Raw genomic sequence first — 72089 nt, 5'->3', positions numbered from 1 at the left:
ATCTGAAACTACACCTAAACTATAGTGAGGAGTCATAAATTAATGAAATAAATATTAAAAAAATATATATAGGAAAAATTTTGAGAAATAAAATAAAATTTAAAGAATTTATTAATTGGTATAAAAAAAATTAAAAATAATCCGATGGGTACCATGAAAGGCATTTTGATCATTTCACCCCTAGATGTGAATTTTGACTTAAATGTCAAATTAAAATTGGAAATAGAATAATTAACATAAATTAATTATATGAATTTGAATTTGGAAAATGGGAAGAGAAAGAAAAGAAAAGGAAAGAAAAGAAAAGAAAGGAAAATAAAAAGACTTATGGCATTTAAAGAAAAGAAAAATAAGCTTATGAAAATTTAAAACAAAATTAAGTACAATAAAAATATAAATATATAAAGCACAAGAGACAAAACCCACCTACTTTTCTTTCCATCTTCTTCCCCACTCTCCTTCTCTCTTGCCGTCTCCCTTGCTCTCTCCCTCCCCACCATTGTTATCAAGCTTAAAGCTTGATTTCCCAAGCTTTCACTCACCAAAACCCATAGACCCCTTCACAAAAAATTTAGCCCACACCATAAGGAAGCTTTAGATACCCATAAGAAGAAGAAAGATTAAAGTTTGAAGTGGGTCACAAGAGGTTAGTGCACTAATCCCTCTTCTTCTCTTTATTAAACATGAAAAGCATGTTTAGCTAAGCATAAATAACATTAAAAAAAAAAAAGAAAATCTAGAGGAAAGAACCCTTGAATTTTTGGCAGCCATGGAACTTGAAATTTATTGCTTTTAAGTGATGAAAAATGGTTCTATGAGAATGTGTAATTAGTTGAAATGTTTGGGTGTTTGATTGTGTAGTATTTGTGTAAATTTGAAACTTTAAAAACTAGGGTTTGTGTAAATGTTGAGGACTTTGTGTAAAATGTTGAAATTGATCTATTGGGATGAGATTGTTGCTTATAGAAGTGTATTGCATGCAAATTGAAGTAAGGAAGTTGGAGGAGGTTGAGTTTTGGAAGTGTCAATTTTCTGCAGGTTGTGTTTGTTGAGGGCAGTGTACATTTTAGGCCATAAATAAAATTGTGTGACCCCAATTGGTATGAGGCCAATTGGAGGTGAAACTAGACCCAAAATAGCCCATTTTCCATGAAGAAACCATGCCCAAATTCTGTCCAAAACTTGACCTAAATACTGCCCAAATTCAGATTTCCCTGCAACCCAACCCAGAAAATGACCAAATGAACAGTACGTGTTCATTTGGTCATAACTCTCTCTATACTGGTCCAAATGACCTAAAATTTTAACCATGGAAAGTTTAGACATAGGGCTACACTTTTCATGTAGACCACTTAACCCAGTTTTGCCTTTAACCAATTCAAATTGTTAGCACAAGTTGGGTCACTGAAACTGCCAACCCAGAAAATGACCAAATGAACAGTACGTGTTCATTTGGTCATAACTCTCTCTATACTGGTCCAAATGACCTAAAATTTTAACCATGGAAAGTTTAGACATAGGGATACACTTTTCATGAAGACCATTTAACCCAGTTTTGCCTTTAACCAATTCAAATTGTTAGCACAAGTTGGGTCACTGAAACTGCCAAACCAGAAAATGTCCCAAAATACTATTCCTTTGGTATTTTGACCATAACTTGAGTTCTATAACCCCAAACTCAGTGATTCAAAAACTGAAATTCAAGTTTAAACATAGAGGAGCAATTGTTATGAAGGAATTGTGACTAAATAGATGTCCCAACCTAGTCAAATTCCTAGATAAAGATAACACATCAACATGAACCTAATGAAAGGTTCATGGGAAAAATGCTATATAGGATAATTAAAATACTCATAAGGAAAATTTAATATTAAAAATGATATGAATATGTAAATTGGGACTAATGTCCTATTAATATGAAATTTATGGTATCAATGAACAGTACAAAAAAAAAATAGTAATAGTGAATAGTGCTAAATTAATTAAAAATATTTAATTGCCCATAGTATACCTAGACTTATTTATTTAGTTGGATAAATTGGTATACCAATTAGGGACTACAGATAGCAGTACTGCCTACCAAGAAAATCATGAACTGACAATATATGTCTGGTATGATTGTTCTACAGGCTATATGCCTACTTTATTTCTGGCTTTACAAGCTGGCCGAATGTCTCGTGCGACGGTGGCCTCGTGCTGACGATATCTTTGGATAGACATATGGCTGTCTAACCAGTATACACCCGTACATCCAGCTTTTATAATTTGTTATAGGTTTTCTTGGGCATTGAAAAAAAAAATAATAATTAAGACTTAAAATACAATAAGTAATATAAAAGATCCCAATAATGTTAATTATTTCCAAAGAGCAATAAAAATGTAAAATACCCAGAAATTATGAGTTGCATATATTACTTCAAATTATTAAATTATTGTTATTATAAATTATGCACCACTAAGCGTTATGCTTAGCGCGTTGGTTTTCCATCGCGTGGTATCGGAGATCACCACAGTGTGGCGGCAAAGACTGGTATCTTGTGAGCTTTGATCAGATCTGCCATTGTCCAGAGTCACCTCACCGGTCTGTTGTATTTTGGTAGGGCCCATGTATAGACTAGTATTTTGGTTCATTATGTTTAGTCATGATGTAATTACTAGTTTATGATGTATTTCATTTTGGACTTGTAATTAAACTTTGAGATTGAAATGAAAACTTGTAATTTATTATCTATGAATTTCTATATGAATGCAATAGATAATACTTCATTTTGAGATCTCATAAATAATTGTAAATGATATGATACATGAGAATATGATATGGAAATGTGTAAAATGAATATGAACATGTTAACAGGTAATTAGTGGAATCCGCCAGATGCTAATAAAATAAGGGAGGCTCTGTCCGGGTCTCCACAGAAATAAGATATATATATATAAAAAAAAAAAAATTCTACTCATAGAATACATGTTTTAAATGACATCAAAAGTTTACAATAGATATGATAAAACAAGATAGGGTGCTCCGGCACCGAATGTGGCACTTCTTGCTTGGCTATACGCTAGACGGATAAGAGGCGTCACATATAATTAGTGGTTACTGATAATTTTAATAAATAAATAATTTTAATTTTATATATTTTTCTTTTAATTTTAATATATGAAAATAAAATAATATCTCAAATTTTCTTATCAATTATTTTATATTTTATTTTTATTATTTTTATATAGACTAAACTTTTAATTTCTCAAAATTTTTAATAAGATTTCATAATATAAATAATAACAATATAATAACATAATAGAAATATTGATTAAAAATAGGGAAACATTTGAAATTAATTCAGTTATATGGTTATTTTTATCATTTTATTTTAAATATCAAAATTTTATTATATTTTCTGAATGTAATAAAGAAATATAATATAATTAAATATTTTCTTTATTTATTAATATTAATATTATTTTTAAAAATAATATTATTAATCCTTATTAAAGAATAGAGAAAATTTAATGAAATTAAATATATTATGTTTTATAAATAAATTTATTATAATTTCATAATTTTATTGACAATATCAGGAAAATTTTACGTGCTATATATACATATGAATATTAAATAAAAAATATTATTATTTTATATTTTATTAAAAAAATAATATAATAATTTTTAGATAATAAATTTAATAAAAATTTTGAGTTTTGATAATTAATTATAAAAAAAATAACATTTAAAAGAAAAAAAAATAAATTTAGTATAAAAATAATAATTTTACGTGTCAACTCCTATCAACTACTCTTTTATATATATAGAGAGAGAGAGAAATATCGGACTAAATGGGTCCCATCAAAGCGTGGTCTCTATGAAATATAAATTAAGGAATCATATTCCTTTTGTAATATTCATATAAAAAAACCATCTGCATATGATTAATTAGTTGAAAGTGATGTATGGTTGGCCAAGCTTGGTGGTGATACAGTATTTCATTGTTTAATCGGAAGAATAATTTTACTCTCTGGCAGAGTATATATTATTCAGAAATATTGATAGGAAAATAAATGGGAACAGACAACAGCTAAGTACTTGGCAAAAAAATCAGCAAGTTGGAACTTAGAATAAACGCATACATAGCCTAACAAATCCCTTGATCTATTGTTTTCGAACATGGCAATCAATATGTAAATGCTTTGTCCTTTCATGGAAAACAGGCTGACTGGGTTAGCAGCAATATGCAAAGCAGCTTTATTAATACAGAACAAAGGAATGGGCTGAGCAACAGGTAATTGAAATTGCTGCAACAAATAAGAGATCCATTTGAGCTCACAAACAGTGGAGACCACGCTTCTATATATATATATATATATATATATTCGGCCTCAGCTGAAGATCTGCTAACACTAGACTTTTTCTTGGACTTCCAAGAGGTTAATGACTGCCCCAAGAAAAAGCAAAACCCTATAACAGACTTTCTAGTGTCTCTGCAAGTTGGCAGGGAAGAAGACCTTGTGCAGGACAACTTCTGAGATATTTCAGAATATGAACAGCAGCAACCCGATGAGACTCTCGAGGAGATTACATTGACCGAGCTGCTGAAAAGAAAATGTTACTAACCTCCTGTATTTATTATCGGGTTCACGTATAAGCGAGGCCTTTGGTCATGAAACACCATTGTAGAACATTATAAAATAGCTTTAAAGATCTTGTATGGAAAATGCTCCGCGGCATACGAGACACGTCCAGTACTACGACCGTATAAAACAACCTGCACAAGAACTATGAATCAATAAAATTTGCAAGATACACGCATGCAGAGTACTATTCCCAACATTGTCATCATTTGTTTTTTTTTTTTTAAATAAAAATGGATTTTTTTTTTGGGAAACAAACAAACGGTTGCAGGGCACTCCCTTGAATGCGCGGACCTCACATTTCTTTCAATGGGTTGGAAGTCTTTGTGGAGAATTCATCTCTCTTGATGGCGTAACCCTAGCAAAATCAAGATTTGATTACGCAAGAGTGCTGATTTTGACAGATTCTACTGAGTTTATTAACAAAATCATTCAGGTGGATATTGATCATGTCAAATTCAATATCAGAGCCACCGAAGAACCATGCCATGAGTTGTTCTCACCTCCAATCTCCAACAACGAACGACGATTGTCCTTGTCAGAAAGTTCGGATGCTGACGTGGACTCCGAAAACAACCCTATTGGTGCATCTGGCAAGCGCAATGAGAATGTGAGTGCAAGTGGCTTATACCTTTCTGAAGACAACTACATCGATCATGAAAATTCATATGCAACGCATGATAAGCAACATCAATTATTGAACCAACACCATAGCCGCCTCTCCCTTAACGATTCTTCGGCAACTCTTGCCATCCAAACAGATGGGGAAGATTTGGGAACCCCAAAGAACATCGAGCTCCACAAATCTCAAATCGAAGCATCGTCAGAATTTGAAATACAGATAACAGAATCTTGTTCTCCAATGCATAAGCATAATTTGAATTCTGATTATCTGCACGCTGCTCCTGTCTTTGAGGACCCCTTAGCATCTTTAATCAACACAGCAAACGGTAAATGACAGTTGCCAATCTTCCTTTATTAACTTAGAGCTTCTAGAAATTGGTAAGCCTCCCTGCACCCATTATTTCCGCTCCAACTGTTATCAATTACTCCTGGCCAAATCAACAAGACCAGCAAGCCCAAACCATTTAGCTCTGTTTCCTTATATAGCTACTAGCCCAGCCCAGCTCCCACTCCCTGCGATTCACTTATTTGAGATCTCCCCAAAGCTTAATGGTGGCGGAAAAATGAAAAAAGGATCAAAAACAGGAAGAATGTGAAGCCAGCAAATAGTGACATCCATCGCATGAATTCTCGCCCCAAGAGAAAAAATTCCAATGAATATTCCTTAGACATAGCAGATGAAGCTTGGCAAGCTGTCAACATGGGAAAGCAGTTGGGTATGTCTTTTTCTCATTCAGATGAACCCGTAGCAAGATACTTTATGGATTAATGATCTTTTGCAACACTCCAGCCGTTGATTCCTCTCCTTTATTATAACCTTCTCCTTTTCTGCTTATGGTTTCAATCACCTTGTAGTGATCCGTTTCAATCCACCCAGCAGTTTCTCTTTCAATTTAGCAGGATCATCTGAAACTTTTCCTTCAATGGTGGGGTATTGTTTTTCGCTTCCCGAAGGATTTTGCATCAATATTTCTTTAATGGATGGCTCTAGTTAGTGGAAAATGCAAGAAGATTTTTAGCTGTCCTTTTTTGCAATTTGATGTTCCTTGTGGCTCCAAAGAAATAATGCCTGTTTAATAGAAGCTGAATGCATTAAACTGCAAGTGAAGAGTAAAACTCAGAGACATATATACAAGGTTGGGTGAACACTGTTGATTTCCACACTTTGCTCTTTTATTCTGCTGAGATTTAAACTTTGATGTTAAAGTGGGGTCTTATGGCTGGCTTTGTAATCTTGGGGATTCAATCATTTCTTAGAAATTGCCCACATGAATCAGAGTTTTGATCTCTGCTTGCTTCCTGTTGCTTTCTTTTGCTGTCTTGAGAGTTGATTAGTATTGTGGAATTTTAGTCCTGTTATTGCTATGTTGTTAGCACAAACAAGGATGCTCCATTTTGTATTTTGTAGCTCTCTAGTGAGTTTTAGTTGGCGTGGATTAAACTTTGAGAAGTGGCCATTGTAAAGAGTTGCAGGGCTCTGATAAACATTAGCCCATTAGTTACATGAGATGAGGATTGCAACAACAAAATGAGATGCTATCTTGATAATCTTATCACAAATCACTCGTATTATAGGGTTTCACTCCTATCCAAGTCTATTGGATGATTTGGCTTTGTATTCAATGGTTTCTTGTTTCTTCTAAATATTTTGCTATTTGTGTAACATTTATATATACCGACTAAATTAATTAATTTCTAAGATTAGTTTATTAGATAAATAAAAAAAAATTCATACCTATATTATTATTATTATTATTGTTATTATTATTATTATATAAAATTTTATTTTAAATTACAATAAAAAAACTTAATTGGGTAGAAGTTTAGTCAAAGTTAGACTAAAAATGTAAATTTATATAAATTCTAAAATTAATTTTTTAAATTAATTTAAAATATTTTAAAAATAAAAATTTAAAATAAATTGATTTTTATCAACGGTTAAATGTAGTCTTTTATTTTCCATAATGCTAAATTATCATAATATATAATTATTTGAAATATAAAATAAAATAAAAGATAGTAATAGATAATGTTTAAATGATAATTTTATTTAAAAAATAAAATATTTAGAATTTAAAAGATATAACGTTTGAAATCTGAAATACAAAATAAAATGAAAGATAGAAATAGATAATGTTTAAATGATAATTTTATTTAAAAAAAATATTTAGAATTTAAAAGATGTAACATTTGAAATTTAATTTTTAATAAATTATATGTATATATATATATTCAAAATTTTTGACATATATAATTCATAAATATCCATATCCATATCATAAGGTGTGATAATATAATTTATAAATATAATAATCTTAAATTTCATTTTAATTATTTTTTTTGGTTATAATTAATACTATTAAATAATACTTAACTAAATAATTTTATCTTAAAATATATAATTATTAAAATTTGAAATATAAAATAAAATGATAGATAGTGTATAGATAATGTTTAAATAATCTTAGAAGTTTGATTGGTTTATCAGATATTAATAAGAATAGATAAATATTAAGTCTTGAAAATCTATCTTTTAGGGTTATTTTAATTTTTATTAGAAGTCTATTCATATAAAAGAGAGAAAGTTGAGGGAGAGAGAATTTCAATACTTTTACGTAAGCCTGCATCAGTCTTCTCGGGAAAAAATTCCTCGCAAGAGTCCAATTATGGAGGTGACACAGCCGCAGTCCAATGCTTCTGTTACCGCTACTCGTCAACCTCGAACAGACCCCATCAATGACAACAACAGAAAGAACTTCATTGATATTGATTATTTTAATTCTTTTCCACCCGGGTATAGGTTTCGCCCTTTGGACGGAGAGCTTGTCGTTCATTACTTGAAAAACAAGATAGCCAATCAACCCTTGCCTCCAAACAAGATCATGGAGGTTAAACTTTATGAGTACAATCCCGAGAAGCTTGCAGGTTCTTTGATCTTTAACACAACCGATTTCCATGCTTATAGATATATTTACGCGATGATTTTGTTTTTGCAATGTTATAATTTTTTTTCTTCTTTTCCACTATGATTTTGTTTTGCAATGTTATGATTAAATCTATGTTTTGTCGATGGATTTACCTTTTCCTTGTTTTGATGAACAGAGGAGTATTGGCAATGCGGGGAGAAAGAATGGTACTTTTTTACACCAAGGGACAAGAGATATCCAAATGGAAGTAGACCAAAACGAGATGCCGGTGGTGGATACTGGAAGGCAACTGGAGCGGATAAAGCTGTTAAATATAAGGGTGCTGTGGTTGGATATAGGAAGGCACTTGTTTTCTACATGGGAAGGCCTCCAAATGGTACAAAGACTAACTGGATTATGCATGAATATAGGGTCAGTGATGCCCCTCCAAGAATCAAAACAAGTGCCGATGACATGAGGGTAATTAAATAAATATTTAAATTTCTTGTTTGTTGTTCATTAATTTTTCTTTTGTTTGATTAATTCTCTTTTCTTTTTCTGTGGCAGTTGGATAATTGGGTTTTATGCAGGATATATAAGAGGGATGCGAAAGACAATTTGAGAAGTCGACTTTCAAATGAGGAACAATCTGCAGAGTTAGATGATCAAACTGCTGATGTTGTTAGGGATGTTGACAAAAATAGCGATCCTCCAGCCTACACAAACGCCCTTAACGACAATAAGGAAATTGTTTCAATCCCAATCCAAGAGAATCCAAGTGCATTTTATGAAAATCCTCCTTACGTTCCAATCAACAATTATGATCATCACCAAGCAATGTTAGAAGCTGCCAATTATCAACGAGCAATGTTTGCAGCTGCCAACTATGGATCTTATCGAACTTATGCTACTGGTATGACACCACCAATGCCAGAGGACATCCAGATACATCCCACAGAGGACATCCAGATACATCCCACAGAGGACATCGTATCTAAATATCTGAATGAGAATTCTTGTGAGTTCGAGCTATCACTATCACCGGATGATTGGGATATTATTTCCAATTGTCTACTATAGTTAGTAATTAGTTATATACAGTGATTGACCATCATGTGATTTGAAATTATTTAGTCATTTGGTGATCACCTTATGTATAGGATGATGATAACTGGTTAGTTAGCAGGGAACATCCAGTTTTGTCAATTGAATTTGCTAGAATCAATGGAAAAACAATAACCAATGTCCATTTACTTCAATAAATGGAGGATAGTGATTGCAGAAGCTGCTCCAAAAAGGGTGCATGCAATTATACATTCAAATGCAAGAGTGCTTGCCAAACGCAGATTTCGCCGCATATAAGGAACGTCTGTGTCCAAACCAATCAAGAACATAAAAATGACTCGAAAATTGAATGTCAGAAGTTGATAGTATTCTATAGAAGAAGACTGGATAAAGAATTCCTGAAGTTTTTTGATTTTGCACGACAATGAAGGACCTAGCACTAGTCCAGCCTGAAAAACAAAACAGCAAAAAAATAACAAGATATGAAGTACTGCAAAAACCTTAAAAATCTGCTCTTGTATCAAAGAAAGACTGGAAATGCATACAATAATATTTGCAACAGGTCCTGGTTGTCCTGAAGGTGTCAAGATAAGATGAAAAATGCGGGAGATTACAAGCATACGAGCTGCCTGCATTCCTGTTGTTATTATTGGGTTAAAGTTAAAGAGATCTTTCTGGCAAATTGCACGTTTGGCAAATTGTGCAGCATCCATTTCCCAAGAATAGCCTTCTGCTTAATTTACAATTGCAAGTTGATACCCGAACGAGAATGGAAACTAAGCTAGAGAAAGGGACTTAGAAGCATCAAGAAAGTAAAGAGAGAGAAGAGAGAGAGAGATTATAGCAAGATTAACATCCCTTCCTTTTTCCTTCTATCTCATCACCCATTTTCTGTGCTTAGGACTTGTGTGTGGCTTGGGAGCATTATCTTCACATCTCTGATTTCTTGGAGAACCTTTGTTTGCGGCAACATGGTTAGAGACTATATGCTTTGTTTTTTCATTTCTATACATTTGACTCTTTCCTTTTGTATATGTGTCCAGGGAGTTGAAAGAGTGAGCAACGAACTCCTTACCATTCTCCTTATTTCTCTGAAAGCACCATTTCTAAGATAAAAATTATAAAGCACTAAACCAAGGGTTAGCAATTAACCAACTTTAATTCAATAGTATTGCAATTGTCTTTAAAAATATAAAATCTCAAATTCAAATCACAATCGAAGCCAAATTAATAACAAAAATAACAAGGGATAACATAACTTATAAAAATAAAATGAATTCACTTCTCACCTTATTATTTAAGAGTTAAAATTCTTAAATAAGACCACAAATGAAGCATTTTTCTTATTTGCAAATCTCTTAATTTAGATATAAATGTATAGTTGTTAAATTCGGATCAAACCTGCCGATTGGACCGGTGAACCAATGAATCAGCCTTTAAATTAGTCTAAGTTTATTAATGAGCCAGATAAAAAAGCGATTCGATATGACTCGGTCGACCTGACGGTTCAATTATTCAATAGATTTTTTTTTAGTTTTAATTTTATTATATACTTTCAACTTTCCATTGATTTTCTTAACTTAAAAATACATTAATATCTTATGATAATTACCATTTTACTCTTAAATTTTATCATTATGAATATTTTTATTTACCGATCACCTTTTAATTTATTAATTATTGATTATATCGACAAAAATAATGAAAAAACATGAAATTTAGATATTTATAAGTTATGGTTCAATAGAATTAGAGTCATCTCTAAAATCATAAAATTTTTAAATTTAAATCCCGATTGAAGTCCATTATATAAAAAAAATAAAAAAAAATATTTATTTTTTAAAATACAAAAACTAGAAAGGTTAATTTAACACAAATTATAAAGACATATTTTATAAGGCAGAAAAAAGAGAAGAAACAGTATGAAAAGAGAAAATAGGCAACTCTCTTATTTTATTGATAAAAATAAAAGAAAATGAAAAATAAAAAGTCTAATTTCCATATTTTATAAGAAAGAAAATAAAATTATAAAATTTTTTGTGAAAAATCATTTGAATCATTTTGTTTTCTATTCAAATTAGGCGGAAAGGAAATATACTATTAATTTTTTTTTCATTATGCCTTTTTTATAAATAGTTATTTTATATAATAATATAATAACTTTATCTTTATATATTTTTTTTCTTCAAAGCATAAATAAATAAATAAATCACTATATTCCTTCCTCTGTAAATTTCCCTGGTAATTCTGTTCAGTTTTCCTTCCAGCTCTCTCCTCTACAACCCTAATTTGCAAATTGATGTAAAACTCGAAGACTTGAGGGAGAAAGCAGCAATTCCTTCAAGTCCAAAAGCTACAGAGTAGCTGGGGTTAAAGTGGCTTCTTTTGGGTAGCTGTAATCGGCAATCTATGACAGAGAAGAGAGAAAACATTAACATCTGGACGCCTTTTTCCTCTTTCTCAATGCTAATTAACATTTTGATCCCTGTATTGCTGTAGATATTTGTTCTTCAATGGATTTGGGTACTGAAGACAGGCAATACCAAGCTCACATTCGAGGCCTCAACGCCTACGATCGGCCTAAGAAATTCTTGAACGATTATGGTGCGATACTGTTTAGCTAGTTGATGATTTGAAGCTTTAGAATTTGAAAATTGAAGTTGTTAGTATTCGGCCTAAAAGATTCTTTATTTATTTTATTAAGCTGAAAGGTGGACATAAATGGAATTATGCAAATGGAGAGTTTTGTATTTGTGAAATCCTTTATGTCCTACAGCAAATGGATGATGAACAGTCTCTTCCACTGAGGAAGGAAGAAGGCTACAATCTTCCTTGTGTTTTAAATTTTTTGTTCCATTTTTGGGGGGTTCAATTTGATGCAGTTAGCTTCTATGGGAAAGAAAAGTCTTCAAATGTGAAATTGCCAGTTAAAACGGATCGGGACACCCTAAGAGAAGGATATAAGTATGCTGGTCTCTAACAAAATTCATGTGGATTACTGAGCATTCATAATTATATATTGTCTTGCAACTTTTTTTTTTTTTTTCTAATTTTAGCTCTTTGATTTAGTGTTAGACTGAGAAATGGTTAAGGGAGTTATAGTTTGAGGCAGCTGGAATTGGGAATATATTTCTATTGAACCATGGACTTTATGGATCAATTCTAGGAATTTGTAATGCATTACATAGTCTATTTCTCCTCCTTCCTGATATGAAAATTTCCCTTGTATATTAATTATTTCTTCAACCTTTTAAGGTTCATACGTACTGAGGAAGATGATATGGATACATCTTGGGAGCAAAGGCTGGTGAAGCGCTACTATGATAAGCTTTTTAAAGAGTATCCTTAGTTAGAAAGTCTTATTTTATTTATCTGAACTTTCAAGTTCTTTTTTTTTTTCTGGTTTTAAACCATATTTTTCGCAATGCTAAATTATCATAATATATAATTATATATATTCAAAATTTTTGACATATATAATTCATAAATATAATAATTTTAAATTTGACTTTAATTATTTTTTTCTAGTTATAATTAATACCATTAAGTAATGCTTAACTAAATAATTTTATCTTAAAATATATAATTATTAAAATTTGAAATATAAGATAAAATGGAAGATAGTATATAGATAATGTTTAAATAATAATTTTAAAATTGTAAGGTCTTGAGTTCAAGTTATAAGCCTTAAAAAAAAGGAAATTTCTTTTTTACTGTCATTGATTCAAATAAGAAAAATAAATTTTCACATAGAAATGCATATTAGGGATAAATAATACAAAAGTTATAATAAATTGGGTTAATACCCAATAGATTTAGTCCAATTAATAAAAATGAGAGCTCTCATATTTTATTTATCAAAATTCAACTCAGCTCTAGAATTGTTTATCTTAAATACACTCGCTGATGTGAAAATGTGATCATAAAATTACTCAGGAATAAACTTAATCTCAGTGCATACAAATTGACTCAAGATCCCTCTAACTGTAAATATTAAAAAATTTAAATTCCCACCATTTTTGTTTAATCATGATACCAAAATTTTTCTTATAATTAACAAACAGAGCAAACACAAAGAATGAGCAATCCCCTAGTATTTGCTTCTTTGTTTTTCTTTTTTCCCTTTGACATTAAATTTGTTTCAAGGCTGTAAAGTTTTTAGTTTCAGCTCTGGTCAGAACCAAATCAAATAAAAGAAAAATATAGCTACATTACAACAGTTTCTGTAGACAATGAATAGGTTTGTTGAATTCAGAATCAAAAGTTTGCATTCACTAGCACATTACGATAGTTTTCACAAGCACACAGATAGAGAGTTGGCAACTATCTTCAGTTGCCAGTATTAAAATCCAGACTAGCTCATATACTTTCTGTCTTAGACCTTCATCTTGTACCATACTAAATTTGCAAATGTCATGTATGCTCCCATCATATCCTAAGCAATAAGCACGTAGATGATTGAGCTGCTCCACAAGTTGAACCAACCGTTTGATCAATGCCTGGACACAATTAAAGAAGCACATCAAATTGCTTCTTTTTTCACATTTCCCAAATTTAGTGAGAAAGCACTAGCTCCAAACTTCTATTTATCATTACATGTAAATCGTATGATCAGGTCATCACTCCTCTCCATTTTCCAGCTGTTCGCATGTGCAATGACAACAGGGGTATTAAACTATCGAAATTATAACTCCTAGGAGGAGAAGATATGCAAAATAATTAGAAAAACAATCATTAAATTCACTTTCATATAATGACAAGTAATGGACTTTTAAAGATAGCAATGTATAAAATTGGCTATCTAGTCTGGTAAAGACATCAAGTTATTACACCTATGATGAATATTGAGAGGGACCACAATGTGCTTCCCTTCTGGGAGAGACAACAGTACTACTAGTTTGATGAGGGTCAATAAGCTTGCAAAAGAGAATAAAATGCTTTAGTTTCTTCTTTTAGAGAGAAAATAATGAAAAAAATATGAAACTTCTATCTAGTTAGGGATCATAAGAAGAACACCTAAATAGATGAACGTTTTCTATATTGATCCTCTCTATCATCCATTAAAGTCGTATGCGTGAGACAATACCTTTAACATCTTTATCCTTGTTGGGTATTACAGCAGTGAGTATCTCATTTTGAAAAGGAAGAAATCACACCATAAATGGAAGAAAGACAGAGGGAAAATGAAGGGTCAAAGAGTGACAAAAACTTTTGAGATCTATCCATCCATTCCCCTATAATTAATAAGACTAAGAGTAGTAAGAGCTTAAGGTTACAGCTAACTAGAAGATGTTCCTTTTCATTATAAGATTAAAAATGAAGGAACAAATAAAAGCACTTGCAAGCTTAACAGACAATATATAGCATAGCAATAAAAGTGGGAAATAATTGACCATGTAAATCTATAAATTCAAAAAAATTAGTGAATACCTTGTTAAAACTGTACTTCAATTTTTGTTTTTGATAAGCAAAGGGAAGCTTCTTTTTTTTTTTATAAGCAAAATTTTTTATTAATAAATTGAATCCAAGAAAAACTAAGCATGGTCATCGCCAAACTAAACCCAGCCAATAGGCATCCCCTTTACATCCAACCTAGGCAATGGCATGCTAAGTGAAAAAAACTGGAGGGAAAGGTACAAAACAAACTAACAAGACAACAATGAAGTTGCATTACAAAAGTCAAGTAAACAAAAATGCAGGTAACAAAACCAAACAAATGCCAGCAGAAGAAAATCTAATGGTGTAAGCATCTGCAGAACCAAGCCAGGGCTGCAGCAATCTGCAGCAAAATTTGTAGGAAGGTCACACACAAAAGCCTCCAAACCCTAAATCTGCAACCATGAAAGGGGTACCTACAAACTGATAATGGGCAGCAGAAGAACCCAACTCAAACAACAGCCCATTTTAAGAACTAGGACAGACCCGAAGGACCCACGAACAGAGGCATGAACGGTGAAGGTCGTGTAAATAAAATCACCACAAACTAATGCAATAGGAGAAGCATCAAAGCATTAAGGGGAGATCCAAAGGTGCAGCAAAAGGAAGCTTTATCAACTGCCACCTGACCCATCCTTCAATTGCACGATAATTATGAAGGCATCGTATTTATCTGAACTAGCTGGTTATGCTTGCTCTCTGGCAAGGCTAGAAAACCACCAATACTGATATTCTACAATCCCAAGCTATTGAAGAGTGGCAGCAATCTGAAGTCCCTCAATGGACAAGAAACACAAGTATTAGCAAGAAAGCAAAGGACCATGGCATGCTCACAAGGTGAGCTCCTTGCAAAATATAAAGAATATAAATCTAAAAATTCAGAAATTGAATACTAACAATTCCTGGACAGATTAAAAGAAAAAGAAATAAGCCAGAAAATAAACTCTTGCAAATGATACTCACTGGGAAGTTCACCCCTAATCATGGTTACAGACCACAGAGTCTCATCTCTTTCAACCTCCAATGAAAAGTGTTATAAGACATAAAAATGAGCCTTGCAATATTTTTCCCGCTGGTGATACAAAATTCCACTTCCATTTCATTTTCCCTTAATTATCAGCACAGAAAGAGTAATAGTCCTACGCTTAACATTTGTGCTAAGACAAATCCAAATTGTTGATTAACCTGCAACATCTATATAGAAACACATTAGAATAACTGCACTTGAATTAAAAAACATGCAGAAAAAAAAAGAATTCTTGAAAAGATAAAAACAAAAAGAAAAAGAAAAGTCAGAAAAGTCAGAAAATAAGTAACTTTTGCAAATGAAACTCACTAGGAAGTTCATCCTAATCAGGGTGACAGACCTCCAAGGAAAACTGTTATGAGACATAAAAATGAGCCTTGCAAGATTTTTCCAGCCTGGTGATAAAAATTCCATCTCTATTTCATTTTCCCTTAATTATCAGCCTAGCGACACTCACTAGGCTTAACATTATCGCTAAGAAAAATCCAAATTGTTGATTAACTTGCAACATCTATATAGAAACACATTAGAATAATTGCACTTGAATAAAAGAACCAGCAGGAGTTTCTAAAAAAGAGTAGTTTGAAGAGATAATTATGTACCCCTTGAAAAAGCAGAGATACTTCTTTTGGTGATGCAAAGAGCTTCTGGAACCAGATTCTTGTCTAATCTAGAGATGCAATCTAGGAAAACCCTGGAGACAACATTTGGGATGTGAGCAGTTTCGGGCCAGTCCTCCCTGTGTTACTTTCCCATCTCCTTGAAAGTAAACTACAAGCAGAGACTTTAACATGGTCAATGATAAACAATTTTAAGATCTTGGCGAGAGCCAAGACATTCTAACAACTCTTTTGGCAGAAATTCTGGATCCACAATCTCGGACATTTCAATCTTTTTCAATTGAGAGAGAGCATAGGGAATTGAAGAAGAAGAAGAAGAAGAAGAAGAAGAAGGGGTAGATTCTGATATTGGAATCCACATCTTCAATGTCTGCTCTAATGGCTTGATGCTGGTTTCATATAGATCAAGTTCTTCAATGGATGTAAAAGTTGGCATCGAAATCAAGTTAGGGCAATGAGAGATCATTGGAATTTTCATCAGTATCTATGTACTCCAGATTAGCTAATTCTCAAATTTTCAAAATCTGAAGAGAATTAAAGTGATCAAATAGAGGGAGATGTTTGATGTTTCTACAGGAAAATCATTCAAGCTTCACCAAATTTATAAGGGAAGGAAGCCATATTGGAGACTCAACTCCTTTATAAGCATACAAGAATAGGCATTGGAGATTTGGGTGCGGCCTTAGCACATCCAATGCCAAATTTTCATTTTTAAGATCTTTTTCATCATTTTTATAATAATAATCATCATTATCCATAATAGGGTCAAAAGCTGCTCTAGAATAAGGTTCGCTGAATGGGTGTATGACCCATTCTAGTCTCAAGGACTGAAGATATTGCTTCTCTTCCAAATTGGCAGGACGAAATTCAGATACACCATCTTTGATGACGTATCTCAAATTTCTGATTATTAGTTCTCCTCTCAAATTGTTTAACCCATTTAATTCTCCCAGTCCAACAATAGGCTCCAAGGAGGGGCCATTTTCGGCTGTAACAAATGAATATAATTTCTCAAGGCGAGTCATTTCTCCAATCCCAAGTGGCACATGACTAAAATTACAACGTTAAAAGCTAAGATGCCTGAGATTTACCAACTGTTTAATGTCCTTTGGTAGTGCTTCAAGCATAAAACAATAGTCCAATATCAACACTTGCAGGTTCAGTAGTCTAACTATTGAATCTGGCAATCTTGTACGCACCCGGTTATTTACAAGAATCAAAACTTGTAAGTTCAGTAATCTGGCAATTGAATTTGGAAGGCCACTAATTCTGCTGAAGGAAAAATCAAGTTACCTCAAATGCTTCAATTTGTAAATGGAACTTGGCACTTCCCTTCTGTAATGGCCTAGAGCCACCGCTCGTAAATATTCAAATTCAGGAAAGATTTGGCTTTCCAAATTCCGTGTGCGTTGTCTATCCCAAAGGAGTGTTCGTGCCTTCTTTGCATTGAAAACGTTGCTTGGAAGATAATCAAGATAAAATGACATATGTCGAGTTATTTTACCAACACATTCATTTGATACTGATGAAGAAATGATCTCTTCTCCAGCAACAAATATAGCTAGATCATGCATCAAATCATGCATTTTACAGGTTTCTATATTACCCTGTCTATCTCTCCCAACATCTTGGAAAAAAAACATAGAAAGAAGATTCTTAAAATATGAAAAACCAATTTCTTCAAAACTTTGGCTAGAATTGGATGAATCAATATACCCTTGTGCTAACCAAAGATATATAAGTTTTTCCACATCAATTTCACAATCTTTAGGAAAAATGGCACAATAAGCAAAGCAATGTTTCAAGTGAGATGGAAGATGATCATAACTCAACTTAAGAGTTGACAAGATATTATTTTCTTGCACATTTGAGAGTTCATATTCTTTGAAGGATCGCCACTTTAACTCAGTATTTTTACAATATAGCAAAGCTCCTATTGATTTTATAGCTAAAGGAAGCCCTACACACTTTGCTACAATCTCCTATCCAAGTGCCTCTTGGCTCAACTTGGTTTCTGCCTTTGATCAAATGCTATTTTTTTAAACAATGACCAAGACTCAACTGGAGATAGGCCCTTCAATTAATAAATTAAAGACGAATGTGCCCTTTCGGCAACTATTTTGGAACGTGTGGTTATTATTATTTTACTTTCTTTTGCACTTGCTACTAATACATCCCTTAAGCTAAGCCAGTTTTGTGCATCCTCATTCCACACTTCATCCAATACAATGATATACTTTTTTCCATTAATCTCCGCATGAAGTTTGTTTTTCAGTGCATCCACCCCAAGTTTGTTAGGTCTCTGACCAATCATAGAGTCTAAAATTTTTTCAATTATGAGTTTAACATCAAAATTTTCAGACACACAAACCCATCCCTTTAACTCAAAATATGTTTTAACTCTTTCATCGTTGTAAACAATTTGAGCTAGAGTGGTCTTCCCCAATCCTCCAATTCCAACTATTGAAATTACTGATAAATTCTTTTCCTGATTAGAACACAATAAAATATCTAAAATTGCAGTTTTGTCATCTTCTCTACCAACAACAATTTCTAGCAAAGAAGAATGAGTTTGCTCCCTTTCTTTAATCCTTAGAGAATTCTCCACTCGGCATTCATCCAAATGAAACCCTCTGTAATGCCCTCACCATAGGTAGTCCATATATTTTACTGTTCCGATGACTAATGTCTGTTCGGACAGTCAGGATGTTTGGAACTACACTTAAACTATAGTGAGGAGGCATAAATTAATGAAATAAATATTTAAAAAAATATAGGAAAAATTTTGAGAAAATAAAATAAAATTTAGAGAATTTATTAATTGGTATAAAATAATAAAAATAACCCGATGAGCACCATGAAGGGCATTTTGGTCATTTCACCCCTAGAGGTGAATTTTGACCTAAATGTCAAATTAAAATTAGGAAATAAAATAATTAACATAAATTAAATTTATGAAATTAAATTTGAAAAATGAGAAGAGAAAAGAAAAGAAAAGAAAGGAAAAGAAAAGAAAAAAAAGCTTATGGAAATTTTAAAATTTAAAGTACACAATAGAATATATATATATATATATATATATATATATATATATATATACACACATTAGAAGACAAAAGCCACCAACTCCATCTTCTTCTCCACTCTTTCTCTTTCTCTTTCTCTTCCTTTACATGGCTAGCACCATTGTCTCCCCATTTCCTCCATTGTTATCAAGCTTCCAAGCTTGATTTCCCAAGCTTCCAAGCTTCATTTCCCAAGCTTCCAAGCTTCATTTCCCAAGCTTCCAAGCTTCATTTCCCAAGCTTCCACACACCAAAACCTATAGCCCACTTCACAAAAAGTACTCCCTACACCCTAAGGAAGCTATAGACACCCATTGGAAGTAAGAAAAATTGAAGTTAGGGAAGCTCAAGTAAGGTTAGTGTACTAATCTCTCTTCTTCTCTTTATTAAACATGAAAAGCATGTTTAGCCAAGCATAAATATCATTAAAACAAAAAGAAAATCTTGAGGAAAGAACCCTTGAATTTTTGGCAGCCATGAAACTTGAAGTTTGTTGCTTTTAAGTGATGAAAAATGGTTCCATGAGAATGTGTGATGAGTTGAAATGTTTGGGTGTTTGATTGTGTAGTGTTTGTGAAAATTTAAAACTTTGAAAACTAGGGTTTGTGTAAATGCTTGAGGACTTGGTGTAAATGTTGAAATTGACCTATTGAGTTGAGATTGTTGCTTATAGAAGTGTATTGCATGCAAATTAAAGTAAGGAAGTTGAAGGAATTGAGATGTTGAGAGTGTTCAATTTTCTGTAGGTTTAGACTCAATGAGTCCAGTGGGTTTATTGACCCATAACTAAAAATGTGTGACTCCAATTGGTATGAGGCCAATTGGATGTGAAAATAGACTCAAAATAACCCATTTTTCATGCAGACACCATGCCCAAATTTTGCCAAAATCATGACCGATTCTCTGCCCAAACCCGGATGACCAAACACTGCCAACTTAGAAAATGACCAAATAAATAGTACGTGTTTATTTGGTCATAACTCTCTCTATACTCGTCCAAATGACCTAAAATTTACATCAATGGAAAGCTTAGACATAGGGCTACACTTTTCATGAAGACTACTTGACCCAGTTTTGCCTTTAACCAATTCAAATTGTTAGCATAAGTTGGGTCACTAAAACTGCCAACCCAGAAAATGACCAAATGAACAGTACGTGTTCATTTGGTCATAACTCTCTCTACTCTGGTCCAAATGACCTAAAATTTACATCAATGGAAAGCTTAGACATAGGGCTCATAACTCTCTCTACTCTAGTCCAAATGACCTAAAATTTACATCAATGGAAAGCTTAGACATAGGGCTATACTTTTCATGAAGACCACTTGACCCAGTTTTGCCTTTAACCAATTCAAATTGTTAGCACAAGTTGGGTCACTAAAACTGCCAACCCAGAAATTATCCAAAATACTGTTCCTTTGGTATGCTTGACCAGTTTTGGCAAAAATGTCATAACTTGGTCTCCAAAGCTGCAAATTGAGTGAAACTAGTGTCAAAAGTTTTATAAGACATAGCACAACAATTTTTATGTTTTGACCAAGCTCTAGAAACCATTGCATCCTAGGGAAAATATTAGCCAAAGTTAGGAATTGAAATCTGAAAAATGTTAAGTTGAACCCAGAATGCCATTTGATACCCGTGTGTTCATTTGGCCACAACTCCCACTAGGAAATTCCATTTGAGATGTGCCAATATGATCTGGAAACATGATACTTAGGGCTACAACATTGATTTAGACACCTTTGCCAAATTCTAAGTGTAAAGACCCTAAAAAGAGGTTCAAACATACTGCCCTGAAGTTGGTTATTGCCCTTATAGGACTGAGAGTCTAGGTTAATACATTGACTATAACTCACTATATCAAGCTTGGAAAATTATGAAATTGTACCTGGGAGTCCCTAAGACATAGAGGAACATATCTCGTGAAGGAATCTAAGTCTAAAAACGACCATAAAATGATCAAATGACTGGTCAAAGTTTATTTACCAGAAATTGTAAATTCTGGACAGCTTAGAGGCAAAGGGACTAGTTATGTTATTTTGACCATAACTTGAGTTCTATAACCCAAATTCAGTGATTCAAAAACTGAAATTCAAGTTTAAACATAGAGGAGCATTTATTATAAAGGAAGTGTGACCAAATAGACATCCTAACCTAGTCAAATTCCTAGATAAAGATAACACATCAAAATGAACCTAAAGAAATGTTCATGGAAAAAATGCTATATATGATAATTAAAATACTCATAAGGATAATTAAATATTAAAAATGATATGAATATGTAAATTGAGACTAATGTCCTATTAATATGAAATTAATGGTACCAAGGAACAGTACTATAAAATAGTAACAGTGAATAGTGCTAAAATAATTAAAAATGTTTAATTGCCCATAGTATATCTAGACTTATTTATTTAGTTTGGATAAATTGGTATACCAACATAAGAAATGTGAGAACTGGCACCAGTATCTAAAACCCAAGTTATAGATGAACTATGAGTATCATCAGAATCTAAATAATAAGATATGGACATACCTTCTGAAGGTCTATCCTTCTTGTCTTTTAGAGAAGCAAGATACTCTGGGCAGTTTCTTTTTCCAGTGCCCATCCTTCTGGTAGTGGAAACACTTTCCTTTGCCTCCATCAGCTTTAGTTTTTCCTTTTTGTTTAGCTATTTTCTTAGAAGGACCAGGAATCTGAGGTTTCTTTCTCTTATTGCCCTTCTTCTTTTTGGACTTTCCAGTATAAGAAGATGCAATCAAAGCTACCTCTTTTCCTTTATTGCTTGGCATATTCTTTTGGGCAATAACTAGCATGTTGAGTAAATCAGCCAAGGTGCATTCCTGTTTAGTCATATGAAAATTTGTCACAAAATTCCTAAAAGACTCAGGAAGGGACTGAAGGATCAAATCCGTCTGTAGTTGGAAATCCATGTTGAAGTCAAGATGTTCCAACTGCTCAATCAGCCGAATCATCTTGTGGACATGATCCCCAACATTCTATCCCTCAAACATCCTCATGCAGAACAGCTGTCTAGATATCTCATACCTAGCATTCCTACTGTGCTCACCATACGACTCTTGTAGGTGAAGGAGGATCTCACTCGCACTCTGCATGTTTTCATGCTGCTTCTGTAACTCATTACTCACAGAAGCAAGCATGTAACACTTAGCTCTCATATCATGCTCCTTCCACTTGTCCAAAGTTTCATGTTCCTCTGGAGTGGCCTCTGGAGGTAAGGGACCAGGAACATTTGAGTCTAGAACATATCCTATAAGTTCAAGGTTCAGGACAAGTTTCAAATTTCTTAGCCAATCAGATAGATTAAGTCCTGTCAACCTATTGCGATCAAGTATGCTTGCAAGAATATTGGATGGTGGTGGTTGTTCTGTGCTCATTATTATCAGAAAATTAACTGCAGAAAATAACCAGATTAATTAGTAAATGTATCATATAATTAACCAAAATGATTATGGTCTTTTAATCAAATTGGTCCTCCCACTAACTTAGTAAATCCTACACTTCCAAAGTAGAAAACGGAAATCCTAGTTGGATGGATTTCTAATGAGTGATTGAATTCTTATAATTCTATTGATCATCCTCAGGTACATCCATTATTGGAATTACAATAAACTATAAGTGAGCAACTCTTTGCCCATCACATCTCATGTGAGGTTTAATCCTTTACCTAGCCCCTAATGCTCAAAATCTCAGGTACATCCATTATTAACTTATCTTGCATTAGTTAAGTTGATCCCATTGGGCCAGTAATTATGCAAATAATTTTAATGTCCTTAGATGCATCCAATATTGGCCACCAAACCATTTACATATTTACGAACATCTCATGCTTAACAATTATTCTTAAGAAAATCTCTTAAATTAATTGCCTCTTATGCAAGTATTTAAAATTTCTTAAAATAATTGCCTCAATGGAGGGCCCATGTTATAATTACTTTAATTATAGCATTTCCAACTTAATCATTTGTTTGGAAGATTTTATGGTCATCCTAATTACTATTAAAGTCTCACTTTGCACATTATCCATTTAGCATGCATATATCATATACTTGCATACATTCACATACATCTCATGCATTCATGGATAAACAGTAAACATGGTATGATCATGGACTTTCTAAGAGATTCAATTCTGAGCCACCAAGAATTGAATCAGGGCATTCCTAGGTGCATTTCATTCATTCATTTTACAAGAGTTGCTAAAGGAGTACATAATCAATACTTGATCTTGCATTCCTCCCACTGGTCCCACCAATGCTCTTGACCTCCTTGATCATCTTGCAATCCAATTACATAGTAATCCTTGGCATACCAAGGCGAATTTACAAGAACTAAATAAATGAAATTACAACCCAAAAATTATTACAACCTTAATAATACATGCCCAAAATAAAATAAATTAATTAATTTACAATCCCAAAGAAACATAAAAGAAATAAATCCAATCACATTAGTCTTTTATAGTCCATAATCATCCATCATGCATATCACTATTTAACAATTAAATAAAACATACATACTTAAATTAAATTGAATATCTCATATTCAACTTAAAAATCCAGATTTAAATATGATTTAAACAAATTTAAAAGTTCAGATTTGAATTACATTCAAACAACTTTAAAAAAATTCATATTTGAATCACATTCAAACAATTTTTAAAATTCAGATTTGAATCACATTCAAACAACTTTAAAAATTTATATTTGAATGTGATTTAAACAATTTTAAAAATTCAGATTTGAATCACATTCAAACAACTTTAAAAATTCAGATTTGAATCACATTCAAACAACTTTTAAAATTTAGATTTGAATCACATTCAAACAATTTTTAAAATTCAAATCTGAATCAAAATTTAATTGTGTGATTAAAATTCCTAATTAAACACTTTAATTAGTCATGGGCCTAATTATGGGCCTTTGAATCCAAGCCCACAAATAAGCCCAAAGCCATGCGCATGGTTGGATGCACCAAACCATGCGCATCAATGGAGTTCACCTCCATGCAGCCACCTTGACCTTGCAAACAGCAATGAATTAATCATCTCATGATCAAATCACACAATTAAATCGTATAATCAATAATCTAAATGGCAAATATAGTGGCTCTGATACCAATTAAAGGAGCGGAAGCATGAAAAATATAAGTTTATATCATTGAATTTAAAAGTTTTTCACCTAGGGTCACATGCATCATGCAAGATTTATTTTTATCTATTTGATTTCAATGATAAACAACATATTAAAACTCTTTTAATATGTTTTTGGATCTACATTTGCCATTTAAGATTTTAGAATTAATCAGATTAATTTTAAGAACCTTAAATTAGATCAAGAACAAGTGCACTAACCTCTTGATGCATTGCAATGTGTTTGTCACCTTTGGGATGTGTCTTTAGGATACCAGATGTTGTCCCTCTAGCTTGACCATACCAAGATCACCTATGGCAGCCCTTGAACAACTTCTAAAGCTTTTTCTATGAATTAGAAAATCAAGTTTTTCCTTTTAAGAGATTACAGATGTAAACTGGACACTAGAAACGATTTCTAGTATTTTTAATTCAAGAGATTGTTTGCTAATCTCTTTGAATTGATGAGAGATGAAGAAGAAAAGAGGGAGAGGCAGCCAAGGGGTGGTGGCATCTTTTAGAATACAACAACTTATGTGTTTAGTTCTTTCATCCTTACACTTATATAGCTAGGTCACCACTTAAAACCCTTGCCACATGTCACCTTCTGATTGATTCTAGCTTTAATTGACCCAATCACATTGTGCTAAGCGTCAAACCTATATTTAATCTTAATTTTAATCATCTTACATGATTAAAAGACATTTGGCAAGCTTATATGTAGTGCCATGTGTCACCATCTCATGGTGCCACATGTCACCCTGTGAAATGACCAAAATACCCCTGTGTCTTAATTTTGAGTTTTCAACCCAAAATAATTATTTTTCTTATTCTAATCAATTTATATCAAATATAAATTAATTAATTAATCTTTATTAATTAATTTCTCATTAATTAAATTCATATTTAAACACTTTAAATATAAATTTAACTTATACTATACATCCAATAACCTAGATTTGGTTTTAAGCCATGCTAGGGACTTTGCAATCTAATTGCAAACCAAACCTATTTAATTAATCAATTAAACTCTTTAATTAATTAATTAAATCATATTTAAGTTGGTGATTACTTGTGTATGTGTGTGACTTACTAGGCTCATCACTAATTGGCAATGAGACATGATATCAACTCTTAATATCATCAGAACTTTCTTACCATAAATGATTTTTCTAAATCATTTTATGCACCTCATAGACCATGGTTAACACCTAGCATAGCATGCCATGGCCACCCAATCAGTAATAAGGTTTACCTTAAATGAACCTATAATCATATGTTACCATGCACTAGAATCTCTCTGTTACAAAATCCCAATTCAAGTTGGAGTCATGATTTATGTCAAACCCCATTTGCTATGAATATTATGTTCTCTTTTAATTCCAGTTCTTGATTAAAAAGATTTTCTCATCAGAAACTCTTTTCTGATTAAATCTATTTGTCCTGGCCAGGAACTTGAAACATCAAGAACAATTAAATGAATATAGGATTTTATTTCTATTTACTTAGAGGAACAAATTCCATCTTGATCAACACCTACCTCTATATATAACTAGTAGGAGCCAACACATGCCCATATACCCATACACAGTACAAGTATGAAAGCAGTATCAAACTCAAACCACCTATATACAAGATAACTGTGCTATCTCAGGTCTAAAGATTATATGCACTGATATGATTTATGACAATACATTGACAAGAGTAAACTCCATGTGCTTATCATAAGTGTCACTGGTTCGACCTACTTATCATGTATAAGTGCCTATCATGTTTGTCATATGGCATGAGACTTACCATTCCATCTTATTTATATCTCATATAAATAACTTGGGAACAAACATGAATACAATCTTTCTAGATAAGTCATGTCCTTATTGTGAAGTATCCTCGATTGTGAACCTATTTATGATACTTTGTACTAGAAATACTATCACTCATATTCTTAACAACTTAAGAATAGAATTTCTAATAGAATATCAATGGACTTTTTCTATTACACATAAATATATTATGTAAACGGAAAAGTGAAAATGCCTTTTATTAATAAAAACATGTATAAGATACATACTAAATGATATTGTAACACCCTCCCTATAGCAACTCCGCACATTCTACTGTTCCGGTGACCAGTGTTGGTCCGGACAGCTAGAACGTCCGAAAAAATATTTTAACTGAAGTGAGGAACCATAATTAACTCAAATATTAACAAGAAAAATTAAGGAAAAATTTTAGAAATAAAATACAACCAAGTTAAATGAGTCGCTACCCTAGTGATGGGTAACCCAGTGGAAAGTTGCGGTTCTCGCAATTAGGAGCCCTAGACCGGGGGGAAAATTCATAAAATAATTTTTAGGACTCCAGAGAAGGGTCATTGAGGTTTCTATGGCATTATAATGCCAAAAAAATGCTTAGAAAAATTTTTCAATCGGTACAGACAATTTTAGTCTGTTAATCCAAACGGAGGGCATTTTGGTCATTTCGTCTTCAGAGATAATTTTTGGCCGGCTTGTCCAGTTAAGTAAATAATTATTATGATATAAAATGTGAATAAATATTGCTTAAAATTAAATTGAAAATGAGTAGCAAAGAAAAGAAAAGAAAATGAATTAAAATTGTAATTTTGACCTCATGCTTATGTCACTAAGCACTCTCACCCAATCACATTGTGACATATGTCCATAAACCACTTAAAATGAGTCAAATGGGCAGAAAATTAAAATGAAAAAAAATTGAACTCTTCTTCCTCATTTCCCGTCCACCATAGCCAAGAAGTTTTCTCTCCATTTTCTCTTTTAAAGGTTGATTTTCCTAAGCTTCCTCTCCACAAAACCCTAAACTCACTTCACTAAAAATCATTCCCACATCTTGGAGAAGCTATTTGTAGCAAAAAGAAGAGAAAGGATTGAAGTTTTGTTACCTAGAAATTCTGCTCAAAGAGGTTAGTGTCCAATCTCCTATCTCTTTTACTTAATTCATGTTTATTGGCATTAGATAAGTGGAAAAGTGTAAGAAAAATAAAATAAAACTTATGTATATTCATCCCTACAATTTGGGCAGCCTAGGTAGGGTTAGGGTTTGATGAATTTACTTGAAGTAAAGTGTTTATGAGCTGCCCTTAGCATGAGATGAGTGATTGAACATGTAAGAGTAAGTGAAATGCAAATGTGATGCATGAATGAACCTTGAAAATGTGGACACTTGAACAACATTAGGGTTTGCTCATGTGATAGTTCATTAACCTTGTAATGGTCAATTAGTGACTATTTGAATGTGTATGATGAGGAAATGAAGTGAGTTGAGGCTTGGCATTTGTATATGGGTGAGTCGCTTGGTCGACTGTAGAGATGAGCATGAGTCCAAAGAGGTTTGGGTAGTTATAAATGGAGTTATAGAGGTTCAATTGGTGTAAGGCCAATTGGACATAAAACTAGACACATAATGGCACCACGTTGGTAAAGAAATCCTGCCCAGAAAACCAAACCAAGTTAGCATAAAAATTACCCTAATCCAGGTGACTTGCATTCTGCCTGGGAAAAATGACCAAATGAACAGTGTTTATTCATTTGGTCATAACTCAGTGTAGAAAGGTCCAATTGACCTGAAATTTTACTAGCAGAAAGCTAAAACATAGACCTACAACTTTTATGAAGAAAACAAATCCAAATTCTGACCATAACCTAGTCATATTGCCAACCAAACTTAGGTTACCAAATCTGGCAAAACCAGTTTTGCCCAGAATTTTGGATTCTGTCCAATCCGGTCAGTTATGGTTTTTAGGCCATAACTTGAGCTACAAAACTCCAAATTGAGTGATTCAAAAAAGGAAATGTAGCTAGACAAAATAAGGAACAACTTTTATGAAGACAACTTTGCCAAATTCCTACTGTACAAATAACCAATGGAACAGTAAACATAAGGCTTGAAATCTAAAAATTGTGAATAATTAACACTAAGCTTAGAAATGGTATTGGCAACGAATACCAACAACTTTAGAATGCAAAATGTGGTATGTTGAGAGTATTAGAACCAATGTACCTATTTTCTATGCAAAAGTCAACATTTTTGTTGACTAATGAAATGAATAGTAACACCTAAACTTAAATTTCAAGAATTGTAAAGTTTAAAAGTGTAACATGCCCTAGTACACCTAGCAAGATTGGTTTGGATAGGTTGGTATTCCAATAGGGTTCAGTTAGCAGCACTGCACATGACATTATGCCATTCTGTGATTTCATGGCTTTTAGTCATTCTGATATTGTGTTGAGACTTGGCCTTGTGCCTAATGTTATTACAGCTTATTAGCTGTTCTGTTGCACACCGGGAGACACATATGTGACCGATAGTGTGACGGCCCAAGGTGCTTGATACCCAGTGCCAGTTTACCCGTTTATCCAGTCCAGTCATTCATTATAGGTTACTTGGGCAACCAAAAAATGAAAATTGATAAATTTAATGAAATAATGAATATAACAAGTACCAAATAAATAAGACTACCAATAATGATCAAAAACCTGTCTGCATGAGACATCAATACACTCACTGCATATATATATATATATATATATATATATATATATATATTTTATTATTAGTTCTTTTTATTTTATTATTGACACCACTAAGCATTATTGCTTAACGCGTCGCTTTTTGCCATGCGTAGGTTCTGGAGAGACAGATAGAGAGCTCAGCAGACCACAGACTGGGTGAGGTCACAGATTTGCCTAGCGTCAGAGTCACCTCTCATCTACAGTGCATTAGTGGTAGGACCTTTAGGTCCCTTTTGAAATTATGTTTTTGCATTTTGTAATAGGTAGTAGTTTTTGATTTGTAAATTATGAACTCATGTAAATTAGTAAATTTATGTAATCATATGTTGATGTACATATTTGAAGAATTTTGTTAATTAATTTAATTTGAGAATATCTTCATGAAATTTTAGTTGATTTTGAATTTGAATGAAATTGTGGATTAATGTTGAGAACTTGAAATGATTGCTAATGTTGAGACCATGTTGATGGTTATTGGAGTTTGAGAATGATTGGAAATGATTATTGGAAGTATTTTTCACAGGTTCCGAATAACTGTTTTCTCCATTTTTAGCCGGTACTCTGCCGGATTTTCTATAAAATTTTCGAAACCTCAAATAAATTATAATTTCAATAAATGACTTAAATGAATTATATTTCATAAATTGTACTTCATAACTATGAAAAAAATAAATTAGGAAGAATAAAAAATTGATTAAATTAAAATAGGGTGTTCCGGTACACTGCGTGGCATATCTTGCTTGGCTACACTGTAGACGGGTAAGGGGTGTCACAGATATGCTCTAGGGCATACTACTAAGAAGAACCCACCCCTTTCCCACAATAGTTAAAGTAACATTCTCTTAGGAGTACAAGTTCAAACCACTTTATGAACATGCAACTACAAATAAAAATAAAAAAAAAAAACTCACAAATGAGCTTAAGATCTACAACCAAAAGAGAAAAACCACCAAAAATATATAAGTCCTAACCTACAAAGGTAGGGAACCCACAACAAGCCAAGGAAGGACCTTTCCCTGCTTGAAGGGGAAGGGAAAGGCTAGAAGGATCTATAGACAATGAGCTGAACTCGTAGAAAATAAAAGAACAAGAGAGAAATTTCTCTCGCTAAGAAATTAGAGAGAACTGTTTTAAAAGGCATAATTTAATAAATTTTTTTTGGTAAAAGGCATATTTAGACTCTTTAAGTTATACCAAATAGTCATGCAATTTCTTAAAGTGTTTCGAGTCCAATTGAACCCTTCAACTTAAAAAAAAAATCAAATAAGTCTTTCAAATTTTTAAAAATAGATCAAATAAGATCTTTAACTTTTAAAAACATATAAAAAAATATTGAATTATAACTTGTCTCTAATATAAATCTAGTCAAGGCAATGCACGAAGATCTTCTAGTGCATGAGGTCCTTATCAGCAACCATGTGTGTCGAATTTGCAACATCCTGGAAAGTATCTACTGTAACCTAGAGCAGAATGATAAGTTGTTCTTTGCCGAATAATTCAAGAAGCTTCTTTACAAAAACTATGACGAAAATTATAAGAAACTTCTTGAATTATTCGGCAAAAAATAATTCTGTTTGCTACAGGTTACAGCAAGTACTTACTGGTATGTTGCAAATTAGATATGCATAATTGCTTATGAGGACCTCATAGGCTAGAAAATCATCATGCACGGCCTTAACTGGATTTTATATTAGAGGCAAATTATAATTCAGTCTTTTTTATCTATTTTTAAAAGTTAAAGGGTTTATTTATCCCTAAAATACTAAAACGGCTTATTTGATCTATTTTTAAATTTTGAAGAACTTATTTGATCATTTTTAAAATTTTGAAAGGCTCGTTTGAACCTTGAAACATTTTTAGAACTTATTTGACTGTTGATCCATACTTTAAGGGCCAAAATAGGCCTTCTGCCAATTTTTTTTATGCAAATTAATAATTTTTTTCCTTTATAAAAATTCATCAAAATAAGTCTAAATAAGCTCTTGAACTTTTTTCAAAAGTTAAATGAGCCCAAATTCATCTTTTGGTCTAAATAACTCCAAAACTTTTAATTTAGGGGAAATTAATTCCATCTTTTAAAAGAAATAGGCATAAGAATGTGTGAGATACGCCCCAAAGAAAAGAAAAATAAAGAAAATAACAAAAAGGAAAAGATCAGTACATTCTCAAGAAAATGATCAATTATGTGTCGCGTTCTCAATTTGTGATATTTTTCAAATCCTCATCACCCATATAAAAACACAAGTGCCTTCTTTCTTCTTGCGAACATCCGTTTCACAAAACTACAATCTCTAGGTAATCCTTTCAACAATGCTTATCCATTTTCCTATGCTTTTCTCTACAACCAACTTGATTTATGAAACCTTAAAAAAAAAAAAAATCTGTGATTTTTCCCCCTTCTAATGTGTGAGTAAAAACACAGCTAAAGCAACAAATGTATGTGTTACTTATCTATATCAAAGTTCTTTGATTATTTCTTATTCAGTTACTCCTTATTATATGGTCAAACAAAACATAGTTGAACTTGAACATATAAAAATCATCATGGAAATTTATTATTTTTATGTTTTAAATATCATATCTCAAGTATGTGAATCATGAATCTCATCATCTTCTCTTGTTCAAGAACCATCCAAAAACTCTCTTGAGTACTATGAGGACTAGACTAGAAATAAGAACTACGGGACATGAATATACAAATAGACTTATAACATATTATTCATAATTGAAGAAAAAGTTAAAAATTTCACCTAAGAATTTCTTTCAATTGTCGACAATTGATAGCCTACAAAGTGGAATCAGTGCACATTTGATCATTGATCTTAAACCGGTCAAAATAAGAACTACAGGAATATAAAAATAAAAACAAAGTCATTTATTGCCACCCACCTGATCAATAAAATTCTGCTACAAGCACATTACACAACAGAAAAGAAAATAAACTAGAAAATCAACTTTCAATTACATATTACTCATTATGCTTCTGCTAGTCTGTGTTGTACCTTTAACTTCAGAATCTACAATTGATTTAATTGGTACTGGATGGAGGGGTATCTGGCTGCTTCTCTGGCATAGCATTATGGAACGACGGTATCTCATTTTATGCTGTATACAACCTCAGTAGAAGAGGGAACTGATTCTTCACAGATAATTGATGAAGAAGAAACTCTTCAGAGCCATGACATATAAATATGCATATGCAAAGTTATTTATGGTTGCTCTGCCACATAAATATTAATTACATTTAATTTCATATTATAGATACCAGCTGAGGTTACTATTGCATTGGAGCCTATTAAGGACAATAAGGAAGCAATCAAAGCCTTTGGAATTCACCTTGGAACAAAAATGTGCAAGAAGATTTTAGCTCATGGCATTAAGATATTGCATCATTGCACTCTAAACATGGAGAAATAAGCATTGGCTGTATTAATGGTTTCTTTCTTACATCCAATTTGTTATTCAGGTTTGAAATGTTCATAATAATCATCTTCAGAATAATTGCCTGTGTTTATGTCTAACTAGGGACTTTCAATGTTAGAATCTTGGTTCGATTGATGAGTCCAAGATAACAGGGTCATTACCATGGCGACGCCCTGCAAATGTTTTCCGTGCAAAGGAAGATGTTTATCCAATATTTTGGTATGCAATTCACATGAAATATTGTATTTTCGGCCAGGATTTGTCACTTAATGAAGGCATTATAGGAAAAGCCCTGTTTTAAAATGTCTAATATTTCTAGCCAATGATCATAGGGCTAATCGTCCCAAGAGCTACATATCAACTATCAAGAACCATGGGCTTGGAGAAGTACCTATATGGCCGATGGGAGGATTCTTGCAATCCATCCTATGGTGCTTTAACTGACTATCAGGTGCACAATCACTATACTATATTTGTTGATATGAATCTTTTGATAAATTTCTTATACAATTAATTTTATCTTAATAGCGTCTGTCATCTATGTGGTGTAATTCTTATGATCTAGTTTGTTCACTAAAAGCAGAGTTGCTATGGCATCATTTCTGGCACAGAAACTGGGATAGCAAAATATAGTGATGCATATTAGAGGGGTTTTTCTTATATGTGTACATATAGCTACCTAGCGGCTTACTCTAACAAATCTCCATCATTTCAATATGTGAGCTTCTGCAACATCATAGTCCAAACAGAGCAAAAAAGCAAATGTTGGACAGGTATGTAAAAATTGATCATAATTTTTTTTTTCCTATTTTGGCGTATTAGTAGTCGGTATTCTCTCTCCAAGTCATCTACCAAACATAAACCCAACCTTGAAAGGTGTTTAAGTTTGAGTCCAATTATTCTTGACTCAAATTTGAATAATTTGCGATTTAAGTTGGACTAGTTTGACTCAATTATATTTGTGATTTCACATCAAGCATCCTCTTGTCCTCCTCCATTGAACTTGATCTTCCCCATGACTTTTGCCCTTGTGAGTAATGTCACTGGATAGGGCAAGTAGATTTTAAGAGATTGATTTCTTTGGCATAGGTGTTGGTGTTACTGTTAAGAAAATTACCTCCTAAAATGTATTAGTCAGAGGGTATTAAAAATTAGTTTAAAATTAAATTTGACATGTTTTAGTCATTAGAACACCAAAACAACTGAATAGTTTTTTTCCCAACAGCAGCTAGAATGATGCTTTTTCAAAATGTGTTTTTTTTAACCCCCCAACTGCAATCTCAAATGGGTGTGTTGTAGGGCTAGGAGTTTCTTTGATTGCTTCCAGTGGCAATATTGCTCTCAAGTATTAGCTTTGTGATTTTTCCTTCTTTATGTAACTCAAGCCATTAATTTTTTGGGCAGTTCATGCAAGCACATGCCCGTGACAAGAAACTTCACGATGAATGTGCAACTCCATTGAATAGTATTGAAGATATTCTTGACGTACTTTCTACTCATAATAAGTTATCAGCTGCGCTCTCTTCTTCTTTTAATCCAGTCGATTATGACAACACATGCTCATGTCATTTGCAATTTTTGAATATCAGAAATTTAAAAAACATTGCCTTGGGAAGTTGAAAATTATCCCTTGGTCAGAATTGGATGGCCTTCAACCAGAGTCAAAGATCATTAATGAACAACTGGGAAGATCAATTTGAAGGGATTCTTGACTATCAATAGTCAACTAGCTGTCAATGGGGAAAAATCTGATTCTCCATCTGTTGGTAAGTAAAAAGGTGTGCTTATGTGTTTTATGTCCTCTAATACACCACAAGAATCATGTTTCAAAAATTTACAAGACATGTACAAAGCACCTGACAAATCAAAAGAACATATAGGCCATTATATTACTTGAACTTTGATGATCATAAAATTTTGGAAGTGCTTCTGTTGGGTTTTGCAGCACAAATTTTCCTCCTATTCATATAGGGTTGCTTAATTTTTAATTGCAATAGGCAATGAAGGATTCTTAATAAAAAATATAATCATCACATTGTGGATGCTGCTATATATAAAATGATTAAGATTTGAGCGGTGTTTTAAATTTTGTTTGGTTTTTGGTTCTGTTATAAGAGGGTGGCTTTGGTGTAATGTTAAAGTTACTCCATTGAGTCACCCCTCCCCTGAGTTCTTTGGGGTTGCGAAATAGATTCTACAGGATCAAACCTATGGGACTTAAGGAATGACGGAAGGGAATAAAAAAAGAAAAGAGAGGAAAAAATAATAAAAATAAATAAAAATGAAGTAGAAGAACCCAGATTCCAAATGAACAAATTCAAACTTGAAAAAATCTTTCTGATTCTCAAAGAATGAGGGGGCATTCTGCTAGCCCATCTCGTAAGTTAAATGCTACTGATTAAGAGAAGGCACCTGTGCTCTTGTTAACGGTTTAGAATTTCTTCTGTTGCAAATCTTGTTTCTCAGTATGAGATTCAGATTTCCCGGTGGAAAATTGGAACTGGGTTTAGAGTTTTATATTTCTGAAAATAAGACTTAGATTTTAATTGGGTGTGAAATTACATAGGACATATCTCATTTATCCACTTTTGCTTTATGCCTGCAGGTTGGGGAGGACCAGAAGGATATGTTTATCAGAAAGCTTATTTGGAGTTCTTCTGCTCCACTGACAAGCTACAAGTTCTTGTTGACAAGTGCAAGTCCTTCCCTCTAATAACTTATGTAGCTGTGAACAAAGGAGGGACTTTGCTTTCTAATGTCGGTCCAAATGATGTGAATGTGGTAACCTGGGAGTCTTCCCAGCAAAACAGATTATCCAACCAACTGTGGTTGATTCCGCCAGCTTCAATGTGTGGAAGGATGAGGCTTTTGAAACCCTGTCTAGAGGTTGGGCTTCCTTGTACCCAGAGGATGATCCATCCAGAAAATTGCTTGAAGATGTATCTTGTTACAATTTTGAGTACACACGTTTTCAGCTTGTTTCAAAAATTGCATGCCCTCCCCATGAACACTTGATCTTTTGGCAAGGATTCAATTTTTATTAACCATACAATGTTAAATTTTTGCAGATGCAGAGCAGCCACCTTTTGGTCAGCTTGGTAGATAATGATTACATAGATGGTGATATTTTTGCTGCTTTTGCTGATTTATGAGGTTAGCTGCTGTGGCTGCTCCTCCATTTTCTAAGATCCCATTAAAGCCACTAAAAATGGTGTATTTATTATAAGTTTAAACATCGCTCTGTTTCATTGTGGTGTTTTTGAGTTCTTGATGATATGTAATAAATAATTCATTGGGATTTTGACACCTCCCTCCGGGTTATGGTGCAAAAGCCATTTCAAGTGGCAGCAAATTTACTGGCCTAATGCATATGTATTAATTACCATTCTTTATTGAGTTGCCACACTCCTCTGCATAGTCATAAAGCTGAAGCTATGGATTTTACCCTTTGATAATCTTGGCCCTCCTTGGTGTTAGCTCTCCCAGATTCCAATACAACCTTAGCTCTGTTTCTTTCTTTCTTCTCCTCTGTTTTCTTTTTTTTTTTTTTTTTGGAAATTTTTGAGGGTATGATTGAACTACTAGGGTAATCCCTTAGCCCCTAATGGTTAGACTCTTGACTAAAGATGGCAGGGATTGGCACTAAATTTAAAAGTTTATCATGTGGCTATAATAGATTTATGGCGTATCATTCATAATTTAAGAACAGTTAAAAATTTACCTAAGAATTTCTTTCAATTCTCGACAATTGATAGCCTACAAAGTGGAATTAGTGCTCATTTGATCATTGATGTTAAACTGGTCAAAATAAGAACCACAGGATCAATAAAATTCTGCTGCAAGCTCATTACACAACAGAAAAGAAAATAAACTAGAAACTCCACTTTCAGCCACATATTACTCATTATGCTTCTACTGTTCTTCTTTGTACCTTCAAAATCTACAATTGATTTAACTGGTGCTGGATGGAGGGGTATCTGGCTGTTTCTCAGGCATAGCGTTCTGGAAGGATTGTATCTCATTGTATGCTGCATACAACCTCAGTAGAAGAGGGAACTGAGTCTGCACAAATAAGTGAGGAAGAAGAAACTCTTCAGAACAATTAGATAGGGAGTCCAAAGGTTGCTATGAGTGTGACGGAAAACAGATAAAGCCCCAATGATATTTACAGCAAAAATTAGTAGCTAAAAGTCAAAGACCTTCCAGTTTCATTCATACAGTAGAATTTACTTCTCTTCTCTTTTCATTATAGACTAATTTTCACTATATATATATATATATATATATATTAGCCGCTTAATCATAATCTGATATGACTACTACAAGAACTCGGGCATCGAATACTACCATATCTACATTGAATTTTTTAATTGCTGGATGAATCTGTGCTGCTAGAAATATGTCTGCCTGCAAACATAAAATTCAAGAAAATAGTCAAATCACCAAATAATTTAACACAAATTGTCATTCTATAGTAGATATGAGTTTATTATTGTGCCACATGCAATTTAAATTTTCACCACTCCCTGTCAAATCCTAACTTCTAGTGCTCCAATTCCATAATGTAATCCCAGAAGCTCAATCCAAGTTTTGAGACCAGATAGTGCCATTCATATTATTTAAGCCAGTAAATAATTTTTTCCTTTTTAGTCAATATGTCCATTAGCTAATCAGTAATCCTCACTGGTGCATGTGCTAATCAAACAAATCCTTTGGTTACATAAATAATGTACCAGTAAATTTTAGCTTTTGACTTGACAAATATCACTTTCTACTTGTGCATAGAATTGTGTACCTTTCCTTTTCTATCTACAGATGATGTAACAAAAATAACAAGTCCACATTACACTTCTCTCGCAGAAAAGATGTGGGTAGGATATATTTTCCCATTTCATAAAATTATGATAGATTGGCAGAACCCTTTATATCCCATCTTTGTAGAAGTGTGTGCAGAAAAATTCTGTATATTCTATAAGAAAGACAGAGGCATAAAAAAAAATAAAAAATAAAAAATAAACCAGGAAAACTTCATCTCCAGTTGCATATCTTCCAGCATGATCTTTCAGCAACTTCTCAAGTGCTGAGACCGGCACGAGCAGCAATCAAACCAAAATTCCTATAAAGAAGCACAAACAATCAGATGTTAACAGTGGAATTCTTTGAAGGCTGAATTAGATGCAAAATAACTAAATTTATAGGCCTTCTATATTGACTTGTATCTGATATTAACACTGTTTAGTTTTATTATTGAAAAAGCTAAGACAATGATCAACTGATTAAGCAACAAAGTATGCACCTGCCATGAGCTTCTCAAAAACAATAAAACTAAAGGTAATCCAATAATCCATATGAGCTCTTCACTTCATCACTTAACAATTAAGAAATGCTCAGTGGATATGTGCATTGCACTGTCAAATCAGATTAGTTATTAAAGATTTATTAAAATCATTTTAGAATTCACCTTGTCACAGAATGTTCTCGATGTGGTCTACCAATGACAAATCTATGACTGATGATACATGGTGTAGATTTGAAATCAATGTGTCCCACAAACCAATATTTTGAGACATTTCTCATGTGTTCAGTTGAAATTATGTATCTGTTGTCTGTCTGCCAATACCATACAAGTAGTCCAATTAACAGTTTGATAAGATGATGATGCTTAGATGGATATTTGTGTTAAGATTGTAACTTAAGGTAGCTTATGTCTTTGCTTTTAGATAATTGGAAGTCACAGAAAAAGTTTCGCACGCCAGAAATGTGAATCAATTGTAAATCTAATATGTTATGCCAACCTATAATTTAGAAAGCAATTTATATCTTCTTCTTTTTTTCCAATGATGTTTTTTTTTCTTTTTTTCAGAATTTTTATCAACAACTCAACTGTTTAAAATTTACAGCTATCTTTATAATTTAAATGCTTTGAATAGATGGAAGTGTTCAGCTGTGGCTTAGTAGATCTTACCTGCAAAGCCTTTGCCTATGTGATATTGAGCCCAAGCAAGCTTCTCATCAAGACCAACTTTTCCCTCTACAAAATTCTGCAAAAAGAGAGACCCCAGAAAAACACAGATAATCCAAATGGGGCTGCTAAGTTGTACCTTGTAAAATTGGATGCAATACTTCCTCTTAATTGAGCTGCTTAGATGCAATAATCACAATTGGAAACTCACTAGCATAGGTTGATTCTGAAGTGGCTGTATTCTTGAGGAAACAATATTTGCTACCTACACCAGAGGTGATTAAAGAAAAACGATTATAGCAGTGAAGAGAGGCAAAAACATAAAGGCAAGGACAAATAAACTATGTCAAGTGCAAGTAAATCAAGAAACAGGATACTAACATAAGATAAACACACAAGACATACACAATTTGCAATTTAATTGCTAAAGAAATGCGATTTAACCTGGTAATTAATATCTTTTTTCTGAAGATCATGAGGCAGCAATGGGTGCTGTGGATACTTGTCATCGAGATACTGTACACATGTATTACCAATTTAAACCCACCAAAAAATAACAGAGAAAGAAAGGAACATAAAAATTTATTATTAATTGCGAAAAAGGTAGCAAAAAGTGAAAAAAGAAACACTACTGACCTTTGCTTCAAAATACATTTTGGATGCTACTGTTTCAAAATTAGCATTTTTAGTTCTTAATAAGAACCAAAATATTTACTATAGAAAACCTTAGTTGTGTTTCTGGAATTAACCCAAAAGTTTACAATAATAATAAAAAATAAACTTACCATTAAGATGGCAAAAGAGTCGAAAACAACAGTGTCACCATCCACCAACACAGGCACATAGCCAAGAGGATTGAGTTTCAAATATTCTGCAGGCAACCAACAATTTTTCTTTTTTTTTTTTTTCCTTTAAACATAAAAACTTAATATTTAAAATTGTCAAGTAAATATGGGTTTCTCACCAGCAGTCAAGTGCTTCCCTTTGGCCATGTTAACAGCTACATAGTCAAAGCTTAGGCCTGCAAAAATGAAATCAAATTGAAATGCTTCATTTATTATCAATGAAACAGAAAGAAGAAGAAGAAGAAGAAGTAGAACCTTTGAGATTGAGAGCAATCCGAACGCGGGTGGAGCAGGAGCTTCTCCAGTAGGAATAGAGCTTGAGCTTCTTGGGATCTTCTTCAACTGTCTTGAAGTTCAATCAAACAATTTCTATCAATTTTCAATTCAAAACTTGAAGTAAAGAAAGAGAGACCGAGAGAGAAAGAGAGAACCGAAATACCATATCAAAATGACTTGGGAACACAGAGAGAATTTCCACACTCTTCTACACGTTCCAAGTTCAAAGGCATATATATATATATATATATATATATATATATATATATATATATATATATAGAAAAACAATTTTTAATTAAATATATAGTGATTTCTTTGCTTACCAAAATCTTTAATTGCTATAATAATTAAATTCAAAAATTAAATTTTTTACAAATTGAAGGGCTTTTGAGTGAAAGTGATCGTGAAAATAATTTACCCTTAAAACAATGGAGCTTGAATTTCTCAGTGAATAAACAAGTAATAGAAACCAAATTAGAGTTGTTCAAAAGCAGCTTTCCAAAAGACTTTCTATAGCAATATTTTTGGTCAAACTATTGATTATAACAAGAATAAGGTTAAGAAAACCTGCATTGGCTACGACAATTGAAAAATTGTCATCTTCTCATGCATGAAACTGTTCAATTCTTCCATTATTTTCCCTATTTGCCTCTCATCATTCTCATAGCTTCACAATATTTTTGTCCACATCCCAAATATTATGAATACTGTTTGAGTATGGGTAACAAATTCTAATTTAAAAGCTGTCAGTTTTTAAATTGTTTTTGATCCCCTGGAGGTTGCATCAACGAAGCTGAAGGAATTCAATAAAATATTGTTTAAGCTTTCTTTTCTAGCTCTCTCTTTAGTTTTTTCTTTGCAGGTCCTTTTTTTTTTTTTGTTTTCTTGATTTCAAGGGCTACTGGGCGCCTTTGTTTGACTGGCGGCAGCCTTTTCCTCTTTTATTCTTGTGTTCTCTTAATTTTCTTCTAGTTAATTTTCTTAATTTTTTTTTAAATAGGTTTGTTTAGTTTCTTCTACCTTTGGGGAAGATTTATTTTGGCCTCTAGCTGGGATTTCACAGTTTGAAAGAAAAGTCATCTACGCAGATTTTTGCCTCAGCCTAAGTGAAGGACAAGCTGGTATTTGATCAACCATAAATTTCAAGATGAGTTTTTCTGATGCCATCAATTTGCTTGATTAAAACACATTCCCACAACGTCAGTTGAACCCCATTAATCCTAGCACCGATTCCTTGTGCTTTCTGAAACAGCTTCATCACTTGATTCTACAACAATAGTTTCAGCAGCCAAAGAAAGCTGGGCTATTAAGGAAGTCGCTGCTTTTATTTTTATTATTTTTTTTATAAGCAAAAAAGAAAATTTTATTAATGGAAAAGGAAGGGAAACAGAGGGCAGGGAAGGGCTCCAAACTAAGACCTTTCAAGGCAATCCCTCATACACCCAAACCTAAGGGAGCACCAACCACAAACCCCACACAAAATCAAACCAACAAAAACAACTGAGGACAGAAAACATAAAAATGAAACAGAGCCTTGACCTAAAACAGTTACCACCACTAGATGACTAAATGAAAACTTGACAAGCTATAATATCCAAACAACAACTCTGGTATCAGTTCATATTTCTAAAATTTTCTCAATCTTTAGCAATTTGTCCAGCTTAGTAGTTAATGGTACCTTCCTTATCAGGGATCAAACCCAGCCCTTTTCCTTTCTACCACCTCTTCTAAATTTTGGAGAGACATTCGACACTTCTGTCAGTAATATACCACGCTGATGATGCTTCAGCAACCTTGAGCATTTAACTTTCCCATGTAAGAAACTAGAAGCATTCTCTTCTTGCTGTTGGTATTCTTCATAACACTTGGAGCATAAATTCCGATTCTGTACTGTTCCATAGAAGCCACAGCCATTAGCGCAGAGTGGTGGTTCCTTGTTGCGTTGTGATTCCATTTTTGCTCTCTTTCTTTCTTGTTTTTTTTTTTTCTCTCTTTTCTGTGTTATCAGAATAGATGTTGATTTTCGGTTTTAATTGTGGGGAAATATATAGGGAGCGAGTTTGTGTTTGATTTCCTAACTTTGGGATTATTTCCTAATCTTTTTGGGATTCTAAGTGATTAACTAATCTTTATGGGATTCTATACATAATTCTATCTGAGAATTGGATTTGAAAGATGAAGTTTCAATGTTTATCTTCTGTTTAAATAAAAAAAAAAGTTCCTAATAAACATGTTTATCTGAAAATTTTTTTGGAATAATTATTACACATTATTCTTTTTTGATTTCCCAATCTTTGTGGGATTTGAAGTGCAATTCTATTTGAGAATTAAATTTGAAAGAGGACGATCTTAATGTTTATCTTCTAATAAAAAAAAAATTCCAATGTTTATCTAACAACTCTTTGAAAACATTTATTACATATTATTCTTCTTAGATTTAACTATATATAATGAAATTTTACATAAAAATGAATGAATTAATTAATTGGTTATTTTGATATGAGCTGGGTATAATTTATAACTATTACAATAAAAGTATAAATAACTAACATACTTTTTTTTTTAATTTACTTGGTTAAAATTTCAATTTAATTCTTAAATTTTACATCAAAATTCATTGAAATTAAAGTGATAATTAGCTAGTGTCATCCAAGGTCCCTAAGCATAATATTTATGGCACTCTCTAATTTATTATACGTGGCGGGAGTTTTTTCAGGAATCTTTCTACAACTTCTTTAAAGTAACTCAATTTATAAATATTTAGAATCCTTTTATTTATTCCATTTAATTTCGTGACTTCCTTGTCGCACCCTCAATGAATCTCATATCGATACTAATATTGTACCATATTGGATTTATTCTAAAAAAAATTATGCAATTTTAAATTTGAATCATAATTAGAGTTAAATAAATAAATAAATAATTAAAATTAAAATTGATATATAGTCAAAATAAATTAGTAATAATAATTTTATAAATAAAAAAAAAACACAAAAGTTAAAGAAAAAAAATCGATGTGACAATAGTAAAGTAGTCAATTGTAAAGTCCATAAAAATTGAAATGACCAAATAACCTTTTTAAAATGTGCATTAATTTTGGGTTTTTTTTTTTTTTTTAAAAAAGGATGATACTATTGGAGAAACAGTATAATGGCACTATTAAAGGAACAACGGCAACTCCTTTTGTCTCAGCATTTATAATAAAATAATTATATAACACTTTCAAACTCAATGATTATTTGGATTTTGCCTTACATGGTAAATACTGAATCAAAATTGGATCAAAATGGAATGAAAGAATTAAAATAGAACTCTAATATGATTCGAGTGAAAAGTTTAGACTCTAATAAAATTATTTATGTGATAATGGGATTACTCAATGAGTGTCTTGTTCCTATACACCGGAGTAAAATGGATGAGTTGAGCACAAACACCGGCACATAGTAGAAATTGGACAAGCACTTTTGCACCATGCTTCTGTATTATAAAAATACTTGTCTCATACATTTGAAACTGCAATCTATACTATAAATTTTATCCCTTCCACACATACCACTCCTTCCACCCCATATTAAATTCTTTCCAAAATACACCAAATGCAACAGCCCAATCCATCTCCAGTCAGTATTGTCCGCTTTGGCCCATGGGCCTCACGGATTTGTCCCTTGGGAGGTTTCATTCCCAAAAGCGCGCTGACCAGGTGAGGAAGGCTCCCACTTATATGGCCCAAATCTTTTCTTCCCGTTTCCGATGTGGGACACGAAGCTCACTCCATTGCATAGCTGGTTGAACAAGCACGTCCCAACCCCATCCCTGGGTCGTGACAAGCCCACCAACTTCCGCCTGGTGCGTCCTCGCACCACACACCATACTAGAGGGAGACCAGCTTTGATACCACAAATGTAACGGCCCGGCCCACTAGTGATATTGTCCGCTCTGGGCAGAAACCCTCACGGATTTAAAACGCGTCAATAGGGGTTACGAACTATCAACTTATGAACCCAGCATCTCTCCTGTGTTTTGTCGATGTGGGATTTGCCTAGGGTGTTACAATAAATTTTCAAGAGTTGCATGTATTTGGTTCCCACAATTCTATTATTTATTGACAATCTAATAATTTTGTTATATTAAGTATTTTAAAAGGTCATTTAAAATAAATTTTTATTTAGAATGTTAGAAAAATATCCTGGCTAGAGGAAATTAAAGATAAAAAATTGAAGAAGAGGGTGAAGGAAGAGCATAAAGTTGAAGAAGTTTTAGAGCCAAAACTTTAACAAATGTTGTCACAGGAATACATGCTCCTTATATAGTGCAGGTGCATGGATACGTAGCAAAATTCATCTTGGTTTTCTTGGATGAAATTTTAATCTATAATCAAGTATGGCTTTGACATATTAGATCAAGAACAAGTGCACTAACCTCTTGATGCACTGCAGTGTGTTTGTCACCTTTGGGATTCGTCTGTAGGACACCAGATGTTGTCCCTCTAGCTTGTCCACACCAAGATCACCTATGGCAGCCCTTGAACAGCTTCTAAAGCTTTTTCTATGAATTAGAAAATCAAGTTTTGCCTTTTAAGAGATTACAGATAAATGGACACTAGAAACGATTTCTAGTATTTTTAATTCAAGAGACTGTTTGCTAATCTCTTGGAATAGATGAGAGATGATGAAGAAGAGAGAATGGTGATTACTTGTATATTTGTGTAACTTACTAGGCTCATCACTAATTGGCAATGAGACATAATATCAACTCTTAATATCATCAGAACTCTTTCTTACCATAAATGATTTCTCTAAATCATTTTATGCATCTCATTGACCATAGTTAACACCTAGCATAGCATGCCATGGCCACTTAATCAGTAATAAGGTTTACCTTAAATGAACCTATAATCATATGTTACCATGCACTAGAATCTATCTATTACAAAATCCCAATTCAAGCTGGAGTCATGGTTTATGTAAAATCCCATTTGCTATGAATATTATGTTCTCTTTTAATTCCAGTTCTTGATTAAAAAGATTTTCTCATCAGAAACTCTTTTTTGATTAAATCTATCTGTCCTAGCCAAGAACTTGAAACATCAAGAACAATTAAATGAACATAAGATTTTATCCCTATTTACTTAGAGGAACAGATTCCATCTTGATCAACACCTACCTCCATATATAACTAGTAGGAGCCAACACATGCCCATATACCCATACACAGTACAAGTATGAAAGCAGTATCAAACTCAAACCACCTATATACAAGATAACTGTGCTATCTCAGGTCTAAAGATTATATGCACTGATATGATTTATGACAATACATTGACAAGAGTAAACTCCATGTGCTTGTCATAAGTGTCACTGGTTCGACCTACTTATCATGTATAAGTGCCTATCATGTTTGTCATATGGCATGAGACTCACCATTCCATCTTATTTATATCTCATATAAATAACTTGGAAATAAACATGAATACAATCTTTCTAGATAAGTCATGTCCTTATTGTGAAGTATCCTCGATTGTAAACCTATTTATGATACTTTGTACTAGAAATACTGTCATTCATATTCTTAACAACTTAAGAATAGAATTTATAACAAAATATCAATGGACCTTTTTTATTACACATAAATATATTATGTAAACGAAAAAGTGAAAATGTCTTTTATTAATAAAAATATGTACAAGATACATACTAAATGATATGCTCTAGAGCATACTACTAACAATCTCCCACTAGCACTAGAGCCATTCATTACAATATCTTAAACCCATCTTCTCAAGATGTCGGTCTAGCTGAGTCTGTGACATAGGCTTAGTGAATGGATCAGCTGGATTTTCAGCTGATGCTATTTTCTGCATGGCTACATCGCCTCGTCCAACTATTTCTCTGATAATGTGGTTGTAACACCCCTCACCCGACTACAGTGTAGCCGAGCAAAGTGTGCTACATTCGGTGCCAGAGCACCCTATCTTATCTTACTTTATTCTTTTCATATTTTGATCTCGTTATATTTTAATATTAATTATTTTTCGACGGAGAAACCAGCGGAGTTTCCCCTATTTCATTACCAGTTGACGTGTTTTACTATTTACCTGTTTGAAAGTTTCAATAATATTTTACAAATAAAATCTCATCAATTATTTTCATAACCATCTCATAATTCACATCTCATTCATATATCTCAATTTCATATTCATTTCCATGCATTATCTATATATTTCAAATCTGTCTTCGAATCCATACAATCTTATTCATGCTCAAATCACATAAGTAAAATTTTCAAATTTCCTTAATTTACATAATTTACAAAATAATTACAAAATTTCATAATTTACATCATAATACAATATCTAGCATTTTATACAAAATACCAAATAGGATCTATATGGGCCCTATCTACATGCATTGCTGAGGAGGTGACAACCTTGAATACTTCAGACACTTCTGCAGATCTGGACTCCAAAAATCTTAGTCAAAGTACCTGCGCGAGGAAACAAATCCATCGCGCTAAGCATTGCTGCTTAGTGGTGCAATAATATAACAAGAAAATAAAATATACAAATAAAGAAAGAAAGAAGCATAATTTGAATATTTAAGAATCAATTTAATTTAATACAATGCGTCTAATATTAATTATCTTTTGTTCTCATTTGTTTCGCTTTGGAAGCGTTTAATTCCAAAATTCACAGTGATAATGTACAACATACAGAATAAATAAAAATACTCAGTTTATATTTATATGGCAATAGAAGGTACATTTAAAATATTTAGTTAAGTTATACCTATTTTTGCAACTCTTTTATCATTTTACTTAACAATTTTTATGTGGTTTGGATCATTTCATAATTGTAACTAATTCTTTTGAAGTCTTATTAACTCATTTATTTGATTTCTAACATTTTTAATTACTAATAGTCTTAATTTGTTTCAATAAATTACACTGCCCAAGTAACCTACGATAGGCTGACTAAACTGGATAACGGGTCGTTGGCACTGGACATCGCGGTGCCTCGGGCCATCATACCATGGGACGCAGAACGTCAACCACGTATGCAGTCAGTATGGCTAAAAATCCATGATAACACATAATCGAGCATAAAAGCCATGAATGTTGGCATAAAGCCATGAATACGGGCATAAAGCCTTAAATACGGGCATAAAGCCTTTCGCAGTACTGCTAAAACAATACCCTATTGGCATGCCAATCTATCCAATCTGACACACGTGTCTAGGCAATACAAGGGCATATAATATCATTAAATATTAATATATTGTGTTTTATGAATTCATTATTTCATGAGAAATTTCAATTATAATTCATACATTCATTTGATCATTTATATGATCACAATTCACATCAATTATCCTTTTATACCATTGTACTCAAAATACTTCTCATTTCTATAATAATGAGAACTAATGTCTCATTCATACATTAATATAGTTCATTTATTCATTCATTATGTTATTCACATTGATCACAATTCTAAACAATGGTTCACATGTACCATTGTATTTAAAACATTTTTCCTTTCTCATTTATACATTTAAGAATCTACTTATGTAGTCACAAATTTTATATTTCAAGTTGAGTTATTAATATTTTATGAATTCCATTTGTGATGGGCATATTAACTATCTATTCACATCAATTAGGTGACTTATTTTTCATGTTTCAAGTAATCCATGAATATTTCATGGATTTCAAATTTATGGTCTTAATTTCCTTTTAACAATTTTGACTAAGATACATAGTCCACATTTGTCATACAATTCTAAGCATTTAAGCTTAGAATTGGTTCTAGGTCTTCATCTTAGTTTGTTACTCATTTTGATTACTATTCACCTTACTAGTCAACCAAAATGTTGACTTTTTCATACTTAAGGGATATGTTAATTCTAATTACACCAAGATCCCACATTTTGAGTTTTACATTTGCTAGTATTAATTGCCAATTGCAATTTAAAGTCCCCTAGATGCATTTCTAATTTCAAATTTTGAATTTCAAGTTTTGGTGTCACTATTCACCTCATTGATCAACAAAAATGTTGACTTTTGGATAGAAAATCGGTATATTGGTTTTGACACTCCCAACATACCACATTTTGCATTTAAAATTTGCTAGAATTAACTCCTAAATCCATTTCCAAACCTAAAACCTAGAGAGCAGAATTTTCAGTTTTTGTGACCCAACTTTACTGTTCCATTGGGCCCTGTTGCAGTGGGAATTTGAGGAAATGGTAAACATGAAAGTTGTTCCTTATTTTGTCTAGTTGAATTTCCTTTTTTGAATCACTCCATTTGGAGTTTTTTAGCTCCAGATATGGTCCAAAAACCAAAGCTGGCCGGATTGCCAAAACTGCAGAATTACCAAATCTACAGTACCATGAACAGTGACTGTGACTGCCATTTGGGTTAGGTTTTGGTCATAATTTGGGGTATATTTCTTCATGAAAGTTATTTGTCTATGTCTTAACTTGTTCCTGTAAAAATTTCAGGTCAATTGACCATTTCTACAGTGAGTTATGGCCAAATGAACAGTTACTATTCATTTGGTCATTCTGCAGAATTGGCTTGCAGGGTACCCGGATTGGGGCCAACTTTTGGTCCTCTTGCTTTGGTCTTTTAGGCATGGTTTCTTCAGAAAAAATGTGCCATTATAAGTCTAGTTTCATGTCCAATTGGCCAAACACCAATTGGACCAACACAGCCAAAGATATGGCAGTCCAAGTGGACTGAAATCTCAGCCACCCTGCTGCACTCATTGGGCAGCATACTCATTCACTTTGCCATGCTATATTTCAGTCCAATTTATGGTCAACTTACCTCAAATGGTCACTAATTGACCATTAGAATGTTCTTTAACCATTTCATAAGCCAAGTCCACATTTTACTCCTAAACCCTAGCTCAAAGTCATGGTTTTCACAAATTTCTTTAGTTAACTCTTTCATTCTTTGTATATATATATGTATACACTTTAAACATAATCTCTAATTCACTCTAAGTCCATTAATACAATCAAACTCATTCCTTCCTAGGGCTGCCGAAAATTCATAGGGTACATATACATGAGTTTAGTTCATTTAATCTACCATTTCACAACAATTTCAAGTTCCTAACATGAAATAAAAGAAATACTTATATAAATAAGCACTAACCTCACTTGAGAGCTTTTTAAGAGCTTAAATTCTTCACTTTCTTTCCTTTTCTAGGCTGCCAATCACTTTCCCAAGAGGTATGGACAAGTTTTAGTGAAGGTGACTTAGGGTTTAGTAGTGGAATTTCATGGGAAATGGAAGTAATTAAAGGAAACTCTCATGGAGGGTTATGGAGGAGAAACTCACGTTTTGGCTGAAGAAGAAGGCAGCTGGTATTTTAATTCCTTTGGCCTTGTTTATCTCTTTTTATTAGTTAATTAAATAGTTGTTTAAATGGGATTGGTGGAAGCTTTTAAATGACATCATAATGATGTCATATTTGGCATTTTTATGGATTTTTCTTTTCTTCTTTCTTTACTAACTTCAAATAAATTTTTCATCAACATTAATTCATATTTTATATCATAATAATTATTTACTCAACTGGACAAGTCGGACAAAAATCACCTCCGAAGGCGAAATGACCAAAATGCCCTTCGTTTGGCTTAACGGGTCAAAATTGTCTGTACCGATTGAAAAATTTTTCTAAATATTTTCTTGGCATTCTAATGCTATAGGAACCTCAATGACCCTTCTCTAGAGTCTCAAAAATTATTTTATGAATTTTTCCCTGGGTCTAGGGCTCCTAGTTGCGAGAACCGCAACTTCCCTCTGGTTACCCATCGCTTGGGCACTGGCTCATTTGACTTAATTGTATTTTATTTCTAAAATTTTTACTAAATTTTTCTTATTAATATTTGAGTTAATTATGGTTCCTGACTTTAGTTTGAATATTTTTCCGGATGTTCTAGCTGTCCGGACCGACACCGGTCACCGGAACAGTAGAATGTACGGAGTTGCTACCGGGAGGATGTTACAGTGGTAGCGCCTTTCTATGTGTTTGGATTTCTAGTGAGACCGGGGTTCCTTAGCCTGTATGACTGCTCCATTGTTGTCACAGTGAAGTGGAACTGCTGACTCAATGGAAGGAACTACTGCAAGTTCTATTACGAACTTTTTTATCCAAATAGCTTCCTTTGCAGCATCTGATGCAGCAATATACTCAGCCTCAGTAGTGGAATCTGCAGTCATACTCTGTTTGGAACTCTTCCAACCGACTGTACCTCCATTACAAATGAACACATATCCAGAGGTAGACTTTCTATCATCGATATCTGATTGGAAATCTGAATCAGTATAACCATCCAATTGCAAGTCTCCACCTCCATATATCAAGAATAAATCCTTAGTTCTTCTCAAGTACTTAAGGATATTCTTGACAGCTATCCAGTGTTCCAAACCTGGATTAGATTGATACCTGCTAGTCAAACTAACAGCATATGCGATATCCAGCCTAGTACGCAACATTACATACATCAAACTTCCAATAGCCGAAGCATATGGAATCCTAGCCATTTTATCTCTTTCTTCAGGTGTCTTTGGAGACATCTCTTTAGAAAGGTGGATACCATGTCTCACTGGTAACAATCCTCTCTTGGAATTAAGCATGTTAAACCTATTTAACACCTTTTCCAAGTATAGACTTTGGGATAAACCAATTATTATTTTCACTCTATCTCTATAGATGTGAATCCCAAGAATATAGATTGCCTCCCCTAAATCTTTCATGGAGAATGTATTTGACAACCATACCTTTACAGTTGTCAACATATCTGTGTCATTACCCATCAACAGTATGTCATCCACATAAAAGATAAGGAAAGTGATAGTGTTGTCACTAACCTTCTTATATACACATGGCTCATCCTCATTTTTGATAAAACCAAATGATTTAATGGCTTCATCAAAACGGATGTTCCAACTCCTCGAAGCTTGTTTCAACCCATAAATGGATCGCTTTAGCTTGCATACCTTGGAACCATCTTGGGATTCAAAACCCCTAGGTTGTTCCATGAAAATGATTTCTTCAATGTATCCATTGAGAAAAGCTGTTTTAACATCCATCTGCCAAATCTCATAATCATAGTATGCAGCTATTGCTAATAGAATCCTAATTGATTTAAGCATGGCAACAGGCTAGAAAGTCTCCTCATAGTCGATTCCTTGCCTTTGGCGAAACCCTTTCGCTACTAGCCTTGCCTTATAGGTCTCTACCTTTCCATCAGAACTAATTTTCTTCTTAAAAATCCATTTGTTTCCTATAGGTAAAATACCTTCAGGTGGGTCAACAAGATCCCAAACTTGATTCTTATACATGGAATCAATTTTAGATTTCATAGCATTAATCCATTTTGAAGAGTCTATATCTGATATAGCTTCTTCATAGGTAAGTGGATCATCTCCATAATCTACTTCTTCATGAGTAGACAACTCTTGTTTTTCTTCATGAAGGAAACCATATCTCACTGGTGGGTGAGATACCCTAGTTATTCTACGAGGAATAGCTGTGGATGTTTCATCAACGGGTGTAGGTTGACTAGATGGATCTATATCCATCTGATCTGTTGGTTGGTCAGAATTTTCTAATTCTAACTCTATTTGCCTTCCTTTGCCTCCTTCTTGAGCAAACTGTTGTTCAATAAATGTGGCATCTCTACTTATCACAACCTTTTGTGATGTAGGCAAATAAAAATAGTATCCAAAACTATCTTTTAGATATCCAACAAATCGATCCTTTTCTTTTCTGGTTTCCAATTTATCAGTGTTCAGCTTTTTGATATAAGCTAGACAACCCCAAATCTTAACATGCTTAAGACTTGGTTTTCTTCCATGCTATATCTCATAAGGTGTGGAAGAAACAGATTTTGATGGAATCCTATTCAGAATATACAAAGTTGATTCTAATGCAAATCCCCAAAAAGAGATTGGCACATCAGTATAGCTTATCATACTACGTACCATATCCAATAGGGTACAATTTCTCCTTTCAGATACACCATTCAATTGTGATGTTCCTGGAGGAGTCAGCTGGGAAACAATGCCGTGCTCTCTCAAGTATTCATCAAATTCAGTACTCAAATATTCACTTCCACGATCTGATCGAAGAGCGTTAATACTCTTTCCTGTTTGATTTTCTACTTCAGATTTAAATTCTTTAAACTTTTCAAAGGATTCATGTTTGTATTTCATCAAATACAAATACCCAAACCTTGATTTATCATCAGTAAAGGTAATAAAGAAATGAAATCCGCCTCTAGCCATTTCCTTAAATGGACCAAATACATCACTATGTATTAGCTCCAAAATATTTTTAGCCCTTAGCCCTTGTCCAACAAAGGGTGATCTAGTCATTTTGCCCTAAAGGCAAGATTCACAAGTTGGAGTAGGCTCAGAGCCCAATGAGGAAAGAATCCCATTTTCTCCAGTTTTGCAATCCTATCTTCTGCAACATGACATAACCTGAAGTGCCAAATATATTTTGAACTTGAGTTGATTTTTACCATGGCATTACATTCATTTAGATCACTTGCATTCATTTTGTGTTTGTCATTATTATCCAAATAATAAAGACCATCATTCATATAACCTGAACCAACACATTTATTTCCAAAATAAATATTGCAAATGTCACACCCTACTCCTCGTAAGATGTAACATGCTCCTGTAGTACACCTAATGAATTATCGTACTTCGCCTACTGGTAACCCATTAAAGATACTACAGGAGATTTTAAAACAATTTTCGTTCATTTTTAAATTGGTGGGTAAAATTTTTTTTTTCAGATATTAAAAACCTTCATTTAAAGTCCAAACATAAATTAAATTTTTAGATATTTAAAATCTCCGTAATTTTTACAAAAATTTCGGCAGAGTGCCGTCTGTATTTTAAGAAAATAGTTCTTCAAAACCTAAAAATAAAGACACTCCCAATATTTTTCTCAATCACAACTCCATTATTCAATCTCATTTCAAAATTCAACACAAGCAACTCAATACGCAGTTTAAATTAAATCAAACATTGAAATATCTCATTAAGATAACAAAATGAATATTTACATTCATGGGAGTAATAAAAATTTAGTAGTGCAAACTTTATAAATACATAAAATCTCAAGATAACCTTATAATAATTTGTATTTCATTACAATCCAAAAATATATTACAAAAGAGTTGGTACAATCAACAAAGTAAATTTCATATATACAATTCTGAATTACATCAAAATCTAAAGTACAAGGGTATACCTATGATATACCCAAGATAGTCTCACTATGCCTTTTAGTAATCTTGCTCACCGCTTTATATTTTCTTCACTGCGATAAAGATACAAAGCTATCGCTGAGTCGTGAACTCAGTGGTGCACAAACTAAGAATTTAAAACTTAATACAAGTTATGCTTGACAATTCATAACAAATAAAAATTTAAAATTTCTAAATTCTTCAAAATTCATAACATTCAGAAATCAATATTTTCATTCATGCAAATTATTCATTCGAATAACATTTTGATCAAATAGTAACTATTTATCTACATTTCTTTTAAATCCTGAAACAATACGAAAATATTTTGAATCACTGACAAATTATTTATTTCAACTACAATTTATCAAACTATGCATAATTTAAAGGGCGTTACCAACAATTCACACAGTTGAACCCATGACCCAAAATTCAAATAGATGCCATGTTGTACACCACGACATTTCACACTCTCCCAATAACCGAGGCTAAAAGGGAGGAACAAAGACTAGCTAGTATATATGAGTACTCATTCAAACTCTTTCCCAACTAGCAAGCCAGAGAGAAAGGAACTCGCCCCATCTAGTGGAGGAGATATCTCACTGGACAAGCTAATGAGAATTCACAACATATTTTGCCATGTCAACTGTGGTTTCAAATCATATTCAAAACAATTTCTATTTACAAAGTGTTTACAAATCATCAACATATTTAATCATCATAAATTCATGCTCAAGGTTGGCAACACATCAAACTTAAAATTTACAATCCTCAAAACCATGCAATAAATCCTTAAATGCATAAGAAAATTTACATTTAATTTATACAATTTCATTCAACAAATTAAAATCCTCAATACAACAAAATTATAAATCATAAAATAAACATGTTCAAATCAATTTAGAAGTGAAAAGTAACAAAATAGTTAGTTGTGCACAAACCTTATACGAGTCGCCTCTTGGCCTTGACTCGATGTCTAGAGTTCTTTCCCGGTATTTTTTTCCATTGAAACACACAGTTTCACAGTGTTTCAGTATCACCATTTATCATAACTCCAAAAATAAATTCAAATCTACTTATACCTAGCTTTAATGTGCTAAACTTGACGTTCTTTAAAATTTATATTTTGAGGTTACTATTCATGACAATATTCAAGTTAACTTTCTAATGCTTAATAGGTATGGGAATTCTAATTTCACCCACATACCACATTTTGGTTACCTAATTTGTTAGTTTTGGTTGTTTTCTCAAATTTTAAGTCTTTTAGGCAAAATTGCAAATTTTCAGTTTTGGTGTCTTATGTTGCATTATTCCATTGGTCATTTTTCTGTTAGAATTTGGCAAAACCTTCTTCATAAAAAATGTTCCCTATTGTATTAACTTTATTCTCCTTTTTGAATCACTCCATTTGGAGTTTTGTAGGTCAAGTTATAGCCATTTGAATCATGGCTGCCGGATTGGACTTAACCAGATTTCTGGGCAAATTTCTGGGTTTTGGCAGTTTTAAGTCACCAAATTTGGGTGGCTAAATGACTTGGTTAAGAACATAATTTGGGTTTGTGTTCTTCATAAAAGTTTTAGGTCTATATCTCAGCTTTCTATTGGTAAAATTTCAGGTCATTTAGACCTACCCAACCCAAGTTATGGCCAAATGAACAAACATTGTTCATTTGGTCATTTTTGTACAGGTCAGATTGCCTAATCCGGATTTGGTCAATTTGTTCACTAGGTTTTGGTCACTTTTTGGGCATGATTCCTGAATAAAAAATGTTCCATTTTGTGTCTATTTTCATTCCTAATTGGCCTAACACCAATTGGACTTGTAAATTTTCAGTTTTGGTCCCTGAAAGGGACCTTGGTCCTGCTGCCTGCAGCATGACCCTAAGCAATCCAAATTTGCATTTGATTCCAACACTTCTAACATACTCCAATTGGTCACAAATGACCATTTCTCACCTCAAACCAAGTCCAACACACCATTTAACATATTCTCACATTTTTGTCTCCAAACCCTAGGTCCAAACCCTAATTACATAGAATTCAAATCTAATGCATTCAAAACATATATCCATACTTCACATACACAACTCAACCTAAACAACCATTCAAAAACCTCAAAATCATTCATTTCAAACCCTAACTAAGGCTGGCCAAAATTCTCTTTTGGTCTCTCAACAATTATTTTCTTTTGATTTTAAGTTAAGATCTAAGTTAATTGAGTCATAAACACAACAAATAAACTTAAATTTGCAAGTACAAGTGCTTACCTCCACTAGAATTTTCAATTCTTCCCTTTCTTCCTTTCTTCTTTTCTTTCCTTCTTCTAAAGCTTCCTCAAGTTGATCTAACAAGTTCTTATGGACTAGTTTGGGGTCAAAGTGGGTTAAGAGGTTGGAAACAGGCTTAAAGCATGCTTTAATGGAGGTTTTTGGTGAGAGAAGAAATGGCATAGAGAGAGCTACGGGAATTTGGAGAAGAAGAAGCAAAAAATTTGTCTTTTTAATTTTGTTTTTATATTCATTTATGCCATAATTGACTTAGTAAAAAATTTGGGTGAAATAATTTTAATTTTAACATCATTCATGATGTCACCTAATGATGTAAGCATGATATAAATAAAGTTTTCTTTTCTTTTTTCTTTTGCATTTATTTTTCTATTAGTTCTTTAATTTAATTCCTGATTCCTAAACTTTCTTTTCTCTGATTTTATTGGACAGTTAGGTCAGGAGTCAGCTCTAGGGGTAAATTGACCAAATTGCCCCTCGCTGTTTCGATCCGGTTTGCAAATAATTTAATATTTCTTCCGGATCCCTGACCTAATTATTTGACCTGCTTAAAAATTCTTTTTCATGATTTTCTCTTTTCTACTGTGTTCGCAATAGTCCTAAGGACCGCGGCGTCACATTTTATGGTTCGAAATTCGAGTTTAAATCTACCTCGCAGTCCTTCCCGAGAAGGTCACCCATCGCTGTGACTCTCGGCTCATTTAACTTCTTATGTTCTGTTTTTCTTATTTATACTTAACTAATTGACAATTACTAATTATTTGTGTTCAGAGCTTAACTAGGTGTCTTAAACATAATTCTAATCATCTTAATTGTCCGGACCGATACCGGTCACCAGAACAGTAACATATACCAGGCTATGCAAATAGGGGTGTTACAATTCTCTCCCCCTTAAAATAATTTCGTCCTTGAAATTTTACCTGGTATCAGTCTCTAAACAGTTATGGGTGCTGTCTCCTCATGTCCTATTCACGCTCTTAAGTAGCTTCCTGGCCTGAATGATGGTTCCTTAGCACTTTAACCAATACTATTTACTCATCGATTGCTCATCTCGTGTGCCAAGTTTCTTATGAGCTTCTGTCATAAGTTAGATTCAAATTCATTTCAATTTTAGAGGTAAGCAAATCTGTGTGCTAGTGGATCCACTCTTTCTAGGACCTCGTATGATCCTATGAGTGAGAACTTAGTTTTACTCTTTTCTTATCAAATCTCCTGATCATTTGATGCAACCTTCAGTTTAGTTTATAATATTTTAGTCTTTTCTTGCTGTTGTTTTAGCAATTATTTTCCTTTGTAGTCTTTTTTTTTTTTTAAATGACCTTGTTGGTCATATATGAACTGCTTATCTCTTTCTTGGCCATAGGTCCATAACCATTATCTTACCATCTCTATTTATGACCAAGGCCTATGTGCCATTTTGCACTATCTTGTTTGCTTTTGTTTAACTTATTTCCTTCTTGATAAAATAGTTCGGGATATGGTTACGCGTCTTAAGTAGGTTGTTTGCCCTGGTGGCAATTCCTCATCTAGTGTTTTTCTCATTTCTTACTGTTCTGTTTGTTTTTTTCCACAGCTTAACTTTAATTATTTTATTCCTCAATCTTATCTTCCTCCTTAACTTGACTGTCGAGTCATGATTTGACACCTTTTATCATCCCTAATAAATCCACTATACTTCAATATTACTTTGATTTGATCCTCTGACCATTCTAGTCAACACTTTAACTAATATTCATAACGTTTCTTTATTACATTCGCACCAACTATTCTAATTTTTACTTCCATAACTCTTTTATCTATCAATATTCTATAGCTTATTTTCCACTGGTTTGCGATCATTACCCTTTTTTTTTCAACCATAAATAATTCTTTAATCTTAAGAAGGGAGTTTACCGGACTCTCCTGTTTCCCATGCTATTCAAAAGTTTCGCTTTAATTCTAATCTAATCCTTATGATCCGCACAATAAAATTGTGCTCTTCCTAAAGAATACCTAGCCAACTAGTTCCTATCGAATTACTGTTATCAGTAGAATATCATTTCTTAACTATTTTATAAGTTATAATTGTCATCCATAGCATCCTGTCTCTTCTAGGGGAATAAAATTATATTTTGTGTCTTACTGCTACACAAATTGAATACTGTTCCTTACTAAACTTTGAGCAAAAGATCCATTGCAATATCAAAACAACTATAAACCCTATATCAGAGACTGGATGACTTAGCCCTATAGGTGTTATTTTTAAATTTTTACCATGCTAAAATCTCTAGTCCCATAACAATTCTCAATGTACTGTAATTCATGCTAGGGTAACGGAGTCTTTAACTCTCACTACCTTGCAATCATGATCTTTTGATATTCTAATTATAGAGTTTTAAATCCCGAATTAGGATTTTCAAACTCAATTCTAGTAATAAAACTCTATTCTGGTATATTTGTACCAGAGCGAAAGTCATTTATAACTATTCTTATCCTTATGTACTATTGGGTAGTACGTAGCTCTACACAATAAATCTCAAGTCAGTACTGTAATCTGCAGCTTACAGCACAAACATCAATAATATTGCATAGTTACTACGATACATCCCAATAGATCAAACTTCCCTATGTCTTATTTCTTTCAAATCCACTAATATCTTAAACTTATTTTGATTATGGTACTTACTGACATCTATCAACAGTAGTACCTTTACTTCCATCTAGGGCAGATATATTGCTATAACTTACTTTTTGGTCCTCTTGCCTTACCTAATTAGGCTTACTAATTAACTTTATAATTTATCATAGTCTAGGAGATGTCTCTCACTAGAAACTTTTCCAAAATTAATTCCATTCTCGCTTATTATCGTAATTCTTATCCTTAAAGACTAATTACTAACACATTAAAATTTATCTCCATGCAAGGGAATAGCAGTAGAACACATAATTTTAGCATTAGCATATAAACAAGTAGAGCCGGAATCAAATAGTACATAATTATTCATTTCACAAGTTAAGAACATATCGGCAACTACATCTGAAGTCTCTGCTTCTTCCCCTCGATGCATGGCATTCCCTCTTTCTAATGTATTCCTCTACTCGGGTTGGTCCATTATGCGAGGATTACCCGAAGTGCTGTCTCTGTCACACCCTACTCCCCCGTAAGATGTAACATGATCCCGTAGTACACCTAATAAATTACCGTACTTCGCCTATCGATAACCCATTAGATATACTACAAGGGATTTTAAAACAATTTTTGTGAAATTTAAATCATCGATTAAAATCTGGAGTTATAAAATTTTTTCAAATTTTCGGCAAAGTGCCGGCTGTATTTTGAGAAAACAGTTCTTCAATCCTGCAAAAGAAAATTCTCCCAATATGTTTTCTCAAATACAACTCCAATAACTTCATTTCAATTCAGAATTCAATTCTCAATAAACAATCAATTCATTTTCAAACTAATCTCATCATAAAGAAACATTTCATTGATTACAAGACTCAAAATTTATATTACAAAACTATTCAAGTAAATGAAATCTCAAATTTACATTTACAATAATTTACATTTAATTACATACCAAAATGTTTTACAAGAGTTTTTATACAACTGCTCAAATAATTTACATACATATTGTTACATGCATACATCAAAACCTGTGTACATGGGTAAACCTGGAGCTGATCTGAATGTCTCTTTAAAGAAGTTTACTCAATTGCTCTATGCTCTTTTCACCTGCGACAGCATACAAAGCTATCGCTGAGTGGTGAACTTAGTGGTGCACAACTATAATTTAAAACATAGTACAATATACCTTAACAAAAATTACAGTAAATAATTTGGAAATCTGGATTCTCATCAAATTCCAAAACTCAAAATATTCATTACCAATAATATAAATCATTTGTATAAAATGACTTTGATCACGAAATTCAATTTATCAAATCATAACTAACCATTTAAGGTAATTCCAACAAAATCAATTATACATAAATCATAATTGAAATCACAATTCTTTACTATTCAAAACCATTCTTTATCTCAAAAGCCATTCTTTATCTCAAAAACCATTCTTTATCTCACTAACTATGCAAGACTAATCCGAAAGGGCCATCTTCGGGCTGATTCTAACTGCCTATGGTCGGGGAGGTCGAATCGGATTCTAACTCCCTATGGTCGGGGAGGTCGAATCATCGTGCACAGTATACATCACAATAATGAATCTTCCGAAAGGGCCATAACATAAAACTTAGATCTGACCTCTAATAAGAGGAGAATCTAAGCCCGTGCACGTACCATGGTAATCAAAACACAACTAATGTGACACCCCTTACCCGTGTACAGTATACCCGAGTAAGTAATGCCACACGGTGTACTGGCACACTCTAATATACCTTACTTAATTTGTGTCATGCTTTTGAAGTTAATTTATGAAATATGATTTATTTTAACTATTTATCAAAAGTATTATTCATTTGAGGTTCCGAAGATTTTAAGGAAAATCCGTGAGTCTTGGCTAAAAATGGAGAAAAGCAGTTCTTGAACTCATTAAAAACACTTCAATATACTATTTCATTCATTCTCAACTCCAATATCATCGTTAAAACTCAATATCAATATCTCAATAATTTGTCAATTTGTGTCTCAAAGAACCTTTTCATTTCTCAAAACATCCCTTTCTCAGGGTTCTCATATATAAACAACCATTAAATGCTCAATTTAATACCATACATGACCATAAATCTTTATTATTTACATGAACCTCAAAATACATTACATAAATCCTAAATACATATGAGAAAATAAAAAGTTAATTACAAAATGACAAAATGACATCTAGTGTCCTACCAATGCACTGCAGGTGACGAGGTGACACGGACACTGAGCAGAACTGCCGGATGGACTCACCCAGTCTGAGGTCTACTGGGCTCACGATCAGGATCTCCAGTACCTACGCGTGGCAAAAGCAACGCGCTAAGCAATAATGCTTAGTGGTGCAATAATAAAATAAAAGAAAATAGCAAGAAAACAAATATATAGTGAATGTGTATGATTCATTTGTTTGGTATGGTTATATATACATTAATTCAGTAACTTGGTTCATTTCATTCATTTGATTGCCCAAGTAACCTACACTAGGCGACTGGACTGGATAACGGGTAAACTGGCACTGGGTACCTAGTACCTCGGGCCGTCACACCATCGGTCACATATGTATCTCCCGGTGTGCAATGAGCGGCTAACAAGTCGTAAATAATATCGAGCACAAGGCCAAGTCTCAATACAAAGTCAGAATGGCTAAAAGCCATGAAATCACAGAATGGCATTTTTGCCATGTGCAGTACTGCTAACTGAACCCTATTGGCATGCCAAACTATCCAAACCAATCTTGTTAGGTATACTAGGGCATTTGAAACTCTTAAATTTGTCAATTTGTGAATTTCAACTTTTTTTTGGTGTCACTATTCATCATTGGTCAACAAAAATGTTGACTTTTGGAATAAAAATGTGTACATTGCCTTTGGCACTCCCAACATACCACATTTGGTGTTTAAAACTTTTTGGCATTAAGTGTTAATACCATTTCAAAGTGTAACCCACACAAGCAGAAAATTTCAGTTTTGGTGAGTCAACTTTATTGTTCCATTGGACACTGTTACTGTTGGAATTTGAAGAAATGTAAAACATGAAAGTTGTTCCTTATTTTGTCTAGTTGAATTTCCTTTTTTGAATCACTCCATTTGGAGTTTTGTAGCTCCAGATATGGCTCAAAAACCCAAGCTGTCCGGATATGCATTCTGCAAAAATTTACCATATCTACAGTGCATGAACAGTAACTTGAGTCACTTGGTTGAATGGGTTCTGGCCATAATTTGGGGTAGGTTCCTTCATGACAGTTGTTTTTCTATGTCTTAACTTGTTGCTATAAAAATTTCAGGCCAATTGACCAAATCTACAGTGAGTTATGGCCAAATGAACAGTTATTGTTCATTTGGTCAATTCTGCAGAGGCAGTTTCAGGGTTCCGGATTGGGGCCAAGTTTTGGTCCTCTTACTTTGGTCTTTTGGGCATGGTTTCTTCAGCAAAAATGTGCCATTATAAGCCTAGTTTCATGTCCAATTAGCCAAACATCAATTGGACTAACACAGCCCAAGTTATGGCAGTGCAAAGGGACTGAATTTTCAGTCCCTATGCTGCTGTCATAGGGCAGCCTGCAACCTCACTTTGCCATAGCATTTTTAAGTTCAATTTGTGGCCAACATACCTCAAATGGTCACTTATTGACCATTAGAGTGTTCTTTAATAGGTTGGTAAGCCAAATCAATTTTTCATGCTTCAAAACCCTAGTGTCCAAGGCAATTTACCCATAAACCTCCATTAGCACCCTAGTTAAACATCTCTGTAAATATATAACTTAAATACAATCTTCAACTCATGCTAAGTCCATTAAAAACATTCAAAACCCTTCCTCTATTAGGGCTGCCGAAATTCAAGTGTTCATACCCATAGGTTTTTTTGTTCATTTAAACTACAAATCTTACTAAGTTCAAGTCCAAAATCATGGAAATAAAGAGTTTAATGGGTATAAGTGCACTAACCTTGTTTGGGCAGAATTTCCAAAGCCCTAAACCTCACTTTTCTTCCTTTCCTTGGCTGCCAAAAGCTTCTCCAAGTGATATGGTCAAGGTTTAATGAATGGGGTTAGGGTTTAGTGGTGGAAACTCATGGGAAATGGAGGTAATGAAAGAAAATTTTCATGGAGGGAGGAAGAAGAGAGGATCACGTTTTTAAGGAAGAAGAAGAAGAAGAAAGCAGCTGGTTTTTTTAATTGTTTAGGTCTTCTTTTATCTCTTTATTAGTTAGTCAAATAATGGCTAAATTTTGATTGGTCATAGTTTTTCTTAATGACATCATAATTCCCATTTACTTACTTTTCTTCTTACTTTTGTTTTCTTATTTTCATTTCTCATTTTTAATAAATTTTTCATCAACATTAATTCATATTTTATGTCATATTAATTATTTACTCAACTGGACAAGTCGGCCAAAAATCACCTCGGAAGGCGAAATGACCAAAATGCCCTCCGTTTGGCTTAACGGGTCAAAATCGTCTGTACCGATTGAAAAATTTTTCTAGGTATTTTCTTGGCATTCTAATGCCATGGGAACCTCAATTACCCTTCTGGAGTCCCAAAAATTATTTTATAATTTTTCCCCCGGGTCTAGGGCTCCTCGTTGCGAACCGCAACTTCCTCCTGATTACCCATCGCTTGGGCACCTACTGCTTTGCTTGGTTGTATTTTATTTCTAAAATTTTTACTAAGTGTTTCTTATTAATATTTGAGTTAATTATGGTTCCCGACTTTAATTTTAATATTTTTCCGGACGTTTCAGTCATCCGACCGACACCGGTCACCGGAACAGTAGAATGTACGGAGTGGTTACCGGGAGGGTGTTACAACTCTTCCCCTCTAATTTAAATTTCGTCCTCGAAATTTACCTGATGCAAACAGTTGAGGGAACTGTTGCCTCATCGTCTCTTCACTTTCCCAAGTTGCTTCCTCGGTGTTGTGGTGCCTCCAAAGCACTTTCACCAATGGAATCTGTTTGTTCCTCAACTCTTTCACTTCCCGAGCTAGGATCTGTAGAGGTTCTTCTTCATATGTCAAATCCGGTTGTATTTCAATTTCTTCTCTGGAGATGACATGTGAAGGGTCTGAGCGGTATCTTCTGAGCATGGATACATGGAACACATTGTGGATCTTGTCCAGCTCTGGAGGTAAAGCTAGCCTATAGGCCACTGGACCCACACGTTCAATAACTTCATATGGGCCAATAAACCTAGGGCTCAACTTACCTTTTCTTCCAAACCTCAACACTTTCTTCCATGGTGACACCTTGAGGAACACTTTGTCGCCAACCACATATTCTATTTCTTTCCTCTTCAGGTCGGCATAAGATTTACATGCATGCGAGGCAACCTTTAAGTTGGCTTTGATTGATTTCACCTTTTCTCACTGTTTCACTGTGTCCAGCCCTACCAGTTTGTCTTCGCCCAATTCAGTCCAGCACACTGGAGTTCTACATTTTCTCCCATACAGTGCTTCATATGGGGCCATTTGGATGCTAGCTTGATAGCTATTGTTGTATGCGAATTCTGCCAGTGGGAGATATCTATCCCAACTTCCCTCAAACTCAATGACACAACTCCTCAGCATATCCTCAAGGACCTGACATATATTTCGTGTTATTGTCATCATTTTAGTTCAATATTTGTATCAATTTCATGGGTTTCAATTGTTTACCTGGATTACTCTTTTGGATTGCCCATCCGTCTGAGGATGGAAAGCTGTGCTGAAGTAGAGTTGTGTACCCAAGGACTCATGCAACTTCTTCCAAAATCTCAATGTGAACCTTGGGTCTCGGTAAGATATGATGGAAAGTGGGATTCCATGCAGTCTAACTATCTCACTGATATACAATTCTGCTAACCTCTCCAGTGAGTAGTCAGTCCTAACTGGAAGAAAGTGTGCTGACTTCGTCAATCTATCCACTATTACCCATGCTGCATCATATTTCTTCTGGGTGAGAGGTAGACCACTTACAATATCCATGGTGACCCGATCCCATTTCCATTCAGGTATGCATATAGGCTGTAGCAAACCCGATGGAACTTGATGTTCTGCCTTGACTTGTTGACATGTCAAGCATTTAGTTACATAGTCACCTATATCCCTCTTCATACCAGGCCACCAATACTAAAGCTTCAGGTCATGATACATCTTTGTACTTCCTGGGTGCATAGCATATACACTAGTGTGTGCCTCTTTTAGAATACTAGCTTTCAATTCCCCATCATCTGGTACACACAATCTTCCTTTGTAATACAGACACCCATCTGCTTTCACCCCATAGTCAGTTGCTTTTCCCTCTGAGATCTTGCTCATAATAGCCATTAGCTTCTCATCTGCCTTCTGCCCATCTAAAATCTGCTGGAACAGGGTTGGCCTCACTTGCAACTCAGCCAAAATAGCTCCATCTCGAATCAAAGTTAGACGGGCTTTCAATGATCTCAAAGCTGTGATGGACTTTCTGCTCAAAGCATCAGCAACTACATTTGCCTTCCCAGGATGATAGTCAATTACACAGTCATAATCCTTCAGGAACTCAATCCATCGCCTCTGTCTAAGGTTGAGCTCCTTCTGGGTTGGCAAGTATTTCAGGCTTTTGTGGTCCGTGTAGATGTAACACTTTTCACCATACAAGTAATGCCTCCATATCTTCAGTGCGAAGATAATTGCTGCAAGCTCTAGATCATGGGTAGGGTAGTTCTGTTCATGTGGCCTTAGCTGTCTGAAAGCATAGGCGATCACTTTCCCCTCTTGCATCAATACACACCCTAACCCATTATGTGAGGCATCACTATAGACCACAAAGTCCTTTCCGGACACTGGCTGTGTTAACACTGGTGCCTCTGTCAACATAGCCTTCAATTTCTCAAAACTGGTCTGACACTTGTCATTCCAATCAAATCTGACATTCTTGTGTAACAACTTGGTCATTGGAGCAGCTATTAGGGAAAATCCCTTCACAAATCTTCTGTAATACCCAGCTAGCCCCAAGAAGCTTCTGACCTCAGTTGTATTTCTGGGAGGTTTCCATTCCATCACTGCTTCTATTTTCTTAGGATCCACCCTAATCCCATCAGCTGACACTATGTGTCCAAGGAATGCAATCTCATTCAGCCAGAAGTCACATTTGGACAACTTAGCATACAGCTTCTTTTCTTTCAGGGTTTGCAGAACAATCCTCAAATGCTCATCATGTTCTTCCCTGGTCTTGGAATACACCAAAATATCATCAATAAAGACCACTATGAACCGATCTAAGTGTGGGTGGAAGATACGGTTCATAAGGTCCATGAATGCCGCTGGTGCATTTGTTAGGCCAAAGGGCATCACCAGAAACTCATAATGCCCATACCGGGTCCTGAATGCAGTCTTGGGCACATCTACATCTTTCACCCTCAGCTGATGAGACCCTGATCTGAGATCAATCTTAGAAAATACTCCTGCTCCCTTCAACTGATCAAACAGATCATCAATTCTAGGCAACGGATACTTGTTCTTCATACCACTTTATTCAACCGCTGTAATCAATACATAGCCTCAAAGTCCCATCCTTCTTCTTTACAAACAACACCGAGCTCCCCATGGTGACACATGGGCGTATAAACCCCTTATCAAGCAACTCTTGCAATCGAAGTTTTCAACTCCTCAATTCAGAGGTGCCATCCTATAAGGAGCAATGGAAATGGGTGTCAGCATCTACAGTTGTCTCAATAGCAAATTCGACTTCCCTTTCTGTTGGCAAACCAGGCAACTCTTCAGGAAATACTTCTGGGAAGTCTCTCACTGTGGGTATGTCACTCAAGTTTGGCTTAGCCTGCCTAGTATCCACCACATGTGCTAGGTAGGCTTCACAGCCTTTTCTCATCATTCTTCTTGCAACTGTGGCTGAGATGACATTGGACAAGAAATCTGTCCTTTCCCCCACAACTGTGATCTCATTACCCTCAGGGGTTTTCAAAGAAATTCTCTTCAATTTGCAATCAACTATTGCCTGATGACGTGACAACCAGTCCATTCCCAAAATCACGTCAAACTCATGGAAATGCAACTCAATCAAGTCTGCCAAGAATTCATACCCTTGAATCCTTAACGGGCAACCTTTGTATACCTTATTCACCACTACACTGTGGCCCAATGGATTAGTGACCAGAATGTCTTGGTCACTCTCCCCTACCAATATCCCCCTTTCTACGGGTAGGTTGATGCAAATGTAGGAATGAGTGGATCCTGGATCCACCAATGCATGCACAAGTGTAGTGTAGAGGAAGAACGTACCCCTGATGACGTCCGGGGCATCTTGCTCCTCCTGAGCTCTCAGGGCATAATTTCTGGCAGGTGGTCTGTTATCTGGCCTCTGAGATGGTCCCACAGCTTCGGATTTACCAGACCTTCTACCCCTTGGTGGTGCAGGAGCAGATCTGTCTGCTTGTGTTGGAGCAGCAGTAGTAGTTCTGCGTGGACAGTTCCTTAACTGATGCTCTGTTGACCCACACCTCAAGCAAGCACCAATAACTCTCCAACACTCCCCCTTATGCCATTTCAGGCAATGCGGACATGCAGAAGATGCTGGGGCTGGTCCCCTGAACCCCATCCCTAGAGAGCTGCCCACTGATGGTGTGGACTGACCTCTCCTAGGGGTGAACTGTGGCCTGGGCCCCTGAGACTGACCCTGACCCTGTGGCTGAGCTGAACTTTGTGCAGGAGGACCCTTGAACTTCTTCCCTGATGCAGGAGCTGAACTCGACTGACCCGGTCCCCTCTTCTGCTGTCTCTCTCTTCTAGTCCACTCACTAATTCTCACTTTTTCAACCTTTATGGCAGCTTCCACTAACTTGGTAAATTCTGTGATTCCCAAGGCAGTGAGCTGGATCTTGATGTTGTTATTTAGTCCCTCTTCAAATCTCTTGCATCTTTCAGCTTCATTAGGGACTATCTCCCTTTCGTAACGGCTTAATCGAACAAACTCCTTCTCATATTCGGCCACTGACAGCTGTCTCTGCCTCAGGTTAATAAACTCTCTTCTTCTCTCTTCCAGATATACAGTACCCACATATTTCTTCTTAAATTCTGAAAGAAAGAAGTCCCAAGTTACAGCTTCTATCTGCACTTCACTAGACACGGTGTCCCACCACTCATATGCATCCTCTTGCAGTAAAGAGATGGCAGCTTCCAGGTTTTGCTCTGGAGTGCAGTGGAGTTGTTTCAAGACTCTGCCCGTTCTGTTCAACCAATTTTCAGCTGCAACAGAGTCATCTTCTCTCTTACCATAGAAGTCCACAGCTCCAAATTTTCTTAGCCTCTCCAAGTGTGATTTCTGCTGTGGAGCTGGTGGTGGTGGTGGTGGTGGCACTACTCCGGCCATTTGTCTAAAGAAGTCAGCCATTTGCTGGAACATGGCCTGTGGAGGCCGAAAGGTGCTCGCTTGAGTCGGGCGAGCATTCTCTCATGCCCCAGCCTCACCGCCGCAGTGGAGCATGACTCTCCACTTCCTCCTCAACGGCTCTCTGAGATGAAGGATCCATATCCTATTCAAAATAAGAAAGATAAACAGATCTGCGTTAGTGTCACCTCGACTCTTACAAATGCAATGCATGGTATGGACTCAATCTAGGCCCAGAAACGCCTAAACCGTGCTCTGATACCACTAAATGTGACACCCCTTACCCGTGTACAGTATACCCGAGTAAGTAATGCCACACGGTGTACTGGCACACTCTAATATACCTTACTTAATTTGTGTCATGCTTTTGAAGTTAATTTATGAAATATGATTTATTTTAACTATTTATCAAAAGTATTATTCATTTGAGGTTCCGAAGATTTTAAGGAAAATCCATGAGTATCAAGCTAAAAATGGAGAAAATAGCTTCTTGAACTGTTAAAAACACTTCCAATATACTATTTCATTCATTCTCAACTCCAATATCATCAATAAATCTAAATATCAATATATCAATAATTTGTCAATTTATATTCTCAACAACATTTTAATTTCTCAAAACATCCCTTTCTCAGGGTTCTCATATATAAACAACTATTAAATGCTCAATTTAATACCATACATGACCATAAATCTTTATTATTTACATGAACCTCAAAATACATTACATAAATCCCAAATACATATGAGAAAATAAAAAGTTAATTACAAAATGACAAAATGACATCTAGTGTCCTACCAATGCAACTGCAGTGACGAGGTGACACGGACATCGAGCGAATCGCCGGATGGACTCACCCAGTCTGAGGTCTACTGGGCTCACGATCAGGATCTCCAGTACCTACGCGTGGCAAAAGCAACACGCTAAGCAATAATGCTTAGTGGTGCAATAATAAAATAAAAGAAAATAGCAAGAAAACAAATATATAGTGAATGTGTATGATTCATTTGTTTGGTATGGTTATATATACATTAATTCAGTAACTTGGTTCATTTCATTCATTTGGTTGCCCAAGTAACCTACACTAGGCGATCGGATCGATAACGGTAACCGCACTGGGTACCTAGTACCTCGGCCGTCACACCATCGGTCACATATGTATCTCCTTGTGCAGTAACAATGTAACAAGTCAGAATAATATCAGGCACAAGGCCAAGTCTCAATACAAAGTCAGAATGGCTAAAAGCCATGAAATCACAGAATGGCATTTTTTCCATGTGCAGTACTGCTAACTGAACCCTATTGGCATGCCAAACTATCCAAACCAATCTTGTTAGGTATACTAGGGCATTTGAAACTCTTAAATTTGTCAATTTGTGAATTTCAACTTTTTTGGTGTCACTATTCATCATTGGTCAACAAAAATGTTGACTTTTGGAATAAAAATGTGTACATTGCCTTTGGCACTCCCAACATATCACATTTGGTGTTTAAAACTTGTTGGCATTAAGTGTTAATACCATTTCAAAGTGTAACCCACACAAGCAGAAAATTTCAGTTTTGGTGAGTCAACTTTACTGTTCCATTGGACACTGTTACTGTTGGAATTTGAAGAAATGTAAAACATGAAAGTTGTTCCTTATTTTGTCTAGTTGAATTTCCTTTTTTGAATCACTCCATTTGGAGTTTTGTAGCTCCAGATATGGCTCAAAAACCCAAGCTGTCCGGATATGCATTCTGCAAAAATTTACCATATCTACAGTGCATGAACAGTAACTTGAGTCACTTGGTTGAATGGGTTCTGGCCATAATTTGGGGTAGGTTCCTTCATGACAGTTGTTTGTCTATGTCTTAACTTGTTGCTGTAAAAATTTCAGGCCAATTGACCAAATCTACAGTGAGTTATGGCCAAATGAACAGTTACTGTTCATTTGGTCAATTCTGCAAAGGCAGTTTCAGGGTTCCGGATTGGGGCCAAGTTTTGGTCCTCTTACTTTGGTCTTTTGGGCATGGTTTATTCAGAAAAAATGTGCCATTATAAGCCTAGTTTCATGTCCAATTGGCCAAACATCAATTGGACTAACACAGCCCAAGTTATGGCAGTTCAAAGGGACTGAATTTTCAGTCCCTATGCTGCTGTCATAGGGCAGCCTGCAACCTCACTTTGCCATAGCATTTTTAAGTTCAATTTGTGGCCAACATACCTCAAATGGTCACTTATTGACCATTAGAGTGTTCTTTAATAGGTTGGTAAGCCAAATCAATTTTTCATGCTTCAAAACCCTAGTGTCCAAGGCAATTTACCCATAAACCTCCATTAGCACCCTAGTTAAACATCTCTGTAAATATATAACTTAAATACAATCTTCAACTCATGCTAAGCCCATTAAAAACATTCAAAACCCTTCCTCTATTAGGGCTGCCGAAATTCAAGTGTTCATACCCATAGGTTTTTTTGTTCATTTAAACTACAAGTCTTACTAAGTTCAAGTCCAAAATCATGGAAATAAAGAGTTTAATGGGTATAAGTGCACTAACCTTGTTTGGGCAGAATTTCCAAAGCCCTAAACCTCACTTTTCTTCCTTTCCTTGGCTGCCAAAAGCTTCTCCAAGTGATATGGTCAAGGTTTAATGAATGGGGTTAGGGTTTAGTGGTGGAAACTCATGGGAAATGGAGGTAATGAAAGAAAATTTTCATGGAGGGAGGAAGAAGAGAGGATCACGTTTTTAAGGAAGAAGAAGAAGAAGAAAGCAGCTGGTTTTTTAATTGTTTAGGTCTTCTTTTATCTCTTTATTAGTTAGTCAAATAATGGCTAAATTTTGATTGGTCATAGTTTTTCTTAATGACATCATAATTCCCATTTGCTTACTTTTCTTCTTACTTTTATTTTCTTATTTTCATTTCTCATTTTTAATAAATTTTTCATCAACATTAATTCATATTTTATGTCATATTAATTATTTACTCAACTGGACAAGTCGGCCAAAAATCACCTCGGAAGGCGAAATGACCAAAATGCCCTCCGTTTGGCTTAACGGGTCAAAATCGTCTGTACCAATTGAAAAATTTTTCTAGGTATTTTCTTGGCATTCTAATGCCATGGGAACCTCAATTACCCTTCTCTGGAGTCCTAAAAATTATTTTATAATTTTTCCCCCGGGTCTAGGGCTCCTCGTTGCGAGAACCGCAACTTCCTCCTGCTACCCATCGCTTGGGCACCATTGCTTTTGCTTGGTTGTATTTTATTTCTAAAATTTTTACTAAGTGTTTGTTATTAATATTTGAGTTAATTATGGTTTCCGACTTTAATTTTAATATTTTTCCGACGTTTAGCCGTCCGACCGACATCGATCACCGAATAAAGAGAATGTACGGAGTGGTTACCGGGAGGGTGTTACAACTCAGCTCAATTGGTAAGAGGCGAAGCAAACCCGTGAGGTGATATGGGTTCGAATCCTAGCTCTGCAGGGCGAAGGGATTGAACTCCACCAAAGCGGACAGTACCGATTTGAGTTGCATCGCCGGCCTTTAGAGGGGTACGCTGGCAAGATGGCCACCCATAGAGGGGCTTTAGCTGGGGCCCACTAAGCCGGGGTGTGACAACTAACTCCATTGTCTTCTCAACAAATGAGAGAGACAGGTAATAACCTAGTCAAGCATCTATAGTGAGATATAAAACAATATCACAATCCTTTCAGTGAGCATAAATCACAATACAATTCGATTCAAAGTCAATTCCAATATCCAATAATTTTTATGCTCATCACAATTCAAATCATAAATTTGCATTTTTCCATGCAAATTGCCCATCACAATTCAAAACATGTTCTATCACAATTTTCCAAAACATAATTTATTCAATCCACAACAATGCTTAACACTTGTTGAAATACCATTTCATAAAGCTAAATTCATACATACTATAACAATTTCAATAATCATTGAATTAAATCCAATACTTGATAAATATAATTCATAAGGAAAATAACGTCATTTAATCATATGAAATTTTCAGAATAAAATCAATTAAAAACTAGTTGTGCACAAACCTCTGATAACTGTCTCTTGGCTCTGACTCAGTATTTCCTTCCCTTCCCTGAGTCTTTGCTAACTGAAACACACAATTTGAAGTGTTTCAGTACTCATTTAAACTGTCTCTAACGATAATGCTTAATAATTAACTTATTGAATTCTATTATTTCCTTAGTCAATCTAAGATGTTGATCCTCGATGTATTCTAGGTGAATTAGGTTTTAATGTTACCAATATGTCACATTTGTAGCCTTTTAGTGCTGGTACATGTTACCAAATTCACTTTCAAGTATATTGCATTTTATTGCAATTTGCTGGATGATCTAGTTCCCTCAGTTTTCTGGTTTCGGTCAAAACTAAAAACTTATAGGCCTATGTCTTACTACACGCGGGGCAAAATTTCAGGTCATTCTGAGTTATGTAGACCAAGTTATGGTCAATTTACCAATGCTGGTCAGAATGCATCAAAATGGTCACTTTAGGTCATTTTTAGGTCACTTTTGGTTCGGCCAGTTTTTGGACCCAAACTTGTGCAAGCTATTTGACTTGCTTATGGTCATTTCTGGGTGTTGGTGTCTTCATAAGAGTTATAGATATATGTCTTAACTATTCATGGTAAAAATTTTAGGTCAATTGGACCTATTTTGAGTGAGTTATGGCCAAAATACTAACTACTGTCCAAATGGTCAATTTTCAGGCCTTAAATGCACTAATCCGGATTTGGTTATTTTTCAAGTTACCTTCTAAGCAGAATTTTGGTAAGCTTCCTTCATGAAAGTTGGCATATTTTGTGCCTATTTTCACCTCCAATTGGTCTCATACCAATTGGAGTCACACACTTAAGGTTCTAAGCCAAAACACACACTGCCCTATTGCACATTGTCCATCACTCATCAAAGGACACATTTAACATTACCA

At 34.1% G+C, this 72089-nt stretch overlaps 2 protein-coding genes and 1 pseudogene across 2 annotated transcripts; 2 read left to right on the top strand and 1 right to left on the bottom strand.

The window, feature by feature from the left end:
* Nucleotides 1–7887: 7887 nt before the first annotated feature.
* LOC131170567 (NAC transcription factor 32-like) lies at nt 7888–9391 on the top strand. Its single transcript, XM_058129833.1, has 3 exons — nt 7888–8175; nt 8353–8636; nt 8724–9391. The coding sequence occupies exons 1-3, from the start codon at nt 7917–7919 to the stop codon at nt 9234–9236; spliced, it is 1056 nt and encodes a 351-aa protein (XP_057985816.1). The 5' UTR covers nt 7888–7916; the 3' UTR covers nt 9237–9391.
* Nucleotides 9392–30444: 21053 nt separating this feature from the next.
* Nucleotides 30445–35646, top strand: LOC131177935 (methylenetetrahydrofolate reductase (NADH) 2-like; annotated as a pseudogene).
* A 727-nt stretch (nt 35647–36373) lies between these two features.
* Nucleotides 36374–41534, bottom strand: LOC131177934 (glutathione S-transferase zeta class-like). Its single transcript, XM_058143109.1, has 10 exons — nt 41280–41534; nt 39557–39647; nt 39421–39477; nt 39242–39327; nt 38901–38972; nt 38668–38721; nt 38460–38535; nt 37513–37574; nt 36842–36901; nt 36374–36556 (listed from the first exon to the last, which is right to left on the bottom strand). Exons 1-10 carry the CDS (start codon nt 41532–41534, stop codon nt 36446–36448), a joined length of 924 nt encoding a protein of 307 aa, XP_057999092.1. The 3' UTR covers nt 36374–36445.
* Between the last annotated feature and the right edge of the window lie 30555 nt (nt 41535–72089).

The sequence above is a fragment of the Hevea brasiliensis genome, chromosome 2 (assembly GCF_030052815.1).
Source record: "Hevea brasiliensis isolate MT/VB/25A 57/8 chromosome 2, ASM3005281v1, whole genome shotgun sequence".
Taxonomy (NCBI): domain Eukaryota; kingdom Viridiplantae; phylum Streptophyta; class Magnoliopsida; order Malpighiales; family Euphorbiaceae; genus Hevea; species Hevea brasiliensis.
This window is presented reverse-complemented; position numbering and strand designations above follow the sequence as displayed.

Excerpts from the sequence above, each read along its gene's own strand:
- LOC131170567 (XM_058129833.1), top strand. The coding sequence starts at position 7,917 with ATGGAGGTGACACAGCCGCAGTCCAATGCTTCTGTTACCGCTACTCGT. Across the intron at positions 8,176-8,352 it reads CAATCCCGAGAAGCTTGCAG|AGGAGTATTGGCAATGCGGG; the intron begins GTTCTTTGATCT and ends TTTGATGAACAG. Across the intron at positions 8,637-8,723 it reads CAAGTGCCGATGACATGAGG|TTGGATAATTGGGTTTTATG; the intron begins GTAATTAAATAA and ends TTTCTGTGGCAG.
- LOC131177934 (XM_058143109.1), bottom strand. The coding sequence starts at position 41,534 with ATGGAATCACAACGCAACAAGGAACCACCACTCTGCGCTAATGGCTGT. Across the intron at positions 37,575-38,459 it reads CATAGGCAAAGGCTTTGCAG|CACTTGAGAAGTTGCTGAAA; the intron begins GTAAGATCTACT and ends TGCCGGTCTCAG. Across the intron at positions 36,557-36,841 it reads AAAAATTCAATGTAGATATG|ACTCAGTTCCCTCTTCTACT; the intron begins GTAGTATTCGAT and ends TTATTTGTGCAG.